Source organism: Artemia franciscana, chromosome 14 (genome assembly GCF_032884065.1).
Source record: "Artemia franciscana chromosome 14, ASM3288406v1, whole genome shotgun sequence".
NCBI lineage: Eukaryota > Metazoa > Arthropoda > Branchiopoda > Anostraca > Artemiidae > Artemia > Artemia franciscana.
Window position 1 is genome coordinate 32,152,400 of NC_088876.1, and position 72,089 is coordinate 32,224,488.

Sequence of the window (72,089 nt, forward strand, 5' to 3'; positions counted from 1 at the left end):
TTTTGAGGTCGTACTTTTTCTGTAATCTTTTTTTTTTACTTTGTCTTTGAAAAACAGCAAAATAGAAAAAAATAAATCTTTTCCTTTTCAGGGCATTCCAAAATATAAATAAAAATTGGCTTTCTAATGGGGTTTTTTCAGCATTGCGTAATACCAGAGAAGTGTCTCTTTGGGGTTAATCATTTCCTTGAAAGGTCAATCTTGAGAGATATCCTCTTACGGCATGTTTATTAGTTTTATATAATAATAATAATAATAAGCTTTATGTAATATAACTTCTAAGGTGGTTTGGCAGTTGGACGGCGATATTTATTTACAAATTTTGTTTTATATAACCCATTCAACTACCGACTTTTAACCCATCACAGTTATCTAATATGTCTTTTTTTTTCTCTTTCTTTTTCTTTACTTAGTCATCCACTGATATCTTTTTACTCCCACCTGACCTTCAAAATAAATTCCCTTGTGCATTCATAATTCCCCTGGAAAGAAAAACATATTGAACCAAAAGCAATTTTAGTATACTGTTCTTTTGTTTATATTGACACGAAGGGTGATATTTGACTTGCGTTCTGTATTACATTCTTGTTCATAATAATAAGCTGCATCTTGGCTGATTGGTTTTGGCCCAACCGTCAAAAGCGCCATCTCTATGATGAATTATTTTTGTATTTTTTGTTACTGAATGTAATTCCTCTTTGTTTCATTATTCTAGTTTGCATGACATGTATTGAATAATAGGAATTTGGCTTCTTTTTGTTTTTTTTCTGTAATTATGTAAACGATCGTGAAGAGCTATGACATTTATGCTTCTTATTTTGTCTATGTTTATAAAACGGATAGTATTAAAATTTCCTGCCTTAGGATTATCTTTTAAGTTGATATTTTGATAGTCAGGTTGTTACTTCGGTAGAAGTGGTTTTAGGAGTGGGACAGAGACACTTCCCCTGGGTGTAGAACTTTTAGGGACACGAAATTTTAAGCAAATAATGTAACGGTTGTAATCATTTTATTTTTTAAAATGTTATTAATGAAGTTGACATTTTGACAGTCAGGTTGTTACTTCGGTAGAAGTGGTTTTAGGAGTGGGACAGAGACACTTCCCCTGGGTGTAGAACTTTTAGGGACACGAAATTTTAAGCAAATAATGTAACGGTTGTAATCATTTTATTTTTTTAAATGTTATTAATGAAACAGGTCTTGCACTGGATGAATAAAAATTGATAAGTCATTAATTAATTAATAAAATACAAATGAATTAAAAAATAACTAAATATTAGTAAGTAAATTAATTAAATTATTAATAATAATTAAATAATTATGGCACTTGGTATTAACCAAGTGACATAGACCAATCGCCAATTCTGTCGGTCTGTCGGTCCCGGTTTTGCTACTTTCGGCACTTCCAGGTAAGCTAGGACGATGAAATTTGGCAGGCGTATCAGGGACGGAACAAGCTTAAATTAGAAATAGTCGTTTTCCCAGTTTGAGCATCTTTGGCGAGTGGGGGGCCGGTTAATTCGGAAAAAATAGAAAAATTGAAGTATTTTTAACTTACGAACCGTTGATCAGATCTTAATGAAATTTGATGTTTGGAAGGATATCATGTCTCAGAGCTGTTATTTTAAATCCCGACCGGATCTGGTGACGTGGGGGGGGGATATGGGAGGGCTTTAACCTAAAATCTTGGAAAACACTTAGAGTGGAGGGATCGGGATGAAACTTGGTGGGAAAAATAAGCACAAGTCCTAGATACATGATTGACATAACCGGAACGCATCTGCTCTCTTTGGGGTGGTTGGGGGGGGGAGTAATTCTGAAAAATTAAAAAAAAAAGTTATTTTTAACTTACGAATGGGTGATCGGATCTCAATGAAATTTGCTATTTAGAAGGATATCATGTCTCAGAGCTCTTATTTTAAACCCGACTGGATCTGGTGACATTGGGGGGGGGGTGGTTGGGAGGGGAAACCTAAAACTTGGAAAACACTTCGAGTGGAGGGATCGGGATGAAACTTGGTGGGGAAAATAAGCACAAGTCCTAAATACATGATTGACACAACTGGAACAGATCCGCTCTCTTTGGGGTAGTTGGGGGAGGGGTTAATTCTGAAAAATTAGAAAAAAATGAGGTATTTTTAACTTGCGAACGGGTGATCGGATCTCAATGAAATTTGATACATTGAGGGAAGTTTGGGGTGGGGAACCTAAAATCATGGAAAACGCTTAGATTGGAGGGATCGGGATGAAACATGGTGGGAAAAATAAGAGTAGAAGTCTTACATACGTGATTTACATAATTGGAACGGATCTGCTTTATTGGGGAGGGGGCTAATTCTGAAAAATATGAAAAAATGACGTATTTTTAACTTACGAAGGAGGGACCGGATCTTCATGAAATTTCATATTTAGAAGAACCTCGTAACTCAGATCTCTTATTTTAAATCTCAACCGGATCAAGTGTAATTGGGGGGGGGGCAGTTGGGGGACCGGAAATCTTAGAAAATACTTAAAGCGGTGAGATCAGGATAAAACTGGATGGGAAGAATAGAAACCTGTCTAAGATACATGACTGACATAACCGGACCGGATCTGCTCTCTTAGTTGGAATTGGGGGGGGGGGAGGTAATTCTGAAAATTGAGGTATTTGTAACTTACGAAAGAGTGACCAGATCTTAATAAATTTGATATTTAGAAGGATCTTGTGCTTTAAAGTTCTAATTCTAAATTCCTACCAGATCCTTTGACATTGGGGGGAGTTGGAGGGGGTCACCGGAATTCTCGGAAAACGTGAAATTGGTGTATTTTTATCTTACGAGTAGATGATCGGATCTTTATGAAATTTGATTTTCAGAAGGAATTCATGTCTCAGAGCTCTTTTTTCAAATCCCAACCAGATCTTTTGACATTGGCGGGAGTTGGAGGGGAAATCTTGGAAAAACACTTGGAGTGGAGGAATCGGGATGAAGCTTGGTGGATAGAATAAATAAATGTCCTTGATACGTGATTGACAGAATCGTACTGGATTCGCTCTCTTTGGGGGAGTTGGGAGGAGGGGTTCAGTGATTTGGCGAGTTTGGTGCTTCTGGACGTGCTAGGACGATTAAAATTGGTAAGCGTGTCAGGGAGCTGCACAATTTGACTTGATAAAGTCGTTTTCCCAGATTCGACCATCTGGGGTTAAAGGGAGAGCAAAAATTAGGTATTTATAACTTACGAGTGGGTGATCGGATCTTAATGAATTTTGATATTTAGAACGACATCGTGACTCAGAGCTCTTATTTTAAATCCTGACCGGCGTTAAGCCTCTTATTTTCCTTTTTAAACCAATCTATTGATTCATAGAATTTTGTTAGAGCTCATACCACATGATCTCTTGGCTCTTAGCTCTTCTCGCCTCGTCACAAGTGCCATATGAGCTCTTAGCTCTTGTTTTCTTAGTAAATGCAAGTCTGGACTGAAATTTGTTGGGTGACAGGAGAGAGGGGACGCTAATCAAGATTTTGGCTCGGGCGCAAGAGAGGCAAGACCCGCCACTGTACTGTGGGGGGGTGTTTGGTCTGATTCTGAACTTTGTTTATAGAAGCAAGTTGTTTCTTTTTCCCATCTACTTATGATTACCATACGAGTTTATACCCTGTTTGGCATCAATTGACCTTTGAAGGGAGCTATAACTCTAGCTGTGATTATTATAGGTAAATTCATAAAACATCAGGAAACTTCACAAACCTACTTTGGGAAGTAGAACTTCACAAGAGTGGAAACTTGTGCTACTATCGACAAAATAGATTACCAATGCTATCTATCGTGTGGTGTTTCTTAGCATTTTACTGTATAATAATGAGGCCAAATTAGTCTCGTACTAAGCATCTCATCTCACTTAGTAGAAAGAACTCAATTGTGAAAATTGAAAAATAAGCTAAAAAACACTGCAAGATGACGATCGGAATTTTGTTTTTGACACTTCCAATTGTTAAGATTTTTCACTCTTGTATTAAAAGAGTGAAAAACTCCAAAGAGCCAGTCTTTGGGTAAAACTATAAATCTAATATGTAGTAACTAGGTGTCAGCACCGTTTCTGTTTTTGGCTAAAACAGAAACAGTAAAAAACGGCAATTGATAAACAGAAAAGAAACAGATTTTACCAGAAACGCAGAAAAAGCAGAATTCCATTTCTTTTTTTCTCTTGTTTTTTTTTTTTTTTTTTCCGAAAAACAGAAACGACCTGTTTTTTCTTCTTTTTTTAACGGTCGTTTAAAAATATTTAGGTTTTTTGAAGTTTTTTAGGTTTATAAGAGTAAAAGAAAAAAACAGTAAAATAAACATTATTACTAGTAACCATAAAATTAAGCTCTTTTGTATATTTAGTTGAGGCTCAATATTTCTTTGTTGGCGCCAATCTATTTCCTGCCATCAATTAAATTATTTCTATAAACTAAATTAAGACCGATAACAGGAAATCTGTCTTATGATTTATCTAACGTACCTAACATATCTATGGTGGAAGCCGAGGAATTCGAAGAATATCTGAAACCCGGTTCTTTTGTTCTTACGAAAGGTCTGGATGTCAGTACCATTCCCCTGATATGTTAATTGTTATCAAGATCTCTTATTGTTGGTTCTGGAAACTATTGGAAAAAGCTGTTCTTTACTCATTGTTTTCCAGCGCAAACTTCTTGAAAAAATCTTCTAATGTGATTATTAAGGCTCTGGATGAATTCTTGTGAGTTTTATACGCCTAATTCAACTACTTTCTATAATAGCCAAAAGCCCCTAAGCCAGAATTCTACCAACTCGATTAGCTATGGGTGGATTAGAGCCAGTTTGGACTGCAAATAGTTTTATAGTTTACGGTTTTCCAAGTAACCTTTTTTCAACTATGATATGCTTTAAAAAGTAGTTAGTTGTTAACCAGTTGTTGTCAAATTATGTTGTCAGGCTCCGACATTGAGGTTTTGAGGCAAGGCAGAAATCAGGTCAGTTGAGACAGTAAATAAGTTTAGAGTTCATGCTCTCCCCCAAAAAGCAATAGAAAACAAAACAAATAAACCCCTCTTTTTCAGTATGAGAAGCCTAATGTAAGGATCCAGTTCCCATTTGAAGGTGATTTATTTTACTGCAAAAATGAGGGACGTAGAGAAAGGTAGAGAAAATAAAAAAAAATAGTAGAAAAATAAAGAAAGGCCGTAGAGAAAATAAAAAATAGTTGCAAAATGGGAACATAATTTGAAGATTTATGAATTGCTATATTGGAATTGCAATTCTTTGGTATATAATAAACTTGGCATCCCTATGCTGGAACCTGAGTAATTTGAAGAATATATTGAACCGGAACCGTCTGTTCTTAAATAGTCAAAATGTTTGTGCTTTTAAAAGTCTGAGATAGCAGACAGTATTATTACTCTTCCGTTTGAAGACGCTTCATTAATTTTGTTGCGAGAATAAGGGAAGTAAGGAAAAAAATAGCTGCAAAATGGGGACATAATTTGAAGATTTACAAATTGCTATATTGGAATTGAAATGCTTTGGTATATAATACACTTGACATCTCTATGCTGGAACCCGGTTAATTTGAAGAATATATTGGACCTGTACCATCCGTTCTTAGATAAGTAAAAAATTTTGTGCTTAAAATGGTACTGTCACCAAAAGGATTGGCTTTTATGACTAATGGGGAATTACTTGGTCCCTACAAACACCGACAATAGTTTTGGATTTAGACTTCCAAATTTTACTAACCTCAACTATTCAACAACCTAACATCACTGTCAAATATATACATAAAACATATACATAACAACTATCAAGCATATATAAGTAAGTGCTAGAGTTCCGAGTTCATACTTCGACAGCGCAACTATATTTGAAATTATTTGGTATATGAGCAAACTTGGCATATGGAACCTTGACCCATGGGCCATTTCAAAAAAATCTTGAATAGGGTTCTTTTGTTCTGATATGGTACTATCTTCAAAAGTGTCGGCTTTTTTAATTGATGGGAGATTATTTTGTCCCTTGAAATATGGATAATAGTTTCCATGCATAGTTTTGGTTTCTAGCCTCCAAATTTTACTAACCTCAACCATCAATATAATATATATATATATATATATATATATATATATATATATATATACATATATATATATATATATATATATATATATATATATATATATATATATATATATATATATATATATATATATATATATATATATATATATATATATATATATATATATATATATATATACTAGCTGTTGGTTTGGCGCTTCTGTCGGTTTTATCGCCTCTTCTCATTCATCCTATCATTTTATTGACTATTGTTTTCTTCTTATTGAAATTTCTTAACTTTCTTCTTTCATTTTACAATTTTATCTTTCTTCCTGCATCTATTTTTTCTTTCTTTTTCTTTTCATCATTAAAGATTTTATGTTTTCAACTAACTTAGAAATTACGCTGGTGGAATCGCTACATTGAGCCCATTTCAATAGCTGTTACGTCAGTATTCTGTTTTGTTTCATTAATATTATTCTTTTGACAACTGTATTCTTCTAATTTGTGCAACAAACAAGTAAAAGAAGGATCTCATCGTGATCTCACCAAGTATAGAATTGTTTTTTAATTAATCATCAAAATACTATGATGGCTGCACTAGCTCTCACCATACCCTACCCCTCTATATGAAAGATCAGGGGAAGAACAGGAATATATAAGCGTTCAGACCCCTTGTTTCCACCACTTTGAAATAAACTCCTAGTTTTCTGACTAAAACTCTACCGGAAGAGATCCATCTGTGTCATCTGAACGGCAGATTAAAAATTGGCCATAAGAAATAGAAAATATTTAATATACTAAAACTTGGGTAGATATCTGAGCCAAAGACGAAAGCCATAATGGAGTAGAAAATTATGTATTGTACCAACAAGTTTTCAAATTCACCGCGTTGTACCAGGGTCTCTAAATTATACTGAAAACGATACAATTGCACCGTGTTGGCAATGCTGGTTCATACTGTCCTTGGTTAACTCTAAAACTATTAAGCAGTTATAAGTTCAATCTAAAAAAATTTAACTTAACATTGCGCAACTTTTGACCAATCAGTTTATTAAGTTTTACCGCATTACTGTATTATATGCAAATCACAACGTTTGTGTTGAAGAATGACTAATTCAGCGTGATATATCAATTGCTGATGATATTATTAAAAAGGTTTAGACGGTAATTTAGTAAAAAAAAAAGATATTGCAAGGCATCAAAATAAACATTGTTTGTTCCCAATCTCATGCTATATGTAGGCATATGAAGAGATCCCAAAAAATAACTTTTTTTTGGAATTTTCATTGACACGAATCAAGAAAAAAACATAGCCATTTCCCTGCCTACATTTAGAAAATAAAATTTTGCCCTAATCCAAAATTTCAGGAATTGAGGGTACTGGTGGGAAGTAAGGATTGAAGTGACACTGAAAATAGAATTTTTAAAGATCTGAACAAAATGAAGCAAGAATTTTACTGCTGTATTGTTTAATTCCGAAGAAGTCATACTTCTTTTATATCTATATATATATATATATATATATATATATATATATATATATATATATATATATATATATATATATATTATTTGAATACATTACTAGTCTATATTATTTGAAGGTCTTTGATCGGTAAATTTCTAGTGGGTCGTATAATTTAGCTAAGATGAAAGTGAAAACGTCGTTTGATGCTTTTTTATGGCCTTTCATAATTCAATAGTAGCTTCTGGGGCTAAATACATCTTGAGCCCTTAATGGGGTCCGAAGGCATTTTATATCAATCATGAAAGAGCATAAAAAAGTATCAAATGATGTTTTCACTTTCATCCTAGCTAAATTATATAGCCCACTGCAAATTTACAAAGAAATTTACCCCCCCCCCCCTGTCCCATAATATCCAAAGATATACCCTGAATTGTCGACAGTAGAGTTTCGAATCGCAAAATTCAGCGCTATTTTTGTCAACGACATTAAAAAAGCTTGAAACTGTAGCAAAACTATTTATATTTGAGTTGTCTAATAAAAGAGGTTTGGACTGTTATAAATAAGTATTTTTGGAATATATTGCTCTTGAGCAGGTTATTTACAAACTAGTGATATGTTTTTAACCATTTTCAGTAACTTAACTAGTGTTGATAGCTTGGGTAAATTTCTAGTGGTTCATTTAACTTAGCTAAGAGGAAAGTGAAAACGTCATTTGATGTTTTACTGCTGTTTCATTATTCAGTAATCACTTCTGGGGCTAATTGCATCTTGAGCCCTTAAAGGGGCTTGAAGGTACATTATATGAATTATGAAAGAGCATAAAAAAGCATCAAAGGATGTTTTCACTTCAATCCTAGCTGAATTATTGGCTCACTTCAAATTTACCATTAAATTCCCCCCACCCCTCTAATCTGCAAATATATATCCTGAATTGGAATATACTCTGAATTGTCGATGGCAAAGTTTCGAATCGTGAATTTCAGCACTATTTTTGTCGACGGCATTCAAAAACTTTAATGGTAGTGTCCAAGTATCCACATATCCTATTAAAACGGGGTCTAGTACCAAGTTGGTTCAATCGACTTAGTTAGTTCAAAATTACCGAAGATTGAGAGAGATTCGGCAAGAATCTTAGAATTTATTTGACATCTTTTTTTTAAATTGAAAGGAGTAGATTGTTTGAACCAAGTTTTTGCAGATGGCTCCCGGGGTAAAATTATAGATGAGGGGTTTTTGGCTATCTTAGAAAGTAATTGTTTCAGTGGAAGAAAATTCTCAGGAAGCGACCTAAAGCGACAATAATGTTTTTGGGAGGCATTTTAAAGAACCTATCTCCATTTCTTTTTTCTCCATAGTGCACTGACTTTTGATGGCCCTAAATAATCTGTCTGTAACGAGATTAGAAGTATATTTTATTAGCCGTATATTTATAAAATCTATTTGTTTGAAAGCTTTGTTGGACTTCAGAACTTTTTGTAGTTAAATGAACTCCTATGAGCTGCATAGTTTTTACTTTATTGTTTGTCTTTATTTTACTTTATTTACTTTACGCTTTTATTTTATTTTACTTTATTAAATGTTTAAACGTCTTTACTTTATTGTTTGTCATGAACTGTATGGACGTGAAAAAAAAAAGTTATGTGCGCAACTCAAACCTGGTGGTTAGAAACGGAGTACCCGCAATTCATTCGGATTTGTCTGCTAGCTAGTAGTTTTTTTCTGCTCTGTAGTTAGTAGGGGGTTGTGCAGAGTCTAAAGTCAGAACTAATGAAAAAATAATTACCGCAAATCAAAATAATTGTTAAATATCAGCAGAATGTTAATAAAAACGGTTTGAACTTTGAACTGTCCTGAACATGAACTTTCAATGTTTTTAGAAGCTTTCAAAGTGCCCCTAGAAACTCAGCCAACTTAGATAAAAAATGATTGACGAAATCAAACTTTTCTTTCTGAAATCAGAGCCACTCCCCTGTAGATCTACTTCATTTTAGAATGGGGTACTTTGCTAAAAGATCACTCAAACACACCAAAAATATAATACCAAAGATTATTTCCGTCCTCAAATCGTTGGCTAATAGTTGAAACCACGTTGGAAGCAAGAGATGCAATATTTATTCAAGATACAGGGTAATAATTCTAAGAAATGTAATATATGAGCGGTAAATTCAAAACCACAAGACAGAAAATATACTTCAAATTCTAGCGTGGCGCAGTGGGTTTGACCTTAGCTGGGTAATACAGGACCACCCAGAGATCGAATCATGCTGCAGAAATGCACTGCAGGGCCGACGCAGGGACCTTAGTAGTCAAGAAGCGTCATTAATCTGATACAATACAATTATTCAAATTCTAGAGATTGTTTGTGGTGCCAAGAGAAGTCCCATGGCAGTTTTAAAGAAGATATGCTAAGAATTTACTAAATGTAAAGAATTACAAGTCTTGAACTTTTATCAGTGTCATAAGCATTAAAATCCATCTTCCTGCTTCGCTGAATTAAATATGGCATTTTAAATTTCAAGACTGATTTGCCGTTTTTTGAAAATTCTCTAAGAATGTTTGCAAAGATTTTTGTTCTTATGGTAGAAAAAAACCTAATTACAAAAACGGTCGCGCAGACAAAATGTATGCAATATACTATATATAATGTAAGCTTATTCTAGGTTGAAAGCCTTAGTAACTTTATTTTAACTACAGAAGGTAGTTGAATTGTCATCCACGGAGAACAGTTGGGAAGTAACTAGTGGTTTATTAAATTCGTTAATTATTAATCCTCATGAATTTAAAATGTACTCATTACTCTTTCATTACAATAATACTCTAATATGTTTCAAACATATTATGTTTGAAACATAACATAATGAAAAAAGAAATCACCAATGCAATACCACAAACACAAAAAAAAAGAAAAAAAGGAAGACAGAAGGAGAAAAGGAAGACTGTTTTCCTATTTTAGTAATTAATATAGATCAGTACTTGAATGAGGCCTTAACCCTACTCATCCATAGAATTACATAGGTCAAACAGCATAGCCATACACAATCAACCATAAAGAATAATCCATGGACAGGAATATGTATTATATTAGCAGCAATGAACATAACGATGCACGGATATTTCACTTAACAAGCTCGTTAACTATCTTTATTAAAAGTTAATTTTCCATTGTTCCAGCTACTACAAAACAGCTGGAAATAAAAGTTACTTTTTCGTAACTTTTTGTGGAGGCTGAAATAGAGCCGTACTATACAATCATGTCACATATATTTTGTCTGTGGTCCTACCAAAATTCTACTGAATTAAGAGCTACTGACGACCGAGTCCGTTGATTTTTGAATTAAAAAAAAGGGAATAGTTGTGAGAAAATCAAAGTCATGGCCAATTGTAGAAAAAAGCCAAGACAGACTATCCAATTAAGTGGGCATCCCAGTCAAAGTTAATTTGACCCCTTTGATTGCCGTTGTTACTGTCTCCCATTTGTTCTACACCTCTCCGGGGGGCATGCATGTCACTCCACAATGCCGAACTAAAGTCAGCCTGTTGGAGGTTCTCCCTGGGGAACACACGCGAGTTGACTTACTTGAAAATTTTCCTCTCATGCATGTCACTCCACAACGCTGAACTAGAGTCAACCCTCTCATGCTAATTCACGGTGGGTTCAACCTGTTGCAGGTCCTACCTTGCCATTAAGTGGGCATCCCAGTCAAGGTTAATTTGACCCCTTTGATTGCCGTTGTTACTGTCTTCCATTTGTACTACACCTCTCTGGGGGCCATGCATGTCACTCCACAATTCCGAACTAGAGTCAACCTGTTGGCTCTGAATCTCAAAAACAAAATTTTTTGAAATCGCCGATGTTCTACAGTCTCTTTGGAAAGAAAAGAGGAAGCACTGTTTGGATTTGGGACTCATAAGTGGAGTTAACAAGCTCAAGTAAATAATGTCAAACAAGAGGAACAAATCTTTTGGCCTTGCTGCTGAATTTAAACCACCAGGCCAAGGAGGACCAAATCCTGATAGTCCTGGAAATGCACGGAAAAAGCAAAGAATGAATGAACTAGGACCTCCACCCCTATCAGGTTTCTCTTCTACTTGTTCACATTGTAGTTATTAGACCAAAACTAGATAGAATAAAGTTAGGCTAGGTCTGCCTACTCCCATTAGGTTTGGCCTGCTTGGACAGTTCCTAGTACCAGAAAAATACCTTGATTGGAATGAATCTGTGATGAAGTTGGAAATTAGGTCCAAGTATTGTACTTAGGCTATTTATATTATTCCCAAAAATGTATTTTCAAACTATTGATTAGGCCTACCAAGGGCTAGGCTGTTATGGGTCTTCTAAGGACTTAAATGTAATTTTCCCAAGAAACAATTATTGAAGAGCACAAAAATAGATACTGAGTGACATATTCATTTTCATTCTAGCTAAATAATTTTGTGAAGTTTGTATTTATAGAAGTATCTAGGCTAAGACATCATATAGCCTACTAGAGGAATGGAGTAAAGCCAGTTGGTAAAATAGTAGTTCAAAGTATCACTATCATACAAGCTTATTCTTTTATTATTTAAATGGGCTGAAGGATATGGCTTTAAATCTACTTGCCTAAAATAATTCAAATTGGATTCTAAAAGAGGTAAATATTTGACAGTTCATATTATTGACTTACCTATAAAGTGAATATACCACTTGATGCCTTTTTTATGGTCTTTAGAAGTATAATAATTGCTTTTATTTAAATTTGAATTAAAGCACTTTTTACCTAAACTGACCTTATTATAAATAGTTTTTGCACTGAGAAAATATAGTATTATTTTCTCAAAAACAACCAACAAAACAGCACTGAGAAAACATAATAGCCTATTATTTTATTGGAAAACAACTGATTGCCTAATTCATACTTTAATTAAAAATTTGTCATTTTTAAGTGCTCAAAAAGTGCTTAAATTTGAATTTGCAATGGAAGCAATTATTATATTTATAAAGAGCATAAGAAAGGCATCAAGTGGCATGTTCACTTTATTATTAAGTGAGTAATATGAACTGTCCTACATTTACCCTAAAAGACAAGAGCTAATGAAAGAGATTGAAAACCCAAAAAGAAGGTAAAATATTTCTTAAAATTCAGGTAAGTATACAATTTTCCAAACCCTAGATTGCTAAAACTTTCATGAATAGATTCAGGGTCAAAAATGTATCCTGAGAAGGCATTCCCCAAGCTACTATGTCTGCTGTTTTGTAGGGCTTAGAAGATTGTATAGATGACAGGTCTCAAATTCCTACAAAAAAAATTACCTTGGTTTTGAGTTTTCAATCTCTTTTTAATTAGCTTTGGTTTCTTGAAAATGTAACTCAGGTGATTTCAGTAGACTTTGTAAATACAATTCATGTTATTTTAGGCTCTAATTTAATACATAAGAGTAGTGGCTGTCCAGGAGACATGCTAAAAAAAGGGAGATATTTTTAGATGCCTAATTTTATGGCTAAAGTAACATTTGTGATAATTGCAGACAAAAAGTTGCATTTGTGGCATGCTAAAACAAAAAGAATATCTTTAATATTTGAAAATATTTTTAGATGGCTAATTTTATGGCTAAAGTTGCATTTGTGATACCCCCCTCCTCCTGACAGTCCCATATACAGCCCTGGGATATAAACACAATTAAACTAAGCAAAAGCACTAAAGCAATAAAATTCTTACTTTATATTATGCCATGTTTGTATTTTATTCAAGTTATCATGTTTCCTTCCATTATTTTTCATTCAATACTCTACACAATCACTTATGCTTAGCTGAATTTCTTGATTCTATTCAGTCTAACTGGTTTTTATGACAAATGAAACAATAAAAAAAAACAGAAAATATTTTATTAGGGCTATATGTTTGCCCCTCAGGGGGGGGGGGGGGTAATTGTAAGGGTAATGACTTGTGTTGAAACAAATATAGGCCTACATAAAGAAATCTAAGGGTCCCATTATTTTAATGTTAGTTTTGTAGAAGGCTTAAGGCTATATTTTGGACCCTCAGGGCTGAATTAGATTGTCACAAACCTCACTTTAATTGTAAAAAGAGCATAAAGTTAGCAATCAAAAAATGCACTTCTCTTTTTGTTTTAGTATGTTTCCCTCTGGAGAGTTGCTACTATACATGTCTGCCATAAATGCTATATCAAGTATATTTTCCTAAATTTAAGAAATAGGTCTACACATCTATAAAACCATATAAAATGGGATAGAGCAAAGGCATTAGACTCAATAAAAACTTCATCTTGCCTCATTTGAGGAGACAATCTGTAAGGTTTCAATTTTATACCACAAAGATTTGTAAAGATTAATGAAGGTGAGTGCCTTCTTGGGGGAGGTAGGAGTAGAGTTAGGTGCTACAAAATAAATCCCTAGGAGATCATTAAGATTGGATAGATCCCAAAGAGTTTCTTTCACCTAACTCAACTACTTTCTAAAATAGCAAAAAGCCCCTAAACTCTTGTTTCCTCAAAGCATATATGCTTCATGAACTTTCCTACTGCTTTTTTGTCATTAATCTGAAAAGAAGTCCATCTTAAAATTCACGGATTATATATAGTTTGGGCAATGTGTTTGCACTTTTTTTTTGGGGGGGGGGGGGTGAAATGGGGTTTCATTTTTTTTTTATGGACAGAAGACCTGAGTACTTTGATAAATATCTAGATTAAAATATATCTTTCCTAGACTTAGAAAACAGGCTCCCAGTTTTGGACATAGTGTCTATAAGTTCAGATAATTGGGATTTACTGATAGTAATATTAACCGGCTTGGGATTGGCTGACTGCAATCCTTAGAAATTTTGTTTCTAATGTTTGAATTTAAACAAAATTATGCTTATAGCCTAACCTATTTAAAAATAATTCTGCTTTATACAAATATGTCTTAGGTTAAATCTGTCCAAGGTTGAGTCTGTCTCAGATTTACATGTCTTGTTTTAACTTCATGATCCTGTGCCCAAGCTAGGCTCCACTATGGACAATCAGTGCATTTGAAATAATCAGCATTGTTTATGGCTGAAATATTCAAGCTCATCACATTCTTATTAAAAAATGGTAGACAAATTCAATGGTGAATCAACACAAGCTTTTCTATGGTATAATAGTAACTTTTCAATGATTTTTCTGTTAAAATTGTAATTAGCTGCCCAAGTATTGGGTATTTTACAATGTCTTAAGCTACTCTGAAATCCTAGCTGATTCAAACACATTGATTATATTTTTGAGCTTATTCTTTATAAGTTTCATTTACCTAGGTTAGTTTCTCTTTTTAAATATGAAAGAAAACTCATTCAGAAAGTAATAGTTTACCCTAGAGGCTTGATGTGTAAGTGGCGTCTAAATATATGCCCCATTCATGGCAAGATAAATGAGCTTTATTAAATATTGAAATAAGTTGTGTTCAAAAAGTGGCAATGTAGCCTACCTGTTGCTGCCTTTTCACTAGCACTATAAATTTTTGATTAGGTTCTATCTTGTTCATTAGAAAGGATAAAAAGACAAATAGTTTCTAAATATTATTAACCTAAGTTCATTCAGTGTTGCTATTGGTGTATTTTGAAACCTCTGTTTAAATTAATCTCAAGTTTAAACTTAGTTTTGAACCTCAGTTTAAATTAATATCAAAGTTTGATATTTTTGTACGATTTTCTTTCAAAAAGCTTACTTGTAAAGTTGGGATAGAATTTTTAAAAATTCTGGACCACATACGAAAAACACTAAATGATTTAGCCAAAAGCAAATGAAAAATGGATAAACCAGAGTCATCTGTAAAATAACATAATGAAGTTAGGCTTATAAGAAAAAAAGTAAGAGAATTTTTTTTTAGGAACTGTGTGAAACTACCTAATTAATGCATTATCTTATCAGTATTTCTACATTTGTAAGGGTACTGGTTGGTTATTCACTGCTGACATCTATTTTAGGCTAGTTACAAATTGGATGGCAACATTGTTAGATTTCCAGTGTTTTCACTTTTCAAAGTCTCAAATTTCTTGAATTTTAGTAGACTGCAAGTCAAAATAATGTTTTTACCTACCAGTAGCCAATATATGACTTTGCTGGTAACAGGGAAAACAAATGCTAAAATTTTCCAATTAATGCAAATAAGAGCAAAAAATTAGCATTTGCTGTGTATATTTGAAATATTTGAAAATCTCGTGTTTTATATCTCATACCTTAAACTTTTATTTTTTTTTATCATAATGTCATAAGCAATAATGGATGATATGTATTGTTTTTGTTCTTAAATTTTCACTTAAAGGTTGTATATTGAAACTGTTTGATTATATTTCAGTTGATATCTGGTAGATTTTTATGGTTGACACCTTGCAACAAGCCCTGGGATTACTTTGAGCATTTGATGCTGTTTATAAGGATTACCTTGACAGGCTGTGACATTGTCTTGTTACAGCCCTGGGCTTATGATATCCAGCCTCACTTCTGTACTGGTTGGCTTGGGAACTTAGAAAAAGATTGTTGCAATGGTTAGGGCACTATTGCAACCCTTCCCCAGTACCAATAAATAAAGGTGTGTGCCAAAAATATTACTGGGAATCAAAAAGGACTTATGTATCAATTTCTACTCCTCCTTCCATTCCTCAGAACTCATTCTATATTTATCTGAAGGACAAATGATATTTAGGACATTTGGGCATTAAAGTGTGCTCTATGAGGCATGTGCTCCCCTCCCCACTGACAAAATGTTCCACTGTGCTATCACTTACACATCACTGCAAATACTTCTATGAAATATTAACCAAGCCAATTTAGTTTGTGAAGCTTTATAATAAATGTCAAATATTTTTCTGCAACAAAAAGGGAAGTATAACCCTGTAGCATTGTTATTTAGGTTTATTGTCAATGAAAGGAGATGAGAGGTAAATTCCAACCTCCCCCCCCCCATACCCCTTTCTATATTTTTCTGAAGACTAATGGAGAGCTAGACTGCATGGGCATTGAAATGCATTTTTTTGGTTAGTGATTATACATCAGCAACATAATCTCATGAAAATTAAAGTAAATCAGCTTAGTTAAACCAAGAATTAAAATAAATATATGTATTAAACATTTATCTTGTAGGGACTATGTGACTTTTCAGGAACAAACGTGGCACTGCTTCTCTGTCAAAGGGAAGATCAGTATATAGTTACTTGACACTTTTCAGTCAATTGGCTTTTCTGGAATTTTCTATAGAGAGCAACTTGGTCCTCTCTGGGGCAAAATCATGGATTGGTAACACAAAATGGCAGAAAACGCCATTTTTCGGTGGCACAATCTTTTTGGGCACTGGAACTTTTGAGTTCTGAGCACGCTCATTCCTCTAGGACTGAGAATGAACGCAAAAAAAGAACGCAAAAACAAATAAACACATGCATATGTGATCTTTATTGTCGGAAAAAGAAAATGCAAAATTCCATGTTTTGTAGATAAGACCTTGAAACCTCTAAAGAAGTATTCTCTGATATGTTGAATCTTATGGCTTGATTCATTAAGATCATTTGCCTTTTTAAGGGAATTTCTCCCTTTTTTCAAAAATCAGGCAAATTTTTTCAGTCACATCTTTTCATAGAGAACATTAAACTTAATGACCTTTATATATTTGGAATTATATAAAAAGCCGTTTTATGTTTTAATTTTTATCAAAATTCCGCTTTATAGTGTTTTGGTTACTATTGGGTTGCGTCACTTTTTGGTTACTATTGGGTTTTGGTTACTTGAGTGGCCTCATGCCACTCAATTGACAGCACTGATCCTCACATAGGTCTTCTTGCTTATTTCACCTTTACTCATTTTTCTTTATTTGAATGCAAATAATTATAAATAAGAACAAAAGTTTGGAACATACAAAGAGACACAAAGGGGAAAATCATTTGACAATACAAATAAAGCTTTAATTTCTTAAAATGTATATTTCTTGTCCCTTACTCTATGTTTGAAACAGCATGATCTCCTTTTCCAAAGTTCTTTTTATTTCATTTTTGAAATTTAACTCCTTAATTGTCTCATGCATTTTTCTGGGGTTTATTTTATGGTTGTAGTTAGGGCTGTATCCAGTTTTTTTTTTGGAGGGAGGGGGTTACGAGACAATTTTTTTCAGGGAGGTTTTAAAAAAAGCAAAAAAAAAAAAATTGTTTAGGCTATATTCATTTTTATTATGTTTTTACAAGTCTGACATATTTTTTTGGGGGTGGGGGTTAAACTCAGATATTCAAGGTTGTCAATTCTTTGGAATGAACAGGACATTCCATTTTGCACAACTTTGAACCATTTGTCCCTGAAAAAATTTAAATGACAATGGTTTTTTTTTTCCAAATAAAAATGAAGAGCAAACCCCAACCCCCTCAAATGTTTGTCTGATTTGTAAAAACATAACAAAAATGAAAATACACAAATTTTTGATGTGTTTTAACAGTTTCTTTTGTAAAAAAACTTTTTTTTTGCAAAACTTTCCTTTTGTAACCTCCCCTCCCCGAAAAAATCCCAAATACAGCCCTCTATATTATTTTCTTTTCTACCTTTGACCTATATAGTGTCGTCAATCCACGAACAAGTAGGAGGGGAGGGGGTATATTTCCTTTTCAAACTTTGACCTGTACAGTTTTGTCAATTCACAAAAAATTTGAAGGGAGGGGGGAATCTTCTATTATTCTTTAGCCACTCTTCTATTTCGCTACTACTGATGAAGAAAACTGTTAAAATACTTTGGGTACTTTTGGATGATAATTTAAGATGGAACTCACATGTTGACTATCTGACTAAAAAAGGCGCCTCACTTTTACAATCGTTTTCCAACCCGAAGAGATTTGGTATACCAACTGTGGTTTTGAAATCTATATACCGCAGCTATGTTAGATTTTCTCTTGAGTTTGTGTCCAGCTTGGCATCTGGGTTTGAAGAAAGATCAATCAGATAGAATTAAGATGATACAAATAAGAGCTGTAAAAATTATACTTGGACATAACTATTCAACATATGATGATGAACTAAAATAACTCAACTTGAATTCACTTGATAGTCGTAGACATGAGTTGCCTTATCGATTTGGACTAAATTGTTTGAATTCCCTAGCTCATTGTAGTCTTCTACCTGACCTTGAAGGCCACCCTACTGAAGGACCAGTCACTAGACTCCAACAAATAAAAAATAATCGTCCACAGTTAATGACTCACTCAGCCTCTACTACCAAGAGATATTGCCAATCATTTGTCCCTTATTTTATTCAGTATTTTGATAATATTATTTTGACAAATATTTAATGTTTGATGCAGTTTATTTCATGTGTTTGCCTGTGACTGTTTTTAACATACCAACCATTTATATATTTAATTATTCTGAAATATTCGATATAAACGGTCGCTATTATAATCTTGAAAATAGATTCTTGACTTATATTAATTTTTTTATGACTCATTTTAATTTATTGGCCGTGAAGTAGTATTTCCTGCCTTAATTTTTTTTTTCTGTTGCTGTTTATTTGTTTTAGGTCTTTTTTTTTTGTGTCATGACATGCTCATGCTAGCTCTAGTTATTGCAGTAAATAAACTATGTTCTATTCTAACTGTATTCTTGAAAATCTATGGAGGAGGGAAGAGCGGACAATTTTTCAGTATAAATACAAGAGAGGCACCTTTTAATGAAATACAAAAAGACATTGCCCCTGTTTTGTTTTATTTTCCTGGCTGCATTTTAGAATACCACAAATACAAAGAGGTGTAAAATTTTGAAAAATAGATTTTAAGTCCATGATTTGTAAATTCTTTTAAAGAACAAGAAAACCCACAGACCTCCCTCTTTTCATCCTCCCAGGAAGTTCCCTTTTCCCTTAAAGCTTTCTTTGTGATATCCTCCCATCCCATCCATGGACAACCTGCTCTCCGTTTAGCCCTAGACGGTTGGCCAAAAAGGATAATCTTCGACAGTCTATCATCCTTTATGTGCTGGACATGCCCTAGCCATCTCAGCCCTTCCCTGATTATGTGCTGGTTTCATGAGGCTTGATGCTGTGTTGAGTTGTTAGTAGTAGTAGCAGTAGTAACACTTATCTCCTTTGTAATAAAAAGGAAGACCCAAAATGTTTATGTAAAGACAGATCGATGGATAGATGTTTATTTTCTCCACAAACAATTGATGGTATATATAAAGAAACTACAAAAACGTGCAACAGTATACTTCAGTATCGCTGAGTCTGCCATTAGTAGCATAACAAAGGAGAAAAAATAGCAATACTAGAAAATTAAATAAGGGTTTACTTTATGGATGAGTTACATCCTGAGTATTCGCCCCCTAAAAATAAAAAAAAAAATTTAAGTATCATTTTACATGGATAACTTAATAAGGATCTGTAACCTGTTTTCTAACCAGATGCAAAAGTTGATATTTGTCAGCATAATTTTTAATTATGATTGGGATTAAATTTGAAACTTCTAAGCTAGTAATGCTCAAAACATATCCTGATCAAGCTTTGGTCTTGCATTAATTCTATACACTCTCAATTATTGCCAGAAATTATTATTAACAGAATAAGTTATTTTGATATTTGAAAAAAAGTGTTTTCAAAACCAAACGTCTAAACCTTTGAGGAATTTTTGTGTTTGCATTAAGGTGTTGGGGAAAGGAGCTTTTGCTTTTTACCTTGGTACTGTGATTTTCGTTAACTTTAATGAATTATCTCTCTTTTTTGGCTAGCAGATTGTTTGAGTAATGGTTATACTCTCATATGAGATAGGAAGTTTTTTTGTTAACTTTTATGAATTAACTCCTTTTTTTGCTAGCAGATTGTTTGAGGAATGGTTATACTCTCATGTGAAACAGGAAGTCGCCATTTTAAATATTTAAATGATTTTTTAGGTTATGGTGATACTATTGTTGCGTCAAACCGCTTTGATGATACACCAAGTCATCCTCAAATGGGGCACATGGGAGGGCCTGGAATGGGGATGGGCCCCATGGGAATGAACGGAATGGGACCTGGACACATGGGTATGGGTCCAATGGGGGGAATGGGGATGGGAATGAATCCAATGGGACCTGGCATGAACAGTATGAATCAAATGGGTGGAAACATTCAAATGGGCTGTGGCATTCCAAGTCCAAGCTTCAACCAGAATATGGGCTCGAAGCCAATGCCTGTATCTGCTGGAAAGGTAATCACTTTTTCTACCTATTCTTTACGTCTTTTATTTATAAAAAATGTATTTCTTTGTAAATAATAAAAAATATCATTTATTTTGTATATTTTCCATAAAGAATTGTGAAGACTAGATAAATCATTTCATAAAACAGACAAGAATGAAATACAAACAAGTAAATACTAAACAAAGTCTCTTCAAAAGGCCTACAATCCTTTTACTATTTTTGTTCTGCAGGCAATTTGTATTTTTCTTTCTTTTTTTTCAGATCTAGTTCTTACAATAAATTAAAGCAGTTTGAAATCTACCTTATAAAAAAGATTCTTATTATTTATTTATATGTTTTTTGAAGCAAAAACAATATATTTCCTTTATTAACAACAAATATGAACATGTGCTGTATTGTTAGTTCTATTATCTGATATAGGGTAATATAAATAGCCATGCTACTGATAAAAAAGATTTTAAGAAAGATGTATTGGTCAAACCATAAATTTTTGGGAGGGGGGGGGGTAAAACCATGCGCTACCACCCCTTCATGTGGCCTTGATCTTAAGATTGAATATTATTTTAATAGAAGCAGCTTTCATAATTTTGGCCTAGGCTGCAACTTAGTTATTCTATTTTTTGTAACGTCAGCAAATTAAAAGGTGAATAAATTACGTAAGATTAAAGGCACTGACAAAAAAAGGAACAAAAGGGTTCATAAAACGATTGGTAGGGAATCTCAACGGTTTGATTTTATTCCTGGTTCGGGTAGGCAGACGCTTTGTAGAAAGAGGTGGCAGCAACGAATGGTGGCACCTTGAACCGTTGAGACTCAGAAGAGTCTCTTCTGAGACTCTTCTCCGACGGAATTGAGAGGACAACCTTGATGGCTTACCGGAGAAAATATCTGTTTCCAAGGCAGGTGGTGATTGCTGTGGTAGCGCCGATGTTGATGGCCCTGCCAGGTGTGCTGTGTGTGTGTGCATGTGCCTTCAGGAGTGGCTGGTCTGGGGGCAGGTACAGTCACTGGCCTGGTGTCATCGAATGAAAGTGCGCGGTCCGGTAGATTTAGAGGGTCAAAGTATATACTGGTCATAGCCGACAAAGCCTTGCAGAAACCGTGCAATGTTTTTGTTTCTTCCACCAAGCTGCTCACTTGCGACGCTAAAAAATATGACTTGTTCTGCGACCTCTCTGCAAGCTCATCCTTGGCCAATTCGTGCATTTCCTTCGCTTCTTTGACTGACCAAAATTCTCCATTGGGATTCTTGCTACAGGTTCCTTTCTTCGCCAAATAGTGCTTGTCCAATTTGTAGAAGGGTCTGTGGCAAAAGTGGCAAATAGTGAAGAAATTCCTTGGCTTCTTCCCTTTTACATCCTTCGAAACAGCAAGGGTCATGGAAGGATTCCTAGAGTCATCTTCAGGTGCGATCAAAGAGGCCGGGTGTGTTCCAGGGGCAGTCAAGGTTAGTCCAGGGGCAGGCATGGTCAGTCTAGGGGCAGTCAAGGTCGGTTCAGGGACAGTCAAGGTTGGTTTAGGGGCTGTCAAGGTTGGTTTAGGGGCTGTCAAGGTTCGTTCAGGGGCAGTCAAGGTGGGTTCAGGGCTATTCACCTGTTGTTTTACGCTCCCTTTTTGGCAGTGCTGGTTTGTTGCGTGTTTACTAGTAACTTCTTACAAAAAAATTTTACCAGGTATTCTGATTCCTTATTACTAGTTTCTAGTCGGTTATTGTCAAAGGCTAGATAGATTATTATTTGACTGGATGGCTATTTGTCCCTTTTTTAAAAAAGGAAGAATTTTGTCTCTTGTTTTTTATTCTCAGAGAGTGACTACAAACTTACAAAAACATGTATCCTTAAGCTTAATGGAATGTTGTTGCTGCTTTTTGGGGTCTGATATGTTGGACCAATAGGTCATATACATTCATATCACTCGATTATTCTGTGCCTTCTGTAATCACTAGTCTGCTTGGGTGTCACTTCATTCAGTATTTAATGGACCAAATCATGTATCACTGATCAGGCTAGAGGTAGGGGGCTACTCAACTGCAGCAAATGCCTGTATTAAAAAAAAGGAATTGCAGTAATTCAGGTGTGATTTATCTTGAAGCAATTAAAATATATTTACAACACAATTAAATAAAATAATGCCAATATATATCATTCCTATCACATACGACCCAATACAAAAATCTAAGTAGATAAAATATAGATAACAAAACGAATAAAATATTAACTGTGATGACTTTAATAGGACCCAATGTAGGGTTAAGGAAAAAAATCTTATAGAGAATGAGCCTACCAGTAGTCTTAAAATTTTTTTTTATTAGTTTTTAGTTTTTTTCTTTTTAGTTTTTTTGCTGTTTTTACCTTTGCTGTTAAGAGCGAGGTATTTAGGAGGAGATATATACCTCCTTTATTTTTTAGTTTTTTTTCTTTTTTTAGTTTTTTTTTCTTTTTCAGTTTTTAGTTTTTTTTTATTAGTTTTTAGTTTTTTCTTTTTAGTTTTTTTGCTGTTTTTACCCTTTTTTAGTTTGTTTAGTTTTTTTCTTTTTTAGTTTTTAGTTTTTTACATCTTTTTAGTTTTTTTTTAGTTTTTTTAGCTTTTTTAGTAGTTTTTACCTGTTTTTTTGTTTTTTTAGTTTTTTTTCGTTTTTAGTTTTTTTTTTCTTCTTTTGTATTAATGCTAAAGCCAAGGTTCGAACCTGGAACCTCTCGGACCTAGAACCTGGAACATAACGCTTTACCAACTCAGCTACTTCGGCTTGAATACATTTACCTTTTTTCGTTTTCTTTTTCTCATTTATTTGTCAGTTTTTTCCTTTTTTAGTTTGTTTTCTTTTTCAGGTTTTAGTTTTTTTAGTTTTTTTATTAGTTTTTGTTTGTTTTTTTCTTTTTTGTTTTTTTGTAGTTTTTACCTTTTTTTAGTTTTTTTTTACTTTTTAGTTTTTAGTTTTTTACCCTTTTTTAGTTTTTTTTAGTTTTTTAGCTCTTTTAGTTTTTTTAGTATTTTCGTTTTAGTTTTTTTTTTGTAGTTTTTATCTTTTTTAGTTTTTTCTTCTTTTGTATTAATGCTAAAGCCATGGTTCGAACCTGGAGTCTCTCGGACCTAGAACCTGGAACATAACGCTTTACCAACTGAGCTACTGTATTTGTATCGGATTAACGACGCTTCTTGACTACTAAGGTCCCTGCGTCGGCCCTGTAGTGCATTCCTGCAGCATGGTTCGATCTCTGGGTCCCGTATTACCACGCTAAGGTCAAACCCACTGCGCCAACACAGGTAGTTATATAACTGAGCTACTTCGGCTTGAATACATTCGTTTTTGAATTGGTATGTGATGAAATAATTCAGACGTCATATGCGACAGTGACGTCACTCGACACAAAGACATCTTATTTTTATATAGATAGATGTCAGGTGGACAAGGTCAACGATCTTAGGTGAAATGAGATTTACTTTTAAAGCTACCTTTAAACGATTATTTTGTAAAATTCTTTTAAGTTTTTCACTCAGCCCTAGAACATATGTTAAAGAACCAAAAACATCTTCATTTTCTGTTATTTCTAGGATATCGTTAGAAAATTCTAGAATTTTTTTCCTTCTTTTCGAAAAAGTCTGGTCAATTAACCCACCTGGGTAATGGTTATTTAACCGATTTAATCTTGGAACTTTCACCCACGCAACTGGACATTCACTGAATAGGAACCGTACGATTAACTGTATTCTTTTTAGTTGTTTTAGTAGAAGAAATACGTTCTTGAAGTCACCATACACATAGAACATTGCTGCACCAGGTGTGGATTGACAAGTATTAACAACAAATGTCCTTTGACTCATCTCTTCTACCATGATCAGACTTAGCTGGTGGCTCCATCCCCAATGACTTGACAACCAAAATCACCTGAGGAAATCCGGTGCCATCTTCTGGACAACTTGTACATAAAACAAAAAATATATCGGCCGATAACCGATATTTTTTTCCGATATCTGGTAATGACACTGATCCTTATATCGACCTGATAATATCGATCGGTCTAGCCCTAATTTCTTCTCTCAAGCTCTTGCTTTAAGACCGGTTTACGATTTGGAGAAATGTTTTTCAGATTTGAGAAGGAATAGTCTTTTCACCTGTATTTTTATGACCAGTTACGAATCGAAGAGATGCTTCGGGGAGGGGGGGGGAGCGGTCAAACTCTTAGCTCCCTGCCCTTGGATATGACATGACCCAAAACTACACTTATAAACGCCGGTTTTTGGTTATTTTGGTATAGGTGTATTCATTTTGGTATAACTGTATTTTAGAAAGTGTAATTCAACATCCAACTTGGATGTTTTGAAATAATACAGCAACACATATATGTCCTCTATTTCCTTTTCTACACTCTTGACACCTGTATTCCATCTATATTATCATGAAATGGAAATAACTTGGGATTTATTAAATTTGAGGCGTTTTAACTTTTTGAGTCTACGACGCTTATATTTTGAATGTTCATGAATCTTTCTGTTTGGTTGATTGTGTTTGGTTCAACTGTTTGTCCTAGGCGAAAGGAGGGATAGAATAGAATATGATTTATTGGCTCAAATGCACACAAGCTAGCATAAGCACTTCAGAACAGTTACAATGATAAAACAAATGTTAGGGGATAAATATAAAACAAAAGTAAAATCAATTATTAAAAGGCGAAGCAAAATAGGGAACAAAAGAATTTTTGTACCTCATGGCCAACATTTAGGGACACAAGTCAAGTGGGGTATTTGGAGCTCTATGAGCATTAAGTCTTGTATTAGGAAGGATTGGGGTATTTTTTTTTGAAGGGGGGAAGAAGATGTCGATGATAGTCAGAACTAAGGCACTTGTGACCAAAGTTCATGTTAAGGATGTGATGTCGTGATTCAAATTTAGTAAGTTCAAGTCTAGCCAAATCTTCATCGTATGTAGTATACGACGTCCCAAGTATAATTTTTATTGCTCTTTTTTGAATGCTTTCAATTTTAGAACGTTGGTCTTTGGTCAACCCCGGGTGTCCGACAGGGCAAGCATATTCAAAACAGGGTCTTATATAAGAACAATATATTATTTTAAGGTTTGGGATTGATATGGGGAACCGTTAGAGAAAGGAGAAAGATTTAAGGAGAAAATTATCAGATATAAATAAGTGAGAAGTGTGGGAATTCCATTTAAGGTTATTGTCCAACTGCACACCAAGCAGTTTAACCGTATTTAAATTTGGTATGCAAATGTAATTATTGATAAAAGGTATTTTTTTTTAAAGGATAATGTCATTAAACTGCTTTGGGTAGGCTTAGGCTGAGTTTAACATTGTCAAGATCAATCTTTAAGTTGTTAATGAGTGAGTCAAGTTTAATGTGCGAAGTATTAGAGGTTTGACAAAGGTTAAGTAATGTCAAATCATCCGCAAATTTAAAATCATTGTCAAAACCTGGTAAAACATAGTTAAAAACAATTAAAAATGCTGAAGGACCTAATTGGCCCTTGGGGTGCTCCACAGGAAATCGAGGTAGAACCTGATGAATATCCGTTTGGGAGGACTACGCATTGCTCACGACCAGACAAAAATTAGCTACCGTAAGTAAAACAAAATCTCTTGCACCTAAAGCCCTTGCATTATCAATAACTTTCTTATGATCCAAGTTGTCAAAGGCTTTGCTAATATCAGCAAAAACAGCCTCAACGTAGGAACTATTTAAGTCAAGATGTTTTAAAACGGTGTCAAGTATATAAATTAAGCAATGCGTGGTGTTATGATTCGGCCTAAAGCCAAACTGATTTGGGTTGATTTTATCATGAATATCGTCAAAGAGGAAATTGTAAATAAAACTTTCAAAAATTTTAGAGAATATAGAGGTTTTTGATATTGGTCTTAAGTCAGAGGGAATTTCTGGGGTCTTATTGTTCGGTATAGGTGATATAATAGCTCGTTTAAAACACACTGGAAAAATACCATCTACAAAACATCGGTTAAAAATTGCAGTTAGAGGTACACTTAATACTGGGCACATTTCACAATCAATTTGGTAGGGATATCACCTGGGTGTATTGACTTATTTGTGTCAAGATTTTCGAATTTAAGCTGGGTCTGATGTATTTCAATCACAGGCATGTCAGTCACTGCACTACTGGCCGGCATATTTTGGATTGGCGGGTGAATTTTACAAATTGAAGCAAAATAATCATTTATGATATCCGCACTCACTGGCTTACCATTACTATCCAGTTGGAGAAACTTTGAAGAGACCTTTCCCGTGACATCTTGAATAGTTTTGTGGAATTTCTCAGGGTTAGAATACAGTAACTTATTGAGCACTTGAGCACCATGCTCCTTTCTTGCTTTGCGGTTTTCCCTAACAACATTGTTTTGAAGTTTCCGAAATTCTTGGAAAAATCCTTCCTTAATGAGTTTATCGCGTTCATTTATTAGGCACAAATTTTTTTATTTATCCATAGTTTACAATTGGATTTGTGATTAACTTTTTTTCACTGGAAAGGTTTCACGGTATAACTGGAAAAGTTCTGCTGAAAAATTAGAAACCATTTCATCACTATTGGTAAGACATAGTTTCTTGGCCCAAGATTTTGAGCTAAATTTTACTTTGAAATGGGCAATCTTCTCGTCAGTGATGGGTCTATATGAATAACTAATAAATAGTTTTGGGGTAAAGGATGATAAAGGGGTCCAAAAAATGCATAGATGGTCACTTGTCCCTAATGGAGGGGCTATTTTCGGAGCACAGTAGTAATCTTCAATATTGGTAAAAATAAGTCTAGGGTTTTATCACTGCGTGTAGACGGCTTGACTACCTGGTCAAGACTAAGAGCAGCGCTAAGCCACTTTTGGTCTAGCTCATCAAAATCACCATATAATGTAATTGCAGCATAAGGGTACTTGCAGCAAATTCTGTCAGTATAAAGTAGCAGATGTGCTCTCAGCTCCTTCTTAAATCCACTGCGAGGGGAGTAATAAATAATACAAAAAACCATGCAAGATGCTTCTTTTGGGAGGTTTTTGGGTCTGGTTTAGAGTCATAGAACTTCGGTTTTGGAGTTGTTTTCTATTTCAGGAAAAGAAAGAATCCGAAAGAACACCAACAACAAAAAAACCACTCCTCCACCATGAGATAGAGGAAAATCTTCTTTGTCCAATCTGGGCTTAAAATGGGAGTCATAATTATGAATCGAGACAAAAATCTTCTGTGGCAGAAGTGGGCTGGCTTGGCAAACTTCATTTTTTGGCTAATCACGTTTCGGTAAGGCAAGCAATATCAATCTGGTTTTTGTTAAGAATAATTTGTAGTTCATCCGTTTTATTTACCAGTGACCTCACCTTTGCAAGAAGGATTCTAGGAAATGAGTAGGAGGGGGAGTGATGTATCACACCAGGGTTTCTTGATTTGCTTTCGGATACGTGTTGTAGATTCTTGTATTCATGTGACGCAAATAATGAAACTGAGGAGATGGACTGACTCGGCAATTGAAATGGGAGGCAGCGGGAACGTAACATGGAGGTCTTCTGATTGGGTATGTTCAGTGCTGTTAAACATTCTGATTCATGTTGCTTTTTAGGGCTGGTGGGAACAGTGGGCTGGTTTGGCGAACTTCGTTTTTTGGCTGATCAATGTTCATTGTGATAATACTCGGGAGAGAGTTTGACAGTTGACGGGAATTCTTTCGGGTAATATTAAAAAGTCTTTTGAATGCGCCATTAACATGATTCAAATGAATCCGGTCACAACTAAAGCAACGACCACTTACAAGCTTGCTACAAGCTTTTTGGTGCAATATTTTGCAGTCAGGAATCTTACATTCACCCTCAATATTAAAACTTTTGCAAACATGCAGATATTCACATTTTTCCCTTTTTTATAAATAGCATACCAGGCATATTCGCAAATACATTTGTTTGTAGTCAATTCATGACTGCTTATCTGAATAGTCTTCACCTTTAATTCGCATTCATTAGCATTCGATGAGCATTTAAGCATTTGAGCATTTTGAGCATTTTAATTTGTGAATGTTTGCATTCATTACCATTCGATGAGCATTAGCATTCGATGATTAGCATTCATTGAGCTCGAAAGTTCGGAACTCCGTTTGGGTGACCTTGTTCTGAGGTTTCGCAGATTGCTGCTGTCTAACCCAGCTCACCGTGACATTTATTATTTCGATAAAATCGAAATAATAGAACTGTAAAATCTTTTTCAGAATTGTATAAAAATGATTCATTTCACTTGTCTAACATCCATCCTAGAGAAGAAGTAAGGTAGATACGCATAGAGTAAAGATAATTCAAATTTTCTATCTGTTCTAAGTGCCATTTGATGGCTATCGGAGCAATATTTTAAAGTTTTTTTTTTAATTTTGTGTTATCTAAGTCAGATGAACTCTTAATCATGTTATAACCAAGGTAACTGAATTTTTTGAAAATACTCAAATATTCACCTCTTTGTTGCAGGAAACATTTGAATATTTTTCAGGATGAGATTTATTAATGATTATTTCCTAATTTTGTTCTTCAGTAACATCGGACGACTTTGATTGGGTTTCACTTAGACTTGGACGACTTAGGTTGGAACAACAAGTGCCACAAGTAGTAGCTTCTGTTTTACATGAGGCATTAGATTTATTGACTTCGAGATGATCATTAATATTAGGAAGTTTCGGAGCAAGAGGGGATGATCGGATTTCCAGAAGGGAGCGGGAGTGAGTTTGAAGAGCCGTGTTGGTACCGGCCGGCCTGTAGGCCATAAACTGCTGGGGACAGGCAGCTTAAGTACCTGCACTTCGCACAACACTTCATTAGAATTACGTAATTTCAAAAGGAGAACTCTTTGGTTTGAGGATATTTTATTTCAAATAAAAAAGGGGTTTAAGTGTTTGAATTTGTCAAGAATTGTGTGTGTTCTTTTTTCTGCGCCCTTTTGTCTTTCTTTTCTTTTTTTTATACTCCTCTTTAGTGCATTTGTGTGCACTAAAGAGTGCACACAAATAATTATTATACTTTTTTCATTATATTTTATATTTTATTATATTTTAATTATCATTTTTCTAACAGTTGTTGTCCTAGATATATATTCAAGGGACCAAAATATGCATTTATATAATATATTTAAACAACATGTTTTATAAAAAACCCTCCATTGCAGGTTCAAAACTGTGTTGACACGATAAATCGCATTTTAGAAAATGTAATTCAACATCCAACTGAAGAAAAATACCGCAAGATTCGTGTCATGAGTACAGCGTTTCAAGAGAAGGTGTACTACATGGAAGGGAGTAACGAATTCCTCATGGCTGCCGGATTCCAGTTGGTCCAACTTCCTGGACCAGACGGAAACGATGAAGATTATTATGTTCTGATGGACTTTGATGAAGAGAAAAAAGAATTTATTATGGTAATCATATAGCCAATGCCATGACATCATTCAAAAGATAAATGCTAGTAGCGATTACATTACTTCTTTTTGTCTTTTCCTTCCTCTTTTAAATGAGACGGTCGTACCAAGAGTGGAGACACAGACATATTTACTGACACACGCGGCATAGCACTAAGAAGCGCTAAAACTGAGTTGTTTACATGATACATAAAAATTGCACAAAAAACAAACTATAGTTGCTTTGTGCTGTTATACAGATCCTTGAAAAGGGGAACAAAAGAATAACGATACTGCGTTAGGTTGCAGTAAAGTGATTCCACTTGTTCTGTCCTCTGGTGAGGGCGTTCAGGAGTGCGTTTGGGGGGGGGGCTACACCTTTGTTTTGAGCCTCTTAGAATGTATTATCCAAATTTGATTAGAAGCTTTTTGGTGGTGGTTGTGGAGTGACTCAAGACCCAGTAATTAACAAAAATGAAAATTACGCTTTATGCTTAGTGCTTTTTTGTCTTTTTTTAAGATGGATTTTGCGGAAGGAAAACATTTCTTCCACTCCTTCTTGAGGCGGAGTGTTCTTACGAGTCGAGGAAGATTATTAAAAGAATACTATTTCTTAATTTACACAAAATAAGAGTAAATGAAAACGAAGGAAAAGATTTCTTCCACTCCTTCTTGAGGCGGAGTGTTCTAACGAGTCGAGGAAGATTATTAAAAGAAAACTATTTCTTAATTTACAGAAAATAAGAGTAAATGAAAACGAAGGAAAATATTTCTTCCACTCCTTCTTGAGGCGGAGTGTTCTTACGAGTCGAGGAAGATTATTAAAAGAATACCATTTCCTAATTCACGCAAAATAAGAGTAAACTAGACCTACGTTGCCTGGGCAACGTGAAGTGTTGCGGCAACCTTTGTCCGGCTTCGCCGACAAGTGTTGCGAGAGCAACACTTTGGTTTTGTTTCTTCGCTATCGGTTAAATTCTGAAGTTGTCAAAACTATCAAAGCATTCAAAACGGCATATTCAAAGCAGAACACAATCAGTAATCACATGATCAAGTTCTTCAGCGTTGAAAAAACAACAGCAAAAGAATATCGGAAGAAGGGACAAAATTGAGTTTGCAGCCAGTTGAACTTTATCCTTTTCAATCGTAGACATCGTGACCGATGGAAACTTGGAACATTATCTTATATAATCTAGTTGGTATTATAAAGCTATTCGTGACTTTTCAGGATCAAATACCATAGATGTGCACCAATTTGCACAAATTTTTAGCCTCTGATGAACCTCCTCTAGCAACCGATTCTTACTTACAAGTCCCTCTCCCGTGATATACATCCAAGTTCACCGGAAACAAATAACGGGTACACCAACTAGCAAAAGTTGCAAACCCCTTGTCGCTGAAGTCATTGTAGCCTAACAGCCGATTATTACTTACAACTCCCCTGCATGTCTTACAACCGGGAACCAAGTTGTTCTTACCATCAATTACACCAGAAACAGATAATAGGTACACCAATCAGCAAAAGTTGCAAACCCCTCATTGCCAAAGATGATTATAAGCTAATAATCGACTGTTGCTTGGAAGTCCCCTACATATCTCACAATTGGTATCGGCCTATTTTTGATTCAAGTGTGTACCTTACCACTGAAGTTGTCAACCCCTTGAAACTTTCAAACTGGTGTATGTCATGAAGGAATTTTTGTAACAAAAAATGGATGACATATACTTTGATCAGCTCATCAAGGTCTATCGATTGTCATTGAAAAAAAAATTCTATCTGTCTTAGTTCAAAAGTTGACTTTTTTGCCGGAGGCCAACTTTCTAACACCACCACTTAGAAAGGAGCAAAGGATAAGCTCTAATTTCTTTAGCAATGAGAGAACTTTTAAAGTTTAAGAGGTATATCTGATACCATTTCTCTATTGCAATCCCAAGTAGAAAAAAAAAGAATGGTAAAGTCAGCTGAAATCACGAACAGAAATGGCTAGAAACAATAGATGGCAGCACTTTCGGACCCGTGGGAAAATCGCACTTTTTTGTTTCTGTAAATTTTTCTATTTATCACTCAAAGAAGATATATTGGCTGTGGGGCCGGGGAACTACCGCATATATTTAACACTTATAGATTTTAGTCCATCTTCAATTTGAAACTGGTGCCTGCCTGCTTGCCTACTAGAACGGAGCTTTCCACTCGAAAGCAGAAACATGGTTTGATGAAACGAAAGCTTGGCTGCACAACTTCAGATACTCCTCTCTGACATAGGCTATATAACTCCACTTCACTTCGCACACCATAGGCTCTCGCTCGAGGACAAGCAAAAACCATCCTTTTTGGCCCCAGGCAAGAGTTCTACGGAGTTTTCCAAAATGTAATGTCATATTCATCAATCCGGCCTGAGGTCCACACTTTCCGTAAAAACCGCACAGGTTAGACCCTTACCAGTTTCCAGGAATAAGCTGAGATCGGCGGCATAGGAAAAAAAAAAAAAAAAAAAAACGGGACAAAACCAAAGTGTTGCTCTCGCAACACAATGAATATAGATAGCGTTGTGTATCGCGAATTTTCAAAATTGATTTTAACAAAGGAAAACAACAAACAATCTTAGCATATAGTCGTAGCTGAAGATCATTCGAATGGTAAAGGTACTGGCGACTGATAATACTATGATAGAAATGCTGGTGACTAAATCAACTTTTTACTCTCTTTTCCTTTTTCTATTCTTGGGGTTCTTAACAGACCTAAAGACCTACAGACCTAGAGGGATTCCTAGAGACCAATGAGATTACCTAGTATTTTTTGGAACACTAGTTTTTATTTTCTGAAAGTCCTTCTTGATCCACGGATTTACTTAGTTCTTTTTGTATAATTAAGCTGATATAGCATAGAGGTTTAATCTTCTACGTGTTATTAAAATTTAATTTCCTACGTAAAAATAGTTTTTAAATCCGGGCTCCTGTTATAACATTGAACACTGTTAAAATACTTACAATTTTTCGGAAGAAACACCCAAATAATATAAATGTCTACTCTTACTTTTAATTCTACTTTTTATTAGTAAAGCTGATGCTATAGGGTGGAGGGGAATTGCAGTGTCAATTGGGGTGATATTCAGGTAAATTTGATGAAACATAGGCCTAATTCCATGGTTAGGTCCAACTATTCTGCGTTTTTCGTGTCTTTGTTTTCAGGAAACCCCTTGCGGATAGGGCAGTGTGACAGTTTTTTCTCAAAGTTCTTGCAAGTCGGTATATTGAGACTTTAAAGCTACTGTGGTTTTTTAGTCTGAAAGTGGGGGGAGGCTGACAGGTATACCTCCATTGCATACCTGCACCCACAAAGGCCATGTTTTAACTTTGTAATACTCAAACTCCTAAAAAATGGTATAACATCCCAAACTCAACTACACGCAGCTAATATTTTTTATAATACCGAACAGAATAACTAAATTTATGGTTTCTTTTTTTCTTAGCAAACCCCCTTCTCTATCTCAAAATGAAATTTCTGTATTAAAAATTAGCTAAATTTGAAAATAAAGAAAGGAATCAGAAACGTGGTTTTTACTTTCCTTGGCAGACTCCATCTCTCGTATAGAGCTAATTTAAATAAAATAATTAAAAGAGTAAAGAAATAATTAAAAGAGTTTCTGCATTGTTGTTGTTGTTGTTTGGGGTTTGACGCGTTCGACCAATAGGTCATATGCGTTCGTATCACAAATACGAACACAATATCACAATAGGTCATATGCGTTTCTGCATTAGTAGTGAAGAAAGAAAAGTGTTTTTAGAGTTGAAGATGGAGCTAGCTGCCAAGTGAAAAAAGCGAGCAAGTACTTGTAGTCTATTCTCGTGTCAGCGAAGCTGGACAGATTATAATCTTATGCTCCCGTGTTGGAAAATGAGCTTCAATGCTATTGGTCTATTTTTGTGACGTACCTCAGTAAGTCAATCGCATTCTTTAAGTTTACGTCAGATAAAGAAGTCGGATTTCCACACGTTGCTGGTTTGTTTGAACTATTGAATATTGATGCGCAAAACTAAAATTTTTGGCTCAGTTTTGCAATGGAATGCCAAGTTCATTGTTTAATTTCAACTCTGTTATTATATATTTATTTATTAATGAAATCGTAAGAGGAAATCGAAATACTTCATCAAGCGAGCAAAGTATTCATATAAAATAGGCTTAATAACATAACTAAATAAAATACGTAAGAAAAAAATTTCAAAACTTTATTCAAATTCTGGAAAAAAAGGGAAAAGGTTTTGCATGAAAAGAAAATTTTCAGACTTAAATCTGGGTCCGATGAGATAGATGTAACCATGCTGTGAGTCTTTAGAGGTTATGATTGAACAAATTCCCACGTAACATCTGATTGTCAGATGCCAGGTGAAACACCTGCTCTTGATAAAATATCAAGACGAAGATTTAGATATTTACTATAAGAAAGAGCCCCAGGGCAGTGACGAAACACAACAAAAAACTACTAAGAATAACTATTCAACATCGGATGCAAAACAAAATGGAAACAAAAACAAATAAAGAAATCAACATGCAACAATCTTTTGAGAACTCCTCTCTCTTTTGCTATAAAAAAAACTCTATGTTTCATTCCTAATTTAATATGTTCCGCAGTATTTTTAATATTCATAAAATCATCTGAACCCATTACTGGAACCCAACACTCACTTGACTCCACTTTACTTGAAGATAAAATTTCCTTAAATATAGCAATTTGGGACAAAGGGCCATGAAATGATATAGATCATCTTCAACTTCTGTCTGAATGAGGCTTGAGTAAGAACTTTCCATCACTCTTACCCTTCTTAAATATTATCTTATTTCTCCAAGTGCTAACAGATTACCCCTCCCTCACATATACCACTTAATTTCATCACTATCCAAATCTGCTCTAGAATAAATATCATAACCCAATGCCTTCTTTCGATGCCGGTAAACTCGTAGGGACTTCGAGGCTGGGATTTCTCTTTGTAATTCCTGATCTTTGTGGTTTTCTAATATACACCCATTTCTAGTTTTGCTGCATTCCATTTCTATTTTCTATTACCCATTTCTATTTTTGCTATCTCCAAGTCGTATCCTCTTCCTTTCATTCCAAAGATCAGATAAATCGCAGCCATTTAAAATTGGTTTCACCTGCGAAGCCCATGAGATTGTTTGACCTGTTAGTCAAACTACGATAGCGACACCTAATTTCCCAGGCATCTTAGAAAATCATTTAAATTAAATTAAAATTGTTGGCATCGATTTAAGAACCCTTGCTGGGTGGTGAAGGATAATATTCGTTTGCAATTGCTGTAGATCTACTGATCTTTGAAAACCAGTCATTTAATGTTAACTTCTTAATACCAAATTCTTCCACGCGGTTTTGGTTACCTTTTTTTAAAAAGGGGGGGGGGGCAGTAACACCCCCAAGTATGCAAATTGTAGTGGAGCTTTTCGCCCATGAGCTCTTTTTCTAAGTTGCGACACTCCCAGAAATATTGTATCTACTAACCCAGTATTCCATTAACAAGAATCCACTGCCTCTCTCGTTTACTGCTCTCGTTTAATGCTCTCTCGTTTACTGGGTCATAATTTCTTATAATTACTGCTCTCGTTTAATGCTCTCTCGTTTACTGGGTCATAATTTCTTCGAGGGGGCCACTCCTCAAGGTCACCTTGCAGTGCTGTTAGCAGTCACAGTTTTAGTTAGGAAAACTTGTGAAAGGTCAACCCTAATGCTACTTTGAGGACATCCCCCAAAAAAGTATCGTCCCTTCGTCCTGATAGGAACGAAAATTGTAGCTTATGACGGAGCGAGGGCCCAAACCATCTTACACCACCGGAACAGCTCAGGCATTTTATACCCAGCCTATCCTCGTCAGTAACGCCCACTTAATATATTATAAATTGAGTGGTTAAGACCAAAAATTACCTGACTTGGAAGGTTTTCTGCAATTCCTTATTTATATAACATAAAAGAAAATATAATTTAAGTAATTTAATTTCAGTTCTGTTGGTCGTACCCAACTGAGTCGCAGTGAAACTGCGTACAAGAGAGGAAAGATCCTATCTCCTTAATAATTTTTTATACAAAAAAAAAAAATTGTTTTGTTGAGGCTTTCCATGACACAGAGAATTAACCCCCTCTGTTACCTTTGGGATGTGGGGAACAGGTTTGATAGAATTGTGAAGGCTACAAAAAATAGATAGTTGTTGTTGTGTGAGGGATGATGGAGTATACAGATTGACTGTCTTCACTCAAAAAAAAAAAGGTGGCGCACTAAGTGGAAAATGAGACAGTTCACAAACACATAAAAAGTTAAACATATAGCATTTACTGCCAATCAGGTTTAAGCTACCTTTGTTTGTTGCTTGACCTTGTATCTTAACCCAAGGGTATCTGACCTTTAACCTCTCCCTAGTATGACACTTCACTTTGATTGGTCTGTCCTAGCAATGAGTCTGAGACGAGTTTTTAAAGAAATTGCAGCGCTATCGGCAAATGTGCAAATTATTTGTTAGTCTCATCCATTGTTTCTCAAACTAGAGGACGTAGTGGGTTAGAAAAAACTAAATTCTAGTGTATAAACAACCCGTTATTTATCAAATATTTCAGTAAAAATATACTTACAAATGCCAAAATCAAACTTATGAAAATGAAGATTTATGTAAAAATCAGTAATTAAAGTTGAAATTAGGCTCCACAAATAAAACGAGTAATAATGTTCATATTGCTCGTTAATACAATGGGGGTCGTGAGGCATTGAGGGGTTGGGACACTAAAAAAGGTTGATGAGTGTCCTGCACCTAGTGTATTGTTTCCAAATACTCGTGAATACTGTATACTTCACATAACATCATATTTCACAATCACTATGTGTATTTTCTTTGTGGATATGAATGCCCCTTTATGTATAGGGTATAAATATTGCATCCTATAAAAAAAATATAATTAGAATTTGCTCATGTTTAAGAGCAATTTAGTACTAGTAAATTTAGTATAATTAGTATCATAATCTTAATCGTTATTCTTTAGTTTTTTTATAATCTTAATTGTTATCATTATAGTTTTATTTATAATAAAAAATTTTGTATTGTAATGATTATATAAATATTTAAAATAATATTAAAGTAATTTGGAACTTCATTCGTTACAGTGTGTTGTTTTAATTGACATAATAGTTTTAATTTTTATATTCTAATTAGTATTAACTCCCAGTAAATTCAGTATAATGCGCCCTGTAAAAGTCATTTCGTTTTAGATGCTACGGGAAGCTTTGAATAATGGTGAGGTCATTCGACCTGAGTTAGACAGGAGCTTACGAGTACTTTTCCCTGCAGGCGCTCGTCGGAAAACTGAACTGCCAGATGAATTCTACGACTTGACAGCTGAAGAATTGAAAAAAGAGCAAGAACTGAGGTAATTGACCAATAATTGCTCGTATTCCTCCGTCCAATCTCCTGCTGCAGGCAAAATCAGGGCTGCCACAAAGTTCCTAATATCGAGTGAAGGTCTCTATTGGTCCCTTCAATTGATAAAGGTCCCTAAAGTGCATTTTCTTGCTTTGTTTTAAAGCTCTGTATCCTGAAGGCTCCCAATACCTATGAGTATAGGGTTTTCAATACTTTTGTTTTGATTGAGATTCTTCGAACCCGTTTTGGCTTGTCTAGGAAAGACAAAACTTGGCTTACATAGGCTACAGCGTTATTGTCTGGACAGACCAGACAGACTAGTCGCGAAAAGGAGTGACCCTCTTTGTCTCTTGAGTCAATAGGCTAGGAGGTGGCTTGATTTGGTTGGCTTTGTTAATTACTTAGAAAACTTTTTTTCTGGGTGTCACTCTGTTCCAGACAGAGGAAAAAAAAATAAAAGAATTGTTTAAAGTACAAAATACGAAGAAGTGGTGTTAAAATCAGGTTTCTTGTGCGATTTTGTGCTTACATACATTTCTTGAACTATTAGACTACTTCCTAGCGCCCTTTTTTATTTGAATATGTTTCTGGTAATAGCCTACATATTTTTCTACTAATTTCTTTTCATTTTTTTATTAGGTTTTGAAGTTTTAGTTTGAATTAGAATGGGAAAGTGCAAATTTTGGGATATTTGGATGGAAGAGAAAGTTGCGACGGGACACCAAATGAAAGAGTGGTGTACAGCTGTTCCAGGAGATCTGTTCTCTTTCTACTGTTATATCTGCAATGCATCGCTTGTCCGCTCCTAGGGGCTCCTACGCTTTACCGCAGAACGCCAGAATTCCTAAACATAAGAAGCTAACGCCGAATCAGCTTCATCTCTCGGCAGCATCTTCCATGGAGAGTGGGAAACCGGCAAAACTGCACATGCAACTAGGTGCTTACGTTGCTTGGGATAAAACAACAGGTACAGAAATTACATGGGCTCTGAAGATGATTGAGTCTATTCTGGAAAATCTGCGGATGGAATAACAATATATATGGAAAAATGTTCCAGTATACAGTGATCAAATACTTTTCTTTCAAGCAAACCAAGTTTGCTTATTTCTTAACTCAAGCTCTTGGACCCTATATCCGGAAGATGACCCTTGATGAAGTTGGCAGAAATCAGTTAGTGAGAGTGTTAAATTTTCTGTATCCCAATGAAGTTTCAAAGCCAGTTTCTGCTCACAGTTTATCATATGTTAACAGGAAGTTACCCGTCGCAACTCAAAGAGACTTGTTAGTTGACGCATTTAAGCTAGTCCAGTTATCAAGACTTCCATCGGAGCCAGGAAGGATTGACGACAAGTGGAACAACGTGATCCAGGGAGGAAATTGTCAAAACTTGTCTGAAGCCGTAAAAAACGCTTTGACCATTTCATATTGGTCTACCAGCATTGAGCAAGGTTTCTCCCTTTCTGGGCGAGTTCTCAGCAAAGAAAGTGCTTCGATGAATGAGTGAACTTTGAATGCATAACTGTAAGTGATAGAGTTGGGCAGATTTGGAGGACGTGCGAAAAATGTTGTACCTACATTCCAGATGTATTCCATTTGGAAAGCGGATTTTTAGCTTTCAATTCAGCTGTCAGTAACGACATTTTTGTCTTTCTATGACATTGAAATAAACGTCGTGAGAGTGACGTACAAGTGAGAGTGACGTACGAGTGACATGAGAGTTATGGTTTGTACCTACAGCAAGAAAAAGCCTTGAAAGAGTGACGTACAAGTGAGAGTGACGTACGAGTGACGTTAGAGTTATGGTTTGTATCTAGAGCAAGAAAAAGCCTTGAAAGAGTGACGTACAAGTGAGAGTGACGTGAGAGTTATGATTTGTACCTACAGCAGGAAAAAGCCTTGAAAGAAAAAACTGAGAAAGAGCGGTAGAATTTAGAAGCAAAAGAAAGGCTGAGAGAGCAGCAGCTCGCTAAAACCTCTTTGAAAAGACAGACAATAGAGACTCTTGAAAAACTCTCTCAAAGAAAAAAAGAAATGGTTTCAAGGAACAGGCCACAGACGAGTTACTGAAGGAAGCTCTTTACCGGCTTAAAAAAGCATTGAAAAGAAGGACATGGTCGAGATACAGCTAGCGCAGGCTATGAGAGATGTGACTAAAAGAACCAGCATCAGTTAAAGTCAGTGAAACAGTTACTGATCACATCTCTTTTCCAGTAGATGACGGTGTAAAAAATGGAAACAAATAGGTTGTGTTCTAGGTATTGTGCCCTTATCTCTTTCATAATATTTTTGTATCTGATTTTTTTGTATTCGAAAGTAAAGCGTTCATAAAAAACAAGGAAAAAGCTCCTTTCGTGACATAATGATTATCAGGTGGTTGGTTTCTTAAGTTTCACTTGGTCTCTGATCACGGAGATATGTCTGCAAATGATCATTCCCATTTTTTTTCTTAGTCAATTGTCATTTGATGTTGCGTCAGTGCTTTTTTGATGTTGTGTCAGTGATGTTTTGCGTTGTGTCAGTTCTTCCAAAAGCTTTCTGAAAATTGAGTTTTGGGGTCCATTTCGCCTCCAGAATGGTCCCTTGAGAGGTCCCTTTTTTGACTAAAAAGTGGTCCCTAAGTTCCTATTTTTCATCACTTGAGCCTGTAGAAACCCTGCAATATGTACTTCCAAGGAACGTGGGTGACTTATGAGATTGGAAATTTACGCTAGTAATGAAAAATCGTAATGTCGCGTGTTCAGCGTTTCTTAGCATTTGTGCACACTCCTCCTCAGCACAAATCAAACAGTTTTTAGTAACGAACTATAAGTAAGAAGTGACCCGGCTCAATAGTTACCGAATTTGAATATCGAATTCTAATTTCGAATTTTGGATTCTCAAAAACTGAATTTTGATACTAATAGGTACATCAAAAGAATCGGATTTTTATGCTAACTTCAAAGATATAAGTTTCATCAAGTTTATTTTTACTCATCAAAAGTACGAGCCTGAAATCTTAATGAAAATCGCACCATCAGATTCAGTGTATCAGATTACCTTACTGTAGAGGTTTCAAGCTCCTATATGCAAAAATATTGAATTTTGTATTTTTGCCAGAAGAAAGATCACGGGTGCGAGTTTAATTGTTTAATTTTTCCAGGGTGATCGTATTGACCAAGTGGTCCTACGATCTCGCAAGAGGGCTCAATTGAACGGAAATTAACAGTTCTAGTGCCCTTTTAAGTGACCCCCTCCCACACTCATTTTTTCCCCAAGTCACCGGATCAAAATTTTGAGATATCCATTTTGTTCAGCATAGTAAAAAAAAACTTATAAATATATCTTTTAGTATAACTTAATCCCTCAAAGCCCCCGGGGAAGGGCTGTAAGCCGTGAACTTTACCCATTGTTTACACGTAGTATTGGTTATTGAAAAGTATACAGACGTTTTCAGGGGCATTTTTTCTGGTGGGGGGTGTCAGGGAGAGAAAGTTACGTGGAAGGATCTTTCCATCGAGGTATTTTTCATTGGGTAAGGGAATTTTCCATGACGGGGGTGCGGGATTTTTAAGCACTGTTTAAAAAACGATCAGAAATCAAATAAAAAAAAACAAGTTTTTTCAATTGGAAGTAAGTTGCAACATTAAAACTTACAACGAACAGAAATTATTCCGTACATGAGAGAGTTCGCACCCTTGTCTATGCCTCGCTCTTTACGCTAAAGTTTTTTTAGTCAAACAGTTCGTGGTAACGAACTGTAGTAAGGAGTGACCCGGCACAATAGTAACCGAAACTCTAAAAAATGGAATACCAATAGTTACATCAAAAGAATCACATTTTAATACTGATTTTAAATATATAAGTTTCATCAAGATCAGTTATACCTATCAAAAGTCACGAGCCTGAGAAAATTTGCCTCATTTCAGAAAATAGGGGGAAACACCCCCTAAAAGTCATACAATCTTAACGAAAATCACACCGTCAGATTCAGCGTATCGGAGAACCTTATTGTAGAAGTTTCAAGCTCCTATCTACAAATTTTTTTTTTGCCAGAAGACAGATCACGGATGCGTGTTTATTTGTTTTTTTGTTTGTTTTCTTTTCCAGGGTGATCGTATCGACTGAGTGGTCCTAGAATGTCGCGAGAGGACTCATTTTAACAAAAACTAAAAGTTCTAGTGCCCTATTTAAGTGACCAAAAAAATTGGAGGGCACCTAGGCCCCCTCCCACGCTCATTTTTTCCCAAAAGTCACCGGATCAAAATTCTGAGATAGCCATTTTGTTCAGCATAGTAAAAAAACTTATAAATATATCTTTTAGGATAACGTAATCCCTCAAAGCCCCCGGGGAAGGGCTGTAAGCCGTGAACTTTACCCATTGTTTTCACGTAGTATTGGTTATTGAAAACTATACAGACGTTTTCAGGGGGATTTTTTCTGATGGGGGGTGTCAGGGAAAGAAAGTTACGTGTAAGGATCTTTCCATCGAGGTATTTTTGATTGGGTAAGGGAATTCTCCATGACGGGGGTGCGGGATTTTTAAGCACTGTTTAAAAAACGATCAGAAATCAAATAAAAAAAAAACAAGTTTTTTCAATTGAAAGTAAGCTGCAACATTAAAATTTAAAACGAACAGAAATTATTCCGTACATGAGAGAGTTCGCACCCTTGTCTATGCCTCGCTCTTTATGCTAAAGTTTTTTTAGTCAAACAGTTCGTGGTAACGAACTGTAGTAAGGAGCGACCCGGCTCAATAGTAACCGAAACTCTAAAAAATGGAATACCAATAGTTACATCAAAAGAATCGCATTTTAATACTGATTTTAAATATATAAGTTTCATCAAGATCAGTTATACCCATCAAAAGTCACGAGCCTGAGAAAATTTGCCTCATTTCAGAAAATAGGGGGAAACACCCCCTAAAAGTCATACAATCTTAACGAAAATCACACCGTCAGATTCAGCGTATCAGAGAACCTTATTGTAGAAGTTTCGAGCTATCTACAAATTTTTTTTTGCCAGAAGACAGATCACGGATGCGTGTTTATTTGTTTTTTTGATTGTTTTCTTTTCCAGGGGTGATCGTATCGACTGAGTGGTCCTAGAATGTCGCGAGAGGACTCATTTTAACAAAAATTAAAAGTTCTAGTGCCCTATTTAAGTGACCAAAAAAATTGGAGGGCACCTAGGCCCCCTCCCACGCTCATTTTTTCCCAAAAGTCACCGGATCAAAATTCTGAGATAGCCATTTTATTCACCATAATCGAAAAACCTAATAACTATGTCTTTAGGGACGACTTACTCCCCCGCAATCCCCGTGGGAGGGGCTGCCAGTTGCAAACTTTCACCTGTGTCTACATATAGTAATGGTTACTGGGAAGTGTATAGACGTTTTCAGGGGGATTTTTTAGTAGGGGGGAGATTTGAGGGGGGGTAAAGCGGGAGGATATTTCCATGGAGAAACTTGTCATGGGGGAAGAGAATTTTAATGAAGGGGGCGCAGGATTTTCTAGTATTATTTGAAAAAACAATGAAAAAATAAATATGAAAAGTTTTTTCTACTGGAAGTAAGGAGCAGCATTAAAACTTAAAACGAATTAAATTATTACGCATATGAGGGATTTACCTCCTCGTTATACCTCACTCTTTACGCTAAAGTATTTTTAGTAATTTCAACTATATATTCTACGACCTTGGTGATTTAGAGCTCATTCCTAAGGAATTGAGACAAAATTTAAACTTTAGGGTAAAGAGCGAGGTATCGACGAGGGTTGAACTCCCTCATACACGCAATAAAAACATACGAATATAGAAGTTCGTTACGTAAATTAATCCGTAAGTTACGTATATTTTTTACCAATGAAAGCGTTTGTAAAAAATTGAAAGTTCTAGTTGCTTTTTTAAGTAATCAAAAAATTGGAGGGCAACTAGGCCTCCTCCCTCGCTCCTTTTTTCTCAAAATCTTCCGATTAATTGCAATTAATTAATATGTAAATTTCGTTTTAATTATTTATGTGCGGAGAGCCAAGATCAAAACATGCATTAATTCAAAAACGTCCAGAAATTAAATTTAAAAAAAACGAAAGTTTTTTAAATGAAAGTAAGGAGCAACATTAAAACTTAAAACGAACAGAAATAACTCCATATATGACAGGGGCTTTTCCTCCTCAACTCCCCGCTCTTTACGCTAAAGTTTCTTACTGTTTTAAAGATAGAGTTAAGAGAAAGAGTCAAACTTTAGCGTAAAGAGCGGGGCGTTGAGGAGGAAAAGCCGCTTTCATATACGGAGTAATTTCTGTTCGTTTTAAGTTTTAATGTTGCTTCTTAATTTCATTTTAAAAAACTTTTTTTTATTTAATACTTTCAAAAGAGCTATTTATTTTAGTTAAACCCTTCGTAATTCTTGTTTCATTCTTAAAGAATTGGAACAAAATTCGAACTTTTGGTTTCTTTTTGGTAATTTATGTGGGTAGTTGTGGCTACCCTGTGGGTAGGTACTGTTTATGGTTTATCTTCCCTCTGAAATGTAGGATTTGTGACAAGCCTACAGTTGTAGCTCTCAATGAAAGGACAAGGTACTTGAATCATTAAAATCTCTTGTTTCAGATCTGTTCATTCACCGAGCGAGAATTATGATGTCAATTCAAGTTCTACTTTGGGAGGGATCTAAACTTGCTTAAAAATAGGAAAATTTCCTTTTTTCAAAGATTTTCAGACAGTTTTTGACGCATTTTGAATTTAAAAAGACGTATAGGAAATTTCGAAAGTGTTATTCTAAAGGTGGATTAAACTCGATCTCAGCTATCAATGATCACAATCTGTTTTTCTTACGTTGGAAAACTAAAGCCACGACACTGCAGAAATCAACATATCAAAAATGTGCGACAACAACATATCAACATATCAAAAACAACATATATCTACAACATATAAACATATGTTTATATGTACATATGTTATATAATATATAAAATACATATAATATATATATGATGCATATAATATATCAAAACATATAAACAACATATCAACTAAAGCCACAACACTGCAGAAATCAGCATATCAAAAATATGCGCGAGGAACATAAGCCTGCACGCCGCAATTCTCAACAAAACTCGCTGACTCAGCTCAAAAGTAGGAAGACCAAATATTTCTGCCTATAGTAAATCAGCAGCAGCTATGGGTTTCTTAGGGTAATTTTGTCACCATCAAGTGTTCAGTAATCCAAGGTCTTTGTTGGAAACCGAAGACTTTGAAATGCTTTACAATAGATACTAAAAACGTTATATTAAGAGATATACTTATGTCACTCCTTCGTAAGTCCACCTTTTTCGTGACAGTTCTCAACACTCGTAATAATTTGTGACTTATTTATATTCAGACAATTTGATTTCCTGGGCGAATAATTTCAATAATGTTAAAAAGTCAAAAATGTTAGCCGGGTAAAAGTTCTTATCTATAGACTGTATATTATGAGTATGAATTTGCCATTCTTTCTTTTACACATTGGCAAAGGGCATGGAGCCCTTGGAAGCCCAGACTGTATGTAACCTATCATCAAAATAATGGAAATCACCTAGGGTTTATATTCGAATAATTCCTTTTAATGTTACCCAGATTTGCTTGGCTATTTTGTAACTTTAAACTTAATAAATTCTAAATATTTGAAATTAGCATAAAAAGCCAGCTCTTTTTATGTATCTCTTTTTATATATATCTATCAAGTATTTAAAGTCTGTTATAGTTATGGTTACTATTTGACCGAGACACTCCTTACTTACAGTTCGTTACCACGAACTGTTTGACTGAACTACCAAGGAAGCCATCCAGACCAGCTTCTTGTTACTTTAGTTTCCCATATCTATAGTGCAAGTGTGACGTCATATACGGGAAATATATGACGCTCATAAATCATGACTTTTTTTGCTGTTTTTTTTTTTTTTTTTTTTTTTTTGTTAGAAGGTAGTGCTATGTTGTGATTTAAGCATAAGAAAGAAATTGTTGGTTTACTCCTGGTGCTGAAAAAAAACTTGCCATTAAAAGTCGAACATATTTATAATTCAACCGTTTTCTCCACTTTGTGCTATGCTTTGTTCTCGTCTTTTTCCTATTAGATTTGCTTGATTATTCTTAGCATTTTCTCTGATGTTTTCCATTGTCAAAAAGATTTTCTCCGTGTGTTTTTTTTTTTTTTTGATGACGCGATTTTCTTGATTACTTGTACTTATTTATTGGTTTTATAGCTGGGCCATAGCTAAAACAGGCGGTCTCTTCTTAGCCAGCTTTGAGAATCGATTTTATTTTTCTTTAAGGAAAAGATTTCTAGTTACCTATACAATTAGATTACTTTTAACTATCCATAACCTTTGACGCTAAAGTTGATGAAAGCGATTCACTAAGGTCCCGGCTTAATTGGCCGTCTAAAAATCTTATTATCCATGTTTTTCTCTCAATGTTTTTCTACGTTTTATCAGCCAATACATTCAGAAACATTTAGGGGAAAGGGTTGAAGCTCCACCATTTTTGACCTCATTTTGTTTCACTATTAATTTTCACTATAAAAATGTGCGTAGTCATTGTTTTTTTGTTGTTTTTTTGCTGTAATTCCGAAAGTTCCGAATCCGAAAGATCGAATTATTCCATAAAAGAAACAACGGGAGAAACAAGAAAAAAAGACATATTGCCGGTTTTGCCTTTAATTATACCAATCAACAAACTTTATAGTGTTACCTGTTTTTTTTTGCATATGTGTAAATCTGGATATTTTGAACTTTGAAAATAGAATTTTTAAGCGATATCCCTCAACTTTGTCGGTATTGAGTTTAGATGAAGCATTGTAGCATAAATATGAGACATAGGGGCAGGGGATTTGGATTTTTTTAAGAGGGCGGGGAATATTTTGGTCAAAATTTTTCAATTTTTTAGTTTGAGTTGCCTGATTTTTTGTTTTGGGGGGGGGGATGGGAAACTAAAGAAAATGGTGATTTGAATTTAAAATCTTCGCAAATCTTGAAAATTTTTGGATTTCAGAGGAAGTCTGAGGCCCCCCTCCTGTGTGTGTGTCCTGTTCAGGTATACCTTTTTCCTCCGAGGAGAATAAAATAATGACGGAGCACGGTCTGAACTTCTCAAAGGGTATTTTCTCATTTAAACGACGGAATGTATTCAACCGAGTTAATTCCCACCAACTTTGCTATTTGGAAGTGTTCATGGGTAGCAATATAATGCCTAACTACTAACATGTATTGAATGATAATAGTAAAAGTGAAAGGTAAGTTGAAAATACAGATCATTTGAGGACCCTACTTAGAAGAAAGTTGGGACATACAAAAAAGGTTACATTGTTTATTTTCTGAAGGCAGACAGCTCATTCTATGTATTTATCTTCTCAGCTCAGCGTAAATTACCTTAAAAATAAACATTTATTACCGTAGGAAACATGTAGTGGAGCAAGAACTAATGCTAAGGACGAAAGCAATGAGGGAAAGAGAAGCCCAGAGGGAAAAGCGAAGATATCGATATACACTTATTCGCATCCGTTTTCCTGATGAAATTATTTTGCAGGTAATTTTCCTCCTAATCATTTATTTGTATAACATATAAACTTTTTCTGTGTCTTTTTTTTATGGCACTTGGCATTTACCAAGTAACATATAGCGATCGCAATTTCTGTCCGTCGGTCTGTCGGTCCTGGTTTTGATAGTTCGGGCACTTCCAGATAAGCTAGGACGATGAAAGTTGGTAGATATATCATTTATTTGTATAACTTATAAACGTTTTCTCTGCGTCTTTTATTTTAATAGTAGGGTTTTTAGTCACATCAGTTAAGCTATAATAATAATAATTTATTTTTGACCCGCTACAAAAAATCAAAGCGGAGTATTAAGAAAAGAAACAAAACAAACACTACACAAAACAGAAAAAACAAGAAACTAAAGCAAACGGTTAAGGCCTCTGTGGGCGGGCAGATACTTATAAGTAGACTGGGGTATTTTGCCAGCAAGCTCCGTGAGCTTTGACCCAATATCCGGGAAACTATAAACAGATATGAGGCTCCTATTCCTATACCATGGAGGCAGATACAATAGAAAAGGGGAAAATTGGAAATAATAAGAATGAATTGAACTGATATCCTTTTTATGAAAAAAAGGGTAAATACCAGAAATAAACAAAACCGAATGATCTGTAAAAACCGAGTATAATTTAGCAAGAGACTTTCTATTGTATCTACCTCGGTTAGCAACAATTTTAGAGTAACTTAATTGGATTTTCTTCTTGCAACCAGCAACAGCGAGAGTCCGTAAGGATTTTAGTGTTTTACTAACGTTAATTCCCAGCCACCGAAATGAAGAAACCGACGGGACAGAAAAAGATCCACAGATTAGAGGAGTAGTGATATTACTATTAAATGAAAGATATTCACACTTTGAAAGATTAAGAGAAAGTCCAATCGCATGAAATTTAGATGCTCTGTTGAAACAGACAAAGAGAGCCCTTTTTTAGTCCTACTGATCAAAAGAATATCATCCGCATAGGCAAGATAAGAAATATTTACAGAATTAAGGATGCAAGTAGGTGGGATAGAGGAAAGGACAGATGATATACAAAGTTTGAAAATAGAGGGGGAGAGGACAGCACCTTGCTGGACCCCACGTCGTATTGGAATTTTACTATCTGAAACCCTCATATTCGTTTTAATCCGCAAAAAGGAATCTGAATACCAATATCTAAGAAGAAAAATTACCGATATGTTGATACCGTGACTAAAAAGGGAAAAGATAGCTTGGGAATGCGTAACAGTATCAAAGGCTTTGGAGAGATCCAAAGCACATAAATGTAACTCGAATCCCTATTTAGTAGCCTCAGTGAGAACATTAGCCAAAACTCGATGAGCCTGCTGGCAACCTACCCCAGTTGAAAACCCAATCTGATTTTCACCAAAATATGCCGAAGAATTAACTGATGGGAGGAGAAGATACTCAAAAATTTTGCTTATATTACAGGAAACCATTATTGGCCTGTAAGATGCACACTCAGTCGGAATCTTTCCTCTTTTCAGGATCGAAGTAACTGTTCCGCACAAAAAACTTTCAGGCACAACCGAGGTGCATAAGCACATTTGAAACAGAAGTTGTAAATGTTGGACTAGAGCTGGACAATCAACATTTAGGTGTTTGGCACTTATACCATCACAATCAATAGAGCTAGACTTAAGCTTCTTTATAGCTTGTGCCACTGAAACTAAATTAACTGGGAGGATCTGGTTCTGGCGGAGTGATATGGGAAGCGCAGAAATAAGAAACCTCATAAAAGTAGCCTGAACAAAATGGTTTATAGTGTTGAAAATCTGGTCGTAATATTTGCACCAAGCAGCAGGACTAATTGGGCTACTTGTTGACGAAGAATCATCGATTTTATTTGAATTTACCACATTTTTCCAATCTGGATAACTTGACGAGAATTTGCATTATCAGATCTGAGTTATCCTTGGAAAGTTGGGTTTCATAAAAACGCAAACTGGGTGAAATTTGGTTTGCTTGTTTTTTTTTTGGATTTTTGCCAACCAGGATTTTGCTTCAACAGTTTGGTTTCGCAATGACAAAGAAGGAGGGTGTGAATATTGGGTTATATTTTGCATGGGATCAGTTTTTCTTCTGTAGCTGCAATTTACGTGGATAAAGATGGGGACGAATTTTTGGTTCATTTCTGCATCGATTTCACTTCCCCAGCCAGCTAAATTATGCATAGAACAAGTAAGCTTCATGCATATCTGCTAGTGACAGAGCTTGCTTGCAATTCTTTCTAGATTAGTATGTAAAAGGAATCTTATTTTATTCAATATACTACTACTACTACTACTAATAACTCACTGTAGCACCAAGCCACCTGAGGCCAGTACAGCTACGCACGCTCCTCCTCCGACCTAATCTGTTCAAGGCCCTCCTCTTTACACCATCCCAGGAAGTTCCCATTTCCTTTAAATCTTTATTTATGACATTTTCCTCCCACCCTAGACGAGGATGACCTGCTTTCCATGTAGCCCCAGTTGATTGGCCAGAAAGGACAATTATCGGCAGTGTCATCCTTCATCCGAAGAACGTGGCCTAGCCATTTCAATCTTTCTTTCATAATAGCCTTAGAAAAGGTTTAGTGAAGAAATTTGAATATGGTTCTCATTAGAGAACATAGAATATCCACTATTCAAAGTCTTTGAACTAGGGAAAGCGAGATTTTTGGGAAATCCCCAAGAATCTTGGAGTACTGGAAGCACTGAACTGAAATCAACTGATGAGCCAAAAGTAATAAAAAAGTGAGGTGAAATTGAACTCTCAGCTGCCACTCTTGGGAGAAATCTGACAGTTTACAAGTGGCCGCAGAATTCCTGCGTTGTTTTAAAATCACTTTTCTATGAATAGGCAGCGCGACGGCTTAGTGCGCTTGGCAATTTGACGATAAATCGCACCAATACAGTTTTTGCAAAGAAAACAATCCTCAATGATAATTTATTGCCCCCTAGTTTTGTGGGCCCCTTGGCCCGGGCCTAGTAAGCCTATCGGTAAATATGGGCCTGTTTAGAACCAAGGATGTAATCATCCTGACCTTTCGGAGCATCACAGCTACAAACTTGTCGCAAAATCGCTTGTTTCAGAGGAACATAAACCTTAAAGGAAATATATAACATTATATATACAATATATAAAATAATATATAATATAATATATACAATATATGAAATATATAGCATTTCTGCATTCTCTGTTTCCTATTTAACATTAAAGTCTTATTCCTGAATTGTCAGATTTATATTTTCGTCGCGTAATAAGTATATATAATTATATCGTTTTATATATAAATTAAATAAAAAAACAAGTTTTTTTAACTGAAAGTAAGGAGCGACATTAAAAATTAAAACGAACAAAAATTACTTCGTATGTGAAAGGGGATGCTTCCTCATCAACGCCCTGCTCTTTACGCTAATGTTTGACTCTTTCTCTTAACTCTGGTTTTTAAAACAGTAAAAAACTTTAGCATAAAAAGCGGGGCGTTGATGAGGAAGCAGCCCCTTCGATACGATCACCCCTGGGAGAAAAAAAACAAACAAACAAATAAACACGCATTCGTGATCTTCCTTCTGGCAAAAAATACAAAATTCCACATTTTTGTAGATAGGAGCTTGAAACTTCTACAATAGGGTTCTCTGATACTCTGAACCTGATGTTGTGATTTTCGTTAAGATGCTATGACTTTTAGGGGTTGTTTCCCCCTATTTTCTAAAATAAGGCAACTTTTTTCATTCTCGTAACTTTTAATGGGTAAGACTAAACTAGAAGAAACTTGTATATTTAAAATCAGCATTAAAATGCGATTCTTTTGATGTAGCTATTGGTATCAAAATTCTATTTTTTTGAGTTTTGGTTACTATTGAGCCGGGTCGCTCCTTACTACAGTTCGTTACCACGAACTGTTTAATATGTGTATATGAATAAGTATATATAATTATTCATATATAAATAAGTGCAGTCTGTATATATAAATATATGACAAATTTACCTTCTTCTATTTAAACTTATGGTTTCTTCAGGTATGGGTTTCTTCCATATTTAGGTTGAAAATTTATATTAAAAAGAATATCCTATACAGGGCTTTGCGTATTTAACTACAATATTTAGCAAATGCTTCCGAAGTTAGTCCCTATCATTTGCCTTTTCACTGTGTTCAGTGAAATGCTTGTGGGGCCATGGAGCACGACCCTTCTATGAAGTGTACTTCGACCCATTCCCCCATCCTCCCCTCTTCAAGAAAGCAAAAAATAAAAAAGTGTACGATTTCTAAGGTTAAAAGAACATAATATTCTTTTCGGGAAAACCTGTTTCTAAATTCTAGTCTCCTCCCCCTCTAACAGTAGTTTTGCTATATATTGCGATTAGTTATTTTTAGTCTCCTCCCCTCTAACTGTGCTTTTGCTGTGTATTGTGATTAGTTAGTTTAGTCTCCTCCCCTCTAACCGTGCTTTTGCTGTGTATTGTGATTAGTTAGTTTTAGTCTCCTCCCCTCTAACCGTGCTTTTGCTGTGTATTGTGATTAGTTAGTGTAGTCCCCTCCCCTCTAACCGTGCTTTTGCTGTGTATTGTCATTAGTTTGTTTAGTCTCCTCCCCTCTAACCGTGCTTTTGCTGTGTATTGTGATTAGTTAGTTTAGTCTCCTCCCCTCTAACCATGCTTTTGCTGTGTATTGTAATTAGTTAGTTTAGTCTCCTCCCCTCTAACCGTCTCCTCCCTCTCTAACCTTGCTTTTTGGTGTGTATTCCCATCAGTTAATTTGATTCGGTTTTTTAGGGCACCTTCAAAGTTAATGAGAAACTGAGGGACGTCACTTCGTTCATTCAGGAAGCTTTGGAAGAGCCCTTGAGACCTTTTGTCCTCTCGTTCTTGGGAAAGAAGTTAGTGGACCAAGATGTGAGTCTCCTCGACCTTGAACTCATTCCTAGTGTGACTCTCCACTTCAATTGGGACCAACCTTGTGCTGAATCTGAAACAAGTTTTTTGAAAGAGACTATTTTAGCGTTATTGGAAAATGTTTAAATTATTTATTAACTCTGTTCATTATTTCTCAGTAAGGGGGTTTGCAGTGGGTTAGAAAAAAAAACTGAATTCTTACGTATGGACAGCTTTTGTTTAGTAGTTAGCTTATTTCAATGAAATATACATAGAATTACAAAAATAAAATTTTGAACAATGAAGTAAAGATAAATTTAAAATTAGGCTCTAAAAAATAAAACCGATAATTTGGTTCAGGCTATTGTTTAATAAACGAGTGCTCTAAAATATCTTAGGGGACTCGATACAGTTAAAAACATTACGAATGAAGGTCTAGTTTGTTGTATCCAAAAAGCATAGAATGCAATAGACGTTATATAACGGTTTTATCATCGATCTCCATGCGTCTTTTCGTTGTAGGTAGAACACCTTATATTGATGAATCTTAGTAACGAAAGAACAGCGAATTATCACGTTTATGTAGACTACGGGTTGACATCTTATTATTATCTACAGGAAATATAAAACCGTATAATAGCCTACGGAAAATATAATTGCGATTTTGAAAATATTCTGTCCACAGTTCGAGTCTAATATGTAAAGAATTTCGTTGTATTACGTTTCTTATGTCTTGATAGCAGAGTCGTATCCAGGATAAAAACCCATCGAAATTTTTTTATATGCATTTTTGTTACGTTTTTACGAGTCCGACAAACATTTTTGGGAGGGGTTCAAGCCCCCTAACTCCCCCTGGATACAGCCTTGCTTGATAGCATTTTACGTTCCAGTGTTCTCCACAATCTACTGTTAATAGGAAGTACGGCTTTTTTGTGTTGCTTATGAAAATATATAAGTCAGAAAGGATATTTTGTTTTATTCTTTGTATATATAATCTCAAGTTATGAATTCCTTTCCTAGTCTGAAAATATGGATGAGCAATGTTAGGGCAGCAGCAGAATACACAAAGTCAGGTATGTAAAAAGGAGTTCTGTGATAGGGGGGCTCAAGAACAAAAAAAGGATATTTGAAAAGTGCATAGTAATTTGGGACAATTTAGGATTTCGGGTGGGAGGGTCTTATGGAGGACAAAGCCCTTCTCATCTTGGGATGCACTTGTATAAGCTGTCTGTAGAGTCCCTTTAAAATCAAACCAATATGTTATGCAGGTAGTTTTCGAAATACTGTCGGTAGAATTATTGAAGATGCAGTAAATTATTGTAAAATATTTTGCAAGCAGTTTTTTCAATAACAACCAAATTGATAAAGTAACTGTAAAAGAACTTTATGTACAACATGTTCTTCAAAATAAGAGGAGTTTACCTTCGAGGGAGTGTCCTGTGCTTTTTTTGCGCTATTCTAAAACTTGTGAATAAATTTTATGCTAGTCCATGTCTCTCATTGTGTTTTTGGCCTAGTAAAATTTAATGTTTCCATTTTTTTCAAAATGAACTGTTAATCAAAAACGTGTTTTTTGTGTTATATGATAATATATTTGTTATAGAATATGTCTTTCTTTCATACTTATGTAATGAAAATTCAAGATCTGAATTTCTCCCTCGGTCGGAAATTTTGAATCTTAAAATAAATTTTGTTCCTGTTTCCCTGGAAAGTAATTTGGAATTCCTCAGGAAATAAAGTCTAGAAAGCGTTGGCTTTGTGCCTACACTGAGGAAGAAGACAATGAGAATAGACTCCATATGAAGTCTGCGTTACTTTTGATGAGGCCAGATCTGCAACTACTGCCGCTACTGCTCACGACTCGTCGCAGCACTGAGCCACCTGAAGTCAACGCAGCTGCACAAACTTTCGCCCCCCGTCATTTCAAAGCTTCCCCCTTTATTTCATCTTTTGAATTTCCTATATAATTTTGAATCCTTTCTTATACCTTCTGTCTTGCCATTCAAGGGCGTCTTGCTTTTCATTTGATACTCGATGAATTGGCCAAAAAGCATGACTCGGAAAACCTATCATTTCTAAAGTGTCTTGGACCTTCTTAATAACCCTAAAAAGTGGGGTCGAATAACGTTATAATGTAACGTCATACAAATAGAATTTAGAATTATCCTTAGGCGATTCCTCTTGAGAACACCTCGTATATCTTCTTCAACCTTTCAAAGCCTCCACGTTTCAGGGTCATAATTGGCCGCTGTGACTACAGTGGCGCCTCCTCTTCTAGTTTTTATTCAATCTTCCTCTTTTCTCTTCTTGTTTTATTATTACTCTTCTATTTTTATTCATTTTATTCATGTTAATACACTATTACAAACGTAAAACGGTTATTTGGCCCAAGAAGCTTGACTTGTTGTGGCACAATTGGAAAACTTATCTTTCTGCTATTCCAATTTGTCCTCAACTGGGAAAAAACACATTCTGCCTTAACTGTCCTGCTTTTCATATCTTTATTTTTTCTCCTTTCCTTCATTCCTTGCTAACTGGCGAAGTGAAGTTCCACTCACTAGATATCGTCGTTACCTGACATAACCTCTATACCTTGTTTGCTCCTAATTTAAGCGGCAGTATTACAACAATACTGTTCTCACGCATGAGAATAATCATTTTAACATACTTATATGATATACTACACAAGGCTAGGTCTCTCGTTTGTTGAATCTATACCCTATAAAACTCGAGACGAAAGGGTATCTCATGGCTTATCCATTATTTATCTAAGCTTAAAATTCGGTCAAATTATCCTCTCTCCCTTTCCTAAAACCGAACAATTCTTCTTTCAAAATTAGATGTACATCATCTTTGTCCAATAAGAAGCAGTGAGTTAAGAAATTCACTACTACCCAATGCCTCTTTCCTATTCTACCCAATGCCTCGATAATTACTTTACCCATTCTTGTCACTTTTTTTTAAAGGAGGGTTTATTTAAAACTTCCGTAAAAACCTATGGGCTTTTCCTTTATCAAAAATTGGTATTTCAATATTTTATCCATTACTTGATAACTGTACTATTGCATAAAACCATTTATCATGTTATCCCGAGCTTCAGACATGTAATTTGTAATCCTTTAATACAATCTGCAACTCCTCCTTACTAAACGGTTCTTCTTTCACTTCTAAGTTATCAAAAATATTATCACTATAATCTATAAATCCTAATCCCATTATCGATGACACTAGAAATTCGTAATTGGTGTTTGGGGGACACGGGGTACGAATGAGGGGTGGGAGGATCACTCACGACGTATGTTGCTGGATATCCCATGGTTTTCACAAGTCATAAGGACCCGAAATAATCCTCAGTAGCCTGTTGGAGAGGAAAGCAAAGTTGGCAAGTACTTCAACAGGGAAGCTCTAGCCTAAAGTTGAGTACAGGTCGTTAAGGCGAGCTACCGTTCCTGCCCTGCGTGCCTCGTGGCGTAGAAGGAACTACCTCTAAGTAAGTCATTATTATCTGCATAATTTCCCGCTGTTATGTCACGATTTGGCATAATCTTAAAATGTTCTACCCATCTCTACATATTGTTGTTTGTAATTATTTGAGACCCCTCTCCTTCCTTACATTAGGACTGGTCCAAACTGACACCCTCCTCAGTTTCTCAAGTGAGTACATTATCTTATTAATATACAGTATGACAGCAGCTTCCTGGTCTTCAGTAGTTATAACCCTAGTCTTCATTTGACACTTCCTGAATTTATACTTTTAACACTTTAATTAATTTTAACTTTAATACTTTCCGCTTATTCTCTTAAGATTGATACTTGCCGCTATTTCCTATAATCAAACCGCCATTAACTGATATTAAACTGTTCCAGTTTCATACCCAGCTGATCCTAGAATGTTCCTCCCGAATTCTTATTTCTGAAGGTTGTCAACTTCATAAGTACTTAATAATAAGTGATCCTTGCTAACTTCCAATTTTAGATTAATTCTAGAGACTATTAGATTGTGTTCTTTACTATTAACACGCAGAAGAGACTTCCTATATACCCCAGTATCCTAAATCGATTCTGCTTGGATTCGGCTTAGGGTTAGCCATATTAGCGTTCTTCAGGTACTGTGTTAACTTATCAACCATATTGCATGAGTTTTAACTTTAAATCAGTACCTTCATTAACTGTAGTAAAACGAGTAAGGAAGCCTTGCGGATACACACATAAAAAGAAAATTCGTAGTTCATACTCTTAAAAGGATCGTGGAAAATCCCCCCCCCTCATCGACACAAAATTTGAAATTAATTTTCCCTCTATTTCAACCCGACCCCCGACTATAAGAAAACAATCGGGTGATTTACTGCAACTTCGAAAATACTGATTTAAGAAGAGAAAATATCCCTGAACCCTCTCCCTTTTATTCGAACTTCAGAAATACTGATTTAAGAAGAGAAAATATCCCTGATCCCTCTCCCCTTTATTCGAATTTCAGAAATACTGATTTAAGAAGAGAAAATATCCCTTATCCCTCTCCTTATTCAAATCTCAAATATCGATTTAAGAAGAGAAAATATTCTTGGTCCCTCTTCCCTTAATTCGAATTCTTACCCATCTGTAGGAGTAAAATAGTAAAATATCTTTATTTTTGCTCTACAAATGCTACTTCACCCAAAAAGGAATATACTCTCGATATTCTGCTTGCTACCGAGGTACAAAATACCAAGCATCGAGCTACAACCCACGAGAATTGAAGTTTGATGCCCTACCTACCGATTTAGCCGAGCTTGTTAGGGTTTTCTGCTTTCGGTACATTTATATATAAAATGAGTCTCCTATAAGTGGGGTTCTTCTGGAGTTATGGATATTAGGCAATTCTTTCGCTAGAATGTTGAGTGAAATATACATTCCGCGATAACGAAAAGGCCATTCTCTGCTAACGAAAGGTCATAGTACTCGTAGTAGACATACATAATGGGTATTCATCAGTAAGGTCATACTTTTTTCGCTCACTAATGGTTGCCCGTGCTATTTAACCAAACACTTGGAAAACTATAGGCTCTGTGACTGTCTTAGTCCAACAACTATCTACTTTGGTTCTTCTGCCCTAGGAATGACGTATGGACTGATAATAGATAGACTTATCTATTAACAAATGAACTAACATCATTTTTATACAATCCTAATAAGGGGGTTAATGCCAGATTTGCTTCTCACTCAATTGGACTATCTGTCTTGGCTTTTTCTACAATTAGCCATGACTTGATACCCACAACTACTTGATTGTAATTCAAAATCAACGGAATAACAAAGGGGATATCTAAAAGCATTTCATTGCTAGAATTAAGAAAAGTCTCACATGATCCGATAACATTGGGTCGCCCATCACAAACTATGCCTCAACCAGTCATTCGATCAATCTAGACCCTGAATATTAAGCCGAAGGACCGAAAAATTATCATCCCGTCTAGTAACTCACTTAAATCGGAAACATGCTTACTAGCAATTGATCGGGAAACGCCCGTCAAGGAAGTAAAAATCCCCAGAGCCTGACTTAGAAAAATTCAAGAAAAACGGTGTATCAAACCAGCGCCAAAAAAAAAAACTAAGAGGTAATTGATCAATAATTATATAAATAATTGAGCGATATATATATCGCTCAATTATTATATATATATATATATATATATATATATATATATGTATTATTGAATTTGTTAGTGGCTACCTTAAATCATTAATCTTACTACACAGTTTTTGAAAAAAAAAAAAAAGTATAACGCTTAGACTCCATTGCATTAATGTACCCATGAGACCACCAAGTAAAATTCTTTTAAAATAGCAAAGGATTAAGATTCGAAACTGACGCAAAACCCATGGTGAAGTAGAACGTCGTATAGTGTCCCAGCTTTTGACCTTGATGGACGGTTTGAAGCAACGTGCACATGTCATTGTAATGGCGGCAACTAATAGGCCGAATTCCATCGATCCGGCTTTAAGACGATTTGGACGTTTCGACCGAGAAGTGGACATTGGAATCCCAGATACAACAGGGCGTCTTGAAATTCTGCAAATTCATACTAAGAATATGAAACTGGCTGATGATGCTGATTTAGAGCAGGTTGCGGCCGAAACTCATGGTCATGTTGGTGCAGACTTGGCAGCCCTCTGTTCAGAAGCAGCATTGCAGCAGATTAGAGAAAAGATGGATCTGATTGATTTAGAAGAGGACATCATTGATGCTGAAGTTCTTGATTCCCTGGCTGTGACAATGGAGAATTTCAGGCATGCCATGGGTAAGTCTACTCCAAGCGCATTGCGCGAGACAGTTGTGGAAGTACCTAACGTTACCTGGAATGATATTGGGGGATTAGAAAACGTGAAGAAAGAGCTCCAAGAGCTTGTTCAATATCCTGTTGAACATCCTGAGAAGTTCTTAAAGTTTGGCATGTCACCCTCAAAAGGTGTATTATTCTATGGTCCACCTGGATGTGGTAAAACACTTTTAGCCAAAGCTATTGCTAATGAATGTCAGGCTAATTTTATTAGCATCAAAGGCCCAGAATTACTCACTATGTGGTTTGGTGAATCCGAAGCCAATGTCAGGGATGTTTTTGATAAGGCACGTTCTGCGGCGCCGTGTGTTTTGTTCTTCGATGAGTTGGATTCAATTGCAAAAGCTCGAGGTGGCTCTCAGGGTGATGCAGGAGGTGCCGCTGACAGAGTAATCAACCAAATCCTTACAGAGATGGACGGGATGGGCGCAAAGAAGAATGTTTTTATCATTGGTGCAACCAACCGACCCGATATTATCGATTCTGCCATCCTGCGACCAGGTCGTCTCGATCAGCTTATCTATATTCCTCTCCCTGACGAGAAATCCCGTGAGGCCATCTTAAAGGCAAACCTACGTAAATCACCAATCGCCCATGACATTGACTTGGTTTTCCCAGCTCGTAGTACTAATGGCTTTTCCGGTGCTGATTTGACAGAAATATGTCAAAGAGCTGTTAAAATGGCCATTCGTGAATCTATCGAGGGAGATATTAGAAGAGCTAAAGAGAGGGAGGAGAATCCAGATATGGATATGGAGGTGGAGGATGAGGACCCTGTGCCAGAAATAACCAAGCACCATTTCGAAGAAGCCATGAAGTTTGCTCGTCGCTCCGTCTCGGATGCTGACATACGGAAGTATGAAATGTTCAGTCAGACTTTACAACAATCCCGAGGTATAGGAACTAACTTCAGGTTTCCTGCTGGTGGTGGAGCAGGTGCAGGGCAGCCAACGGGTGCCTCCGGGCAGGGCAACTTTGAAGCTAACGGAGATGGAGACCTGTATGATTGAAGTCCTTTATTTATGACTCTTTAGTTGTTTTTTTTTTCTTTTTGTATGTATCTGCAGTAGCAGTTTTGCAGTATGTAGCAATAGTACTATACCGCAATACCGCAGTAGCCGCAGTACAATACCGCAGTAGCAGTATGAGTTTTCGTATATACATACAATCACACTGGCAAAACAAGGAAGAGGGAGTGGAGGCTTAAAGTAACCGAAAAGATTTCTAATCTAGTAGTAGTGACCTCTAGCTGCACTTTTTCATTTTAACCGGGACGGACCAATGGCTTTATACATATACGCGTCTTAAATCACAATATAACCATAGGATACCAGCAGGCCAAAATTACACAGGCTGTAGATACTACAATGCTGAAGGCAAAAGACAATTTTCAATAAACTCGATTTTCCAACCATGTCTAAACTACAACTAAACAAAAAAAAGAAGTTTTTTCCAACACATTTTTCAAAGGTTTCAAGTCCCTATTTGCCAAAGTGTTGAATCTTGTGTTATTTGCCAGAAGAAAAATCATGGATGCGTGTTAATTTTTTTTTCCTAAGGGTAATTGCATCAAACCAACAGTCATAGAACACTGGTAGAGGGCTCATTTGAACAGAAATAAAAATCAGGTGTCCCTTTTTATTTGACCAAAAAGATTGGACGGCTGCTAGCCCCCCTCCCATGTCCCTTTTTTCCCCAAAAATTGTTTGATCAAAAGTTTCAGAGAGCCATTTTGTTCAGCACAGTTGAAAGGTTCCAAAAACTCTACCTTTACATTTAACATGATCCATGCAGTCCCTGAGGTGGGAATAAATTTCCAGCATTTTTATTGGGGGGGAGGGGGACAAAAGGAGTTCACATTCGGATAGTCGAGGGGCATGGGCTGTGTAGTATGCTTTTCCAAATTATTGGGAGACAATTACCCCCCACCCCCCCCCCCAAAAAAAAAACAAAAAAAAAACGATGCCCCAGCCCTGAGATAAGGTCTGGGGATAAACGCATGCTAAGGATGATAAAGATAATGTATGACCTATGAAAACTAGTTTCATAGCCAAGAAAACAAATAACGGGTGAGAGAATGCATTATACTTTTATAACTTAGGCTATATATTTGCATATTAGGGGGGTGAGGGCAAGGTTAGGTTACTTTACCCCAACGCACCCCTAATGTGCAAATATATGTCGCAAATTATATTATTATATAAATTAAAGTATTTTATTTTGGTCATATCTTGGCATATTTTATTATGATTCATTTTTTTTATGAATGAAATTTATTCATTTTTTTTTGATTCATTTTTTATGAATTATTAAATTATGATTCATTTTTTTAAAAATTATTGAAAATTTAAAAATTATGATTCATTTTTTTTATGAATTATTATTTTATTCATTTTTTTTATGAATGAAAAACCATACAAAACAAAACTGTTGTTAATAGTTTATATGTGTCACAGTGGAACGCACGTTTTCTGCTTACAATGGAGAAAATATTGGATATGGCTATATCCAAAACATTTTCATCATCTTTCAGAGACTTGCGAAAGGGGTCCGGTAGACCAGATTTTAACAGCAAGTTCTTTTGCACTTAGAATGTCATCTCTACTGAACTGGTGTGACATCAGTTGGAAAAATTGGTGAAGCAGAAATATTTCGTATTACTCAAGTTTCATTATTATCCCTTCGGAATCATTCCCAAGATGAAGAGCGTGTGGCTGAGCTGCGACGACTTCTAAGCTCAGGAATGTTTTACTTCTCATGGAATGACAATAATGAGACAAATGACATCACTCTCTGTGCTCAAAGACAAGCTAATGGAGCTCCAACTGACAGCCGTTTTTTCTGGTAAGGAATGTATTTGAAAATTTTCAAGGTGGCGAATATGGTCCACACGTCACACGGTCTTTTTACCAAAGCAGCCACTCTACTACTACTACTACTACTACTACTACTACTACTACTACTACTACTACTACTACTACTACTACTACTACTAATAATAATAACTCACTGCAGCACCAAGCCGCCTGATGCCAACACAGCTACGCACGCTCCTCCTTCAACCTATTCTATTTAAAGCCTCCCTCTTTACACCCTCCCAGGAAGTTCCCATTTCCTTTAAATCTTTGTTTATGACATCCTCCCAACCCAGACAAGGACGACCTGCTTTCCGTATAGCCCCAGACGGTTGGCCAAAAAGGACAATCTTTGGTAATCTGTCATCCTTCATCCGTAGAACGTGGCTTACCCATCTCAACCTTTCTTTCATTATAGCCCTAGAAAGCGGGATTGAACCACATTTTTCGTACAGCCTACTGTTTGAAATACGGTCAGTCAGCCGGGTACCCAGAACAATCTGTAGGCAATTTCTATGGAAAGCATGCTCGGTCTCGCTATTTTTACCAGTGCGCATGCGGACTGGGAAGATTTTAGAAATTGTGCCATGCGTCCCAACATTGGAAACAACGGTTTCATGAAATTCCTTTTTTTTTTGTAAATAGACGTTCTTTTTCTTGCTTCCCTCTTCGGGTTTTAATAGTTTTCAATGGGGTGTTAGGATTTCGGTGAAACGAAAGCTTGGCTTTTTGTAGATATACCAATTTTTACCATGGGTCTTCCCTCATGGATAAAAAAAACCCACTAAGATGCCAGAATTGAGGGAACATTCTGTTGCTTCCACAACATAGATATAGCAACTTTGTGCAATTGTACATTAACCATGGATGGTTCAGTGCTATAATGCTTTGCTACCACTGGGATAGCTAGCACTCGATTCCCATTCGGTACATATTTTAGAATTATTTGAAAGTTTGAAAAACTTTTTATTAGAACAAAAAGTTTTATTTTAATATAGTTTGGAGGGAAGGGTGAGGCTAATGAGCCAAATATGGCCCTAGACTATGTACAAAAGCTTGCTCTTTGTTAAATTACCATTATTAGATATTATGAACCTACGGCTGATGAGAAATCCCCCCCCCCAAAAAAAAATCATAAAGTATGCCATATTAGACATGCCTGTTTATTCAAAGATTAATAATTCGCAAATGGCTAAATCATCGTGTAAATTTGTATGTATATTTGATGCTACGCTTTCATTCTATCTGACACCTGACGTCCATTGAAAACTATAATTTAGTTGATGAGAAAGTAAAAAAAAATCGTATATGTCCCAGCTTACATGTAAATATGCCTGTTCGTTCTTAATTGTTAATACCAGAGAAATGGCTAAATTCACTGTCATAATGGTATATTTTTGAAAAGCCAAGTTTTTATTTTATATAAGCAACACCCCTTGAAAGTTATAAAGAACTTGATAAGAAAAAGTATGTTTATTTACTAAAAAAAGAAAATTACACGAAGCCGTTGGTTCCAATTTTGGGACGATTGGTACTGTTTCTAAAATTTTTACACTGTGCAAGCGCACTGGTAATAGCGAGATGGGGCTTACAAAACAGTTTATGGTAGTTATTTTAAAAATTTAAGCACATGAAATACGACCTTCATAGGTACGGTGGTTTAAATTCATTTACACATTTTCATTTACGCAAATGGGACGTGTGGACAACATTATCCACGCTGAGTGTTTCCAAGTGCTACGTAGAAAATTTTATCCGTTGCAATTTTATGTGCATAATATTGCTTTGGGTAATATATTGTTCAAATATTTATCAGAAATTCCTGGGAAAGCATAAATTCAATTTCCGAATGAGCTTTCAGCAGGTAAAATTCTAGACAAGCTATTTTTGGCTATATTGGAAAGGGGTTATGTTAGGAAAATGAAACTTTCATTAATTAACCCAGGGCCAAAAACATTCTGGGAGGTTATAGCCAAGCTAGGCTACTATGTAAACCCCTAGTAAAATTTTAGTTGCTAAAATTCTAGCATGCGTTTATCCCCAGACCTTATCTCAGGGCAGGTGCATCGTTTTTTTTTGTTTTTTTTTTTTGGGGGGGGGGGGGTAATTGTCCCCCAGTAATTTGGAAAAGCATACTACACAGCCCATACCCCTCGACTATCCGGAAGTGAACTCCTCTTGCCCCCCTCCCCCAATAAAAATGCTGGAAATTCGTCCCCATTTCAGGGACTGCATGGATCATGTTAAATGTAAATGTAGAGTTTCGGAACCTTTCAACTGTGCTGAACAAAATGGCTCTCTGAAACCTTTGATCAAACGATTTTGGGGAAAAAAGGGACGCCTGATTTTATTTCTTTTCAAATGAGCCCTCTCCTAGTGTTCTAGGATTGTTGGTTTGATGCAATTACCCCTGGGAAAAAAATTAACACGCATCCATAATTTTTCTTCTGGCAAATAATACAAAATTCAACACTTTTGCAGATAGGGGCTTGAAACCTTTGAAAAATGTGTTGGAAAATATTCTTTTTTTTTATTTAGTTGTAGTTTAGATATGGTTGGAAAATCGAGTTTATTGAAAATTGTCTTTTGTCTTCGGCATTGTAGTATCTACAGCCTGTGCAATTTTGGCCTGCTGGTATCCTACGGCTATGTTGTGACTTAAGACGCGTATATGTATAAAGCCATTGGTACGTCCTGGTCAGAATGAAAAAGTTTAGCTAGAAGCCACTACTACTAGATTAGAAATCTTTTCGGATACTTGAAGCCTCCACTCCCTCTTCCTTGTTTTGCCAGTGTGATTGTATGTATATACGGAAACTCATTGGTAGTTTCATCTTGTTTAAAGCACTAATTTTTGTAGGAATAAGAGTTTCCACAGCTATTTTATCCGTTTTGGGATTGAAACTAACCAATGGCTAGTAAAGATAACCTGTGGCAGTGCTGAAATACGAACGGTGTATGCTGGCCATCTTCAGGCAAAGACGGCTGTTATATCAAGGCTTAGCTGTGAAAGAGTTGGAACGAGGTAAGTTTTTTTTTCTTTTGCTTGTTGTTTTTTCTCCTTTTCTTTTTCTCTATTTTCTTTTTTTTGAGACTTTTCTTTCGGTTAACGGTCTTTTTTCCTCTTTTTTTTCTTTTTTTTTTGGAGACGTTCGTTTCGGAAGACATTCTTCTTTCCCTTTTTTCTTTTTTTTTGGAGATGTTCGTTTTGAAAAACATTTCTTTTTCCTCTTTTCCTCTTTTTTCCTTTTTTGGAAACGTTCGTTTTGGATGACGTTCTTTTTCCTTTTTTCTCTTTTTTTGGAGACGTTCCTTTTGAAAAACATTCCTTTTCCCTCTTTTCCTCTTTTTTTTCTTTCTTTTTGGAGACGTTTGTTATGAATAACGTTCCTTTTTCCTCTTTTTTCTTTTTTTGAGACGTTCTTTTTGAAAAGTTCCTTTTTCCTCTTTTGTACTTTTTTTGGAGATGTTCCTTCTGGATAACGTTCTTTTTTCCTCTTTTCCTCTTTTTCTTTTTTTTGAAGACGTTAGTTTTGAAAAACATTCATTCTTCGTCTTTCCACTTTTTTTTTCAAGGCTTTTGTTTTGGATAACGTTCTTTTTTTTCTCTTTTTCTCTTTTTTTCGAGACGTTCGTTTTGAAAACCATTCCTTTTTCCTCTTTTCCTCTTTTTTTCCTTTTTGTAGACGTTCTTTTTTCATCTTTTTTCTTATTTTTGAAGACGTTCGTTTTGAAAAACATTCATTTTTCCTTTTTTCCTCTTTTTTTCGTTTTTTGGAGATGTTCGTTCTGGATAACGTTCTTTTTTCCTCTTACGCCTAAAACCACTTTCCTAAATTCAGGTAGCATTTATTTTCAAATAATCAAGGGTATCCTGAGGTTACCATTCACACAGTCCATGGCCTTTTTCAGAGGGACCTGGATCCTATTGTCAAAAGTTTGCTTTTACTGAGAACTTTCACTTCATAAACTATACATAGCGACTAGCTTAATCTATTCGAACAACCACCAAATTTCAGTAACCATGTCAAGTTAAAAAATGATTCTTTTTCGAAGAACGTTCTTTTTCCTCTTGTAGTGTAACTAAAATCAGATAGCATCCATTTTCAGATAACGATGGATTTCGTCATGCTTTTGATGCCTTTGATGGTTTCAAAAGGGGAATAGTAACCTTAGGAAATCCTCAATAGAGGAATTTCTAAGATTGTGATTCCACCCAAGGAAAAAATTCGCTTAGTCAATAGAGTATTTCCTAAGGTTACCATGATGGATTTCGTAAGCCTACAATAATGGATTTCCTAAGGTTACCATGATGGATTTCGTAAGCCTACTATAATGGATTTCCTAAGGTTACCATGATGGATTTCGTAAGCCTACAATAATGGATTTCCTAAGGTTACCATGATGGATTTCGTAAGCCTACTATAATGGATTTCCTAAGGTTACCATGATGGATTTCGTAAGCCTACAATAATGGATTTCCTAAGGTTACCATGATGGATTTCGTAAGCCTACAATAATGGATTTCCTAAGGTTACCATGATGGATTTCGTAAGCCTACAATAATGGATTTCCTAAGGTTACCATGATGGATTTCGTAAGCCTACAATAATGGATTTCCTAAGGTTACCATGATGGATTTCGTAAGCCTACTATAATGGATTTTAAGGTTACCATTCCCTCAAGGATAAAAAAAAATCGCTTACTCAATAGAGTTGATAATAAATAAATAGATTTAAAAATCTGTAAAAGTAAAATAAATAAAAGAAAATAGTTTTTCAAAGCTATTCACCTAGTTTTCAGCTTGTCGCAAGGTTACTGATGGAAGATTAATTTCATATTTTCTGTTGATGAAATTATTTCAGGTGCAGGTTTTTATTATGAAATTCATAGTCTCGTGAAAACCAGAAATGCATGGATAAGTCCAACTTGGCTGTTGAATGAAAAAAGGAGAAGCTGCTAGAGGGAAAATATCAGGGAGAGAGGGCTTTGGAGAGAGATTGACAGGAATGCTAATAAATCACTGGACCTGGTGGTTGATCTGAACGAGTGGCGTCTTTGTGTATGTTCTCCCACCTCTCTTCCCCTCTTTCTCCTTCTCTCTCTCCCTTCTCCTCCTCTTTGTTTCTCCTCTCTCTCCCCTCTTTCTCTCCCCTTCTCTATTTCTGCCCCCCTCTCTCTCCCTCGATTCTCTCTTTCTCTCCCTTCTCGTTCTTCCCTCCCTCTCTCTCTATCTTATCTCTTTTCTTCTATCGATATATCTGTCTATGTACTTACATCTATCCTCTCTCTCCTCTCTTTCTTTTTGAAATACCAATTCAGACTTTTGAGTAAATTTATAATTTCTGGTGCTCCTCTTATAAAAAAATAGTGTTATACAAATATAATTAATGACACCGGGCTAATGGGCTAATGAGTGACACCAACAGCAGATTTCTAATTTTCTCATCATAATAATTGCTAACTTCTTCTTTATGAATGAGGTCAGTCTGGACTAAGTTGTCAGGAGCTTGTTCATTCACAGACTTTCTTAATAAAACACATTCAGTTTCCTATAGGCTATTTAAAATGCACTCCCAACTTGATTGTATTTGTTAGAATTTAAACTTACTTATCATTCGAGTCGGGAAGCTGTTGTATTAAGACAACATTCCTTATATAATTTGAGAAGTTCAGTTTATTGAATTGCAATCGAAAAAGTAGAGTGCTTAACTATACCGTCTTAAGCCTTTTTTCTTTAATAATTTTAGGATCTATGTAGGAATAGCGAATTAACATATATATATACTATGTTAACATGTTACTATATTAACTATAGTATCATGTATATAATCAACAGGTACCTACGTAGTAATTTATTTGACGGCCGGGGAAAATCCGGATATTTCATGATGTCCTTGCTCCAAATAGTCCCCTGTGTGTGTGGCAGCGTGCCGCCATGCGAAAATAAAAGGGGTAAAATATCAGTTAGTATTTATACTTAAAATCTTTACCTTAAAGTGGTCTATGCTTGAATATATCTAGAATAGCTTTTCGTTACATTTTATTCTGTTTTCAGAGGAATTGAATTTTTGTCATTTACAAATAATATAGGTAACTTATAAGAGCGGAATCGGGTGCTAATGTTGACAAAAAAGGATGTCAACGCCATCTAAAATTTGGGGTCTCTTAGTATGTTCCCAAGCTTTGTAATCGTTTTCTGTCAGAAGCTGAGAATTGATGACTACACTAACTTTACCAACTACATCTATTAAAAATAAGGTTTCTTATTGTTATACTGACATAATTGCACAGAAAAAAAATTGCACTCAAATAAAGTTCCCATGCTCTTTGGTCCGTTATATAGTTTTTTGAGTGGACCCATTTAATTATGATAAATAACTTAATCTATAATGAAGATTCCAGTACCCACTAATTATCAATCAATGTATTATGTTCTATTTAAGTTGCTATTCCTATTTCCTGTATTCTCTTTAGTTTTATCCTAATGACTAATGACTAATTGACTAATTATCAGTCAATGTATTATGTTCTATTTAAGTTGCTATTCCTATTTCCTGTAATGTCTTTAGTTTTGTCCACATGCGTTCTATCTCACTTTAAAACTCCATTCCCGGCAGTGCTAATCTAAATCATTCCTTTATATTTTTAGGTCTTTCGGATGTTTGTTCATGTGTATTATAATCTCTTTTCTGACTCTTATTTGCTTTGTACTTTCTCAACCTCATTTATTTCTTGGTAAGGAATTGTTTCTAAGTGAGGTTGGATGCCTAGTAGTCACATTGCTAATTTTTGATTACCTGAATTTTTTTCCCCTCTTTTACTCACCCTTCTTCTCAGCCTCATTTATTGCCTGGCAAGGAATTGTTTCTAAGTGAGGTTAGATGCCTAGTAATCACATTCCAAATTGTTTGATTACCTGAAATCTGTTTTTATTTTCTCCCGTTTCTCCATTTTCTCCTCTTTTACTCACCCTTCTTCTCAATTTCATTTATTTCCTGGTAAGGAATTGTTTCTAAGTGAGGTTGGATGCCTAGTAATCAGAGAATATAATAGTAATCACATTCCAATTTTTGATTACCTGAAATTTGTTTGTATTTACATACGTCTTGTACGCTAAACAGGGCAGTATGTATACCCTCTACAAAGCTAGCAACATTTTTTTTCTACGATTTTGTTGGTTTCTCGGGGCTATGAAAATGATTCGATAGGCGTGTATGTGCAATTGAAATTACGGATTTTTTTTTTTCTCCCTGTGCTATTTCTATTTGGAGATGTAACACGAACCATAATTACTTAATATAAGTGAAATCCCCTCATTTGCGGCTTATTATATGTTAGTGTTTATTAACTGCTGGCCCTGTGTTTCTTATATTTTATTTTGTAAGTAAGAGGGCCATTTAGTCGGAGTTTATTCTTGACTTCGGCAACTTGTGTCAATAAGATGATTTTTTTTTTTTTTTTTTTTTTTATCTGACGAATAATGTTGTTTTGCCTTTTGACAGGTTCAATGTTCGTGGAGTGAATGATGACGGAAGTGTTGCGAATTTTGTTGAAACGGAGCAACTTATTTATGTTGACAATCAAATAACGTCGTTTCTTCAAGTGCGCGGTTCTGTTCCTCTGTTTTGGGATCAACCAGGAGTACAGGTATTTCCGTTATGGAGCGTTGCCTAGAAATTCTATTTTTTTTTAGGGGGAGGGGAGCTCTGTTTCAGAAATTTTGCGGCCGCCGGAACCAAATTTACGCTTTGTCAATAACTCGCTAGGCAATATCCTCTGAACAGCTAACTATCTCCTCAGTTCGACAATAAAGACCTGAGATAAACTTATTTAATATCAGCATTATTTCTTTTCCTATTTAAATACTGTGGAGTTGAATAGTTGAAGAATAGTTTTCATAAAAATTATTTTTGTGTTTTGTTTTCTTCTCTTTTTAACTATCCTGGACGGGGTGAATAATTCCTAGAAATTGTCAATCACTCTTTTGACACCCTCTTTGTCAATAACTCGCTAGGCAATATCCTCTGAACAGCTAACTATCTCCTCAGTTCGACAATAAGGACCTGAGATAAACTTATTTATATCAGGATTATTTCTTTTTCTATTTAAATACTGTTGAGTTGAATAGTTTGAAGAATAGTTTTCATAAAAATTATTTTTGTGTTTTGTTTTCATCTCTTTTGAACTATCCTGGACGGGGTGAATAATTCCTAGAAATTGTCAATCACTCTTTTGACAACCTCTTTGTCAATAACTCGCTAGGCAATATCCTCTGAACAGCTAACTATCTCCTCAGTTCGACAATAAGGACAATCTATGTCAACCTTGAACCGGTTGATTCTTCAAGATAAATTTGACAAGTTTTTCTATAACAATTTACGGTTGTAAGTAGTTTTTATGTCTGTTCAGGAAGGAAAAAAAATTCACATTTCAAAATATAAATAAGATAGATAGATGTTTATTAAAAAAAAAAAAAATCCTATCACAAGTCCGGAAAGGCTGAATTCACATTTTGGAGCCGTAACAGAACAATATAAGCAAAAAAATTCATTAAAAAAATATGACAATGAAAAAAAATAGCAAACAAGGTCAAATGAACAATATCAGAATGACAAGCATTCCTTAGTCAAAAATAACTGTCAGAAATAAACTAGTTGACGAAATCTAGAGATCGCCACAATGGTTCAAAAAGAGAACAAAAAATGCTACCAAATGAAGAGATCACAAAATCCTAAAATAAAACTTTAAATTAGCAAGTGCATCAAAATGAAATATTTTAGGCCCCTGGTTTTATTGTTTAGTCTATTCACATCTGGAAACTGGAATCTTTTTTACGGATTTTTCTTTTGGTTCTTTAAGATTTTGTAATTATTAAAGATTTGTTTCTTAACTATTGAATAAAATTTTAACTAATAAGATTTTTTTTGCGTAAGTTCTCCCCATACATGACGCATGAAACAAAGAAAAGAAAGGATATAATAAATGAAAAATAAAATAAAATAGGTGAGAAAAAACGAGGGTTTTTCAGCCAGTAGTAAACTATGAAAACGAAAACAAGCAAGTATTTCGACGAGGTCCGCCGCCAAGTCGTCCTCAGTGCTCAGAAAAAAAAAACAAAAAATAAAGACAAAATCTAACCTTTTGGCGTCCTATAACCAACTATCAATAAATAAATGAAACTCAAAACGAACAAATAGCCGAGTCAAAATCGAAACGAGCTAACAATAACATGAGTAGGGTTGACAACCCCCATGCCTTCTTAAGACCAGAACATAATTTATAATGTACTGAAAAAACAAACAAATGACGGTGGATTTGTCAATTAAATTGACATGTACTGACAATTTTTCTTTAAAGTTTTGATAATTTTTCGTTTATGAAAGTAAGGAAGGTGAAAACAAAAGTTCGTTACATAAGTTAATTCGTAAGACGTATATTTATTACTAATAAAAACATTCGAAAAAAAATTAAAAAGTTCTAGTTGTATTTTTAAATAACCATCTATATGGAGATGTAACAAGAACCATAATTACTTAATATAAGTGAAATCCCCTCATTTGCGGCTTATTATATGTTAGTGATCCGCCTGAATCAGACCAAGCTGAACAATACATTCATTTGCGAGATGCAGTTATAAATGACGGTAATACCACAAACGTTTGAAGATTAACAATTTTACCTTCGTCATATGCTGGCAGTCCCCGTCATATGCATGAACATGCTTAAGATGCTATTGCGTATGTTCGTCTCTATGGTCGTCCAGATTTATTTATTACATTTACATGTAATCAATCTTGGGACGAGATACTGCAGCTTTTACTTCAAGGACAATCGGCGGTTCATAGGCATGACATTACGGCCCGTGTCTTCCGGCAAAAGTTGAAATCACTGATAAACTACATAGTAAAACTTGAAGTATTTGGGTCAGTGCGATGCTGGATGTCCTCAGTGGAATGGCAAAAACGAAGTTTGCCACACGCACATATACTAATCTGGCTACATAAAAAAATTACTTCGAACGAAATTGATGATGTGATTTCCGCTGAAATACCTGATAAAAATGTCGATAAGGGGTTACATGATATTATTGTAAAAAATATAATACATGGACCTTGCGGTGCACTGAACGAAAATTCACCATGCATGGCCAAAGGAAGGTGCACAAAGCAATATCCTCGACTTTTAATATCAAACACAATTACTGGCAATGATGGTTACCCACAATATAGAAGAAGATCTACTGAAGATGGCGGTAAAACATAGATAATAAAAAAGCGTAACGGTACCACCGTCGAAGTAGATAACCAGTGGGTTGTTCCATATTCCCCATTATTATCAAAAACATTTAATGCACACATAAACGTTGAATACTGTAACTCCGTAAAGGCAATCAAATACATATGTAAATACGTCAACAAAGGCAGTGACATGGCAGTTTTTGGTTTGCAGCCCGAAATCAAAGATTTCGACAAAATCGTACAATATCAGGCTGGAAGATACATAAGCAGTAATGAAGCTGTTTGGCGAATTCTTTCATTTCCGATACATGAACGTAGTCCAGCTGTTGTTCACTTAGCGGTACATTTACAGAATGGTCAACATGTTTATTTCACGGAAACCAACGTGCAACAAAGAGCTCTGAATCCACCGGATACAACATTAACAGCTTTTTTTTCGCTTTGCAAAAATGATTCTTTTGCAAAAAACTACTGTATACTGAAGTGCCTTCGTATTACACGTGTAATACTAAAAATAAAGTATTTGAACGTAGAAAACAGGGTAAGTCAGTCGACGGCCAACCTACCATCTTCAAAGATACCACGATAGGAAGACTCTACACCGTTCACCCCAATCAACATGAATGCTTCTTTCTACGCCTGCTTTTGGTGAATGTACCCGGTCCGACATCCTTTGAGTATTTGAGAACTGTAAACGGTACTATACATGACACTTACCGTAGTGCATGCCAAGCTCTGAATTTATTGGAGAATGACCAACACTGGGATAACTGCATCAATGACGCGTGCG

The 72,089-nt window shown here is 35.5% G+C and overlaps 3 protein-coding genes across 3 annotated transcripts in view; all 3 read left to right on the top strand.

Annotated features, from left to right (window-relative positions):
* The first annotated feature begins 11,377 nt into the window (after positions 1–11,377).
* On the top strand, positions 11,378–53,493 carry LOC136035587 (UBX domain-containing protein 6-like). The gene is made up of 6 exons (XM_065717465.1): positions 11,378–11,604; positions 20,393–20,688; positions 29,831–30,079; positions 37,322–37,479; positions 46,886–47,015; positions 51,788–53,493. Exons 1-6 carry the CDS (start codon positions 11,466–11,468, stop codon positions 52,031–52,033), a joined length of 1,218 nt encoding a protein of 405 aa, XP_065573537.1. The 5' UTR covers positions 11,378–11,465; the 3' UTR covers positions 52,034–53,493.
* Positions 53,494–57,742: 4,249 nt separating this feature from the next.
* LOC136035588 (transitional endoplasmic reticulum ATPase TER94-like) lies at positions 57,743–59,297 on the top strand. The gene has a single exon (XM_065717466.1). It carries the CDS (start codon positions 57,789–57,791, stop codon positions 59,211–59,213), a length of 1,425 nt encoding a protein of 474 aa, XP_065573538.1. The 5' UTR covers positions 57,743–57,788; the 3' UTR covers positions 59,214–59,297.
* Positions 59,298–60,767: 1,470 nt separating this feature from the next.
* The window catches only part of LOC136035589 (synaptojanin-1-like), a 43,334-nt gene continuing 32,012 nt past the window's right edge, over positions 60,768–72,089 (top strand). Inside the window, exons 1-3 of the mRNA XM_065717467.1 lie at positions 60,768–61,047; positions 63,919–64,083; positions 68,564–68,708. Coding sequence (XP_065573539.1) covers positions 60,947–61,047; positions 63,919–64,083; positions 68,564–68,708 — 411 coding nt within the window. The 5' untranslated portion in view covers positions 60,768–60,946. The remainder of the gene's footprint in view (positions 61,048–63,918; positions 64,084–68,563; positions 68,709–72,089) is intronic.

Bases quoted from the DNA above. Each gene is read 5' to 3' on its own strand.
- LOC136035587 (XM_065717465.1), top strand. From the start codon at position 11,466: ATGTCAAACAAGAGGAACAAATCTTTTGGCCTTGCTGCTGAATTTAAA. The intron at 11,605-20,392 runs GTTTCTCTTCTA...ATGATTTTTTAG, and splicing joins AGGACCTCCACCCCTATCAG to GTTATGGTGATACTATTGTT. The intron at 37,480-46,885 runs GTAATTGACCAA...TTATTACCGTAG, and splicing joins AAAAAAGAGCAAGAACTGAG to GAAACATGTAGTGGAGCAAG.
- LOC136035588 (XM_065717466.1), top strand. From the start codon at position 57,789: ATGGACGGTTTGAAGCAACGTGCACATGTCATTGTAATGGCGGCAACT.